Source organism: Coregonus clupeaformis, chromosome 12 (assembly GCF_020615455.1).
Source record: "Coregonus clupeaformis isolate EN_2021a chromosome 12, ASM2061545v1, whole genome shotgun sequence".
NCBI classification, from domain to species: Eukaryota; Metazoa; Chordata; class Actinopteri; order Salmoniformes; family Salmonidae; genus Coregonus; species Coregonus clupeaformis.
In genome coordinates this window covers 48226376-48292835 of record NC_059203.1, presented here as the reverse complement: position 1 = coordinate 48292835, position 66460 = coordinate 48226376, and the positions used below count along the sequence as shown (strand labels likewise).

Below are 66460 nucleotides of genomic sequence, written 5' to 3'. Positions count from 1 at the left end.
TTTTTAAGTGGGAGAACTTGCACAATTGGTGGCTGACTTAATACTTTTTTCCCCCACTGTAAGTGTGCCGTTAGATGGTTTTTTGCCCTCCCGCGTCACTTTATACACAGCAGATCTCCGCTAAACATACAATCACATGATTTATCCTTCTTTATGTGACTGCTGATAACTTCAGAACAAAGTTGACTGCAAATACAAAGTTGCCAATGTCTTTGCAATTGATACAAACAAGTGATATATAAAAAAAATATGCTTAAAATGAAAACAGAGATGACTGCATTAAAATATAAACAGTAGGCTATCGGCCCATTTCAATCATATTGATACATTTCATGTTCAATCAATTGAGATCTATTTTGCTATCTGTAGGCTATTGTCTGAAATTTGTCTCAAAATATTTCATGATGTGTAGCCGAATGTGCGCAATGATGTGCCAAATCGGTGATTTAGTGCATTTTCATTGAGTAAGCATTATAATAAGCCCCCTCAATATTTGCAGCCGTAGGTAGTAATATCTCTAGAAGTTGTGAAATAATTCTAATGTCAAGGAAAGATTTGAATGGCATGCAAGTCCAGAGAGGACAAATAAATAAAAATGCTAGCATCATGCTTTCATTTGTGTTTGGAGCTCATTATCAGTTTATAAGTTAGAACGTTAGCAAGCTAAATACCTTGACCTAAGAGCTGGTGGGGCAGCTAAGCCCTCATGGGACATTTAAGCCCTAAACGATGCTTGACGGGCAGCCTGTCACCCAGGCTGTATGCCACCCCCAAGACCACAGCCAATCACATGCAGCAACAACGCAGCTAACTTGGCTAGTCTTGTGAGCTAGCTATCTAGCTTTTTATCTATGCTGGTTGTTAGCTTGCATAAATGATGTGTATAATTGTAATGGACACTAAATGTTTTTATGGGTGAGCTCCATTCCTGACAAGCTGATTGGATTACATTTCAGTCTCAGAGCTTGATCAGATTCAATAGCAGCCTCAGAGGCTGATACAGTGAGGGAAAAAAGCATTTGATCCCCTGCTGATTTTGTACATTTGCCCACTGACAAAGACATGATCAGTCTATAATTTTAATGGTAGGTTTATTTGAACAGTGAGAGACAGAATAACAACAAAGAAATCCAGAAAAATGCATGTCAAAAATGTTATAAATTGATTTGCATTTTAATGAGGTAAATAAGTATTTGACCCCCTCTCAATCAGAAAGATTCTTCTCACTGTTCAAATAAACCTACCATTAAAATTATAGACTGATCATTTCTTTGTCAGTGGGCAAACGTACAAAATCAGCAGGGGATCAAATACTTTTTTCCCCTCACTGTATTTGGGACAAATCATTCACTAAACCCTAAACCTCAACTAAATCTTGTAATGAGTAATGTGGAAATTGAGCAAGTTGAGGTGACTAAACTGCTTGGAGTAACCCTGGATTGTAAACTGTCATGGTCAAAACATATTGATACAACAGTAGTTAAAGATGGGGAGAAGTCTGTCCATAATAAAGTGCAGCTCTGCCTTCTTAACAACACTATCAACAAGGCAGGTTCTACAGGCCCTAGTTTGTCGCACCTGGACTACTGTTCAGTAGTGTGGTCAGGTACTACAAAGAGGGACTTAGGAAAATTACAATTGGCTCAGAACAGGGCAGCATGGGGCGCTAACATTAAAGATATGCATGTCAATCTCTCATGGCTCAAAGTGGAAGAGAGATTGACTTCATCACTACTTGTTTTTATAAGAAGTGTTGACAAGCTGAATGTACCGAGCTGTCTGTTTGAACCACTAGCACACAGCTCGGACACCCACGCATACCCCACAAGACATGCCACCAGAGGTCTCTTCACAATCCCCAAGTCCAGAACAGACTATGGGAGGCGCACAGTACTACATAGAGCCATGACTACATGGAACTCTATTCCACATCAGGTAACTGATGCAAGCAGTAGAATCAGACTTAAAAAAACAGGTAAAAATACACCTTATGGAACAGCTGGGACTGTGAAGAGACACAGACAAAGGTACAGACACACGCATACGCACACACACTCTAAAACACACATACACTACCGGTCAAAAGTTTTAGAACACCTACTCATTCAAGGGTTTTTCTTTATTTTTACTATTTTTCATAATGTAGAATAATAGTGAAGACATCAAAACTATGAAATAACACATATGGAATCATGTAGTAAACAAATAAGTATTAAACAAATGAAAATATATTTAATATTTGATATTCTTCAAATAGCCACCCTTTGCCTTGATGACAGCTTTGCACATTATAGTATTATAACATCTCAGGAAGCACAACAACATGATTTAATCAGGTCATACCTGCACACAAAAAAACAGTTTCTGTCTATATCTAAAATGCATCTAAAAGGTTCACAAGGGTAAAGCTTGCCAGAAGATTTCGACCCTACCGTTATGCTTGTTTACACTGAACTGCACTGGGGTCGGACAGCATAACTGTAGCTCAAGATACAACGGGGCCAGTGCTAGATATGGCTCGGAAAACGTACCTTAATCCAGGGATGAGAAATGCGTTGTACTCCAATTTGTCCCATTATTCCAACTGTTACACCGGGAAGATTGAACAACTGCTAGTTTTTCCGCAAAGCTGGCCATTTTGTCATCATGCTAGATAGCAAAAGCCACATCAGCCATTTTGAAATGGCACTAGAATGTGCGTTGAACAACAGGATAGTCAACCAATCAGGCTCTGTGCGGACTATGTCGGTGCGGTGTGAATTAAAATTAAAATTAAAATAGAAGTCCTGTATGGGGAATGGCTTAGTATATGTCAAACTCTCCCAAAACTATGGATGCTCGTCTGAAGTACAATAATGAATTGGTAATGCATGTCGTTGTTAAGGGTGCATTAAGAAAGGCAAAAAACAGCCACACACTAGAACATTGTTGTTGTTTCTTTGAATAGTTTATTTATTTGTTGGAGCTCCAAAAACATAACTGCTGGACCCTGTCTTAGCAAACATGTTGAATTACAGTCAATATCCCATTATCAATGTTTAAAAGGCATTTCAAGGGACAAAAACAGTACATACAATAGCAAATTAATTCACAGTGACAAATTCATAGCATTGCTATACAGTACAGTATGAAGACCAGCCTGAGTCCTGTTTTTGCAGTAAGCAGGTCCGCTGTACCTGCGCCCATGAGGGGAGTAGTTCAAGTCAAGGTGCCGGGTTGAGCTTTTCTGAGGGCCCTAACCTTAGCAAAGAACCCTTATTCATAAAAAACTATTCAGTGGCATCATAATTCACTCCCACTAGCTCCAGAGTACATTCTAATATAAGCTAATATAGCAATTATTAATTCTACTGTCTTAGTACCATTTTAGAATATAATGTCAACACTCTGCCCGAGAAAACTGAGATGACTGCATTAAAATACAAACAGTAGGCTACAGGTCTATTTCAAATCATATGTTCAATCTATTGAGTTCTATTTTGCTACTTGTAGGCTACTGTCTGTAATTTGTCTCTATATTTCATGAGGTGTAGCCTAATGTGCGCAGTGATGTACCAAATCTGTGATTCATTGCATTTTTATTGGGTAAGCATTAGAATAAGCCACCTCAACATTTGCAGCCGTAGGTGGTAATATCTCTCTAGGAGCTGATCTGTCCTCAGTACACTCTAAAAACCTTGAAGAACCTTACGGTTCTTGGCACTGAAAAATGCCACCAAAAGTTTCTTCCAAGAACCACATATGAGGTGGGGTTCATCGAGGAACCTCCTTAGTTCTTGCATGAACCTAACTGCCCAACTGAAAAATGTGGATTTTTAATTTGAGACGACACCAGGTGCAGGCACTTAACTGAAAAATTTAAAGATCTCCTCAATTTAAGGTAAGGTTTCTCACTTGTATGATCTAAATGGATAGTTTTATGATGATACCATCTGTATTTTCATATTTGTGCAAATGGCTGTGTTGTTTGACACTTTCTCCCTTTTAAAATTATTTATAAAACAGAAGATGGAAACAATTCAATGGATATCAAATCAACAAAGAGGTAAGAATATGTTAAAGGATATAGCTGCTTTGGGCACAGTCTGTTCTTTTGAGCATTGATTCAGAGTCTTTACCTGACAAAGTAATGTTAGGGTATATGTTATGCTGTTAGAGCTTTTGTGCCGAATACACTGTGGTGTTATAGGTGTCACGTTTATGGGCATGTAGCAGCACTGTATAGGAGGGAGATTTCAAGGTGAGGGAAGTGTGCAGAAGGACATGGGACAGAGGAATGTGTATTTTCTGTGGAAAACGTTGTGTGTGTCAACTGTAGGGGTGCCCATGTTGCTGGGGATCGGAGGTGTCCGGTGCGAGAGAGGCAGGTTGAGGTGGCCAGGGTCAGAGTTGTGCAGAAGATGTCGTATGCTGAGGCAGTGAAGAAAGTAGAGGAGGGTGGATCAAGGGTGAGGGATTCTAAGAGGATCCCTGTGAATAGTAGATCTGTGCCAGAATAGAGGGATAGGCCATCGAGTGATGTTTCAGTAAGGTTGGCTTCTTAGCTTTCATAGCAATGGTTATCCTGTACCACAGAGTTGGAACGTAAGTCACAGAAAATAGATGTTGTGGTGGCAGCTTCAGAGAAGTACTTGGGGGTACGAGATTTGACTTCAGAAGAGTTACAGGGTGTGTTGAGGGGTAGTGTTCCGTCCTTTCAGGTCATTGGCCTGGGGTAGGATCAGATAGGGTTAAAGTAGTGGAATAGGGTGGTGGGTTTTAATGAGTGTAGGGGTATTTGGTAGGGTAATTAAATATATATTTTTATTTTTACCATTTCGATTTCCGATTTTGCATCACAAAGTGTAAGGCATTTATACTTTAGTTCAGTTGGGGGCGGTAATGCAACATATTGGATGCCAACCGCCGTTAAACTCCACCGGAGAAGAAGTACATGTCAGAGCAGAAACTATACCATGAAGTCCAAGGAACTATCCGTAGATATCCAAGATTGTGATGAGGAATACATCTGCCCAAGTGAAAAAATAAAGTAAATTACAGGTACACTAAAGTATACTTAAATACACAACAAATTAACATAATATACTGTACTTCAAATAAGAGATGTATTTTTCTAATTTATTTGAAGTTTACTATAAATATGCTATCATCAACCTTTAATACACTTATCAAAAGTGTACTTTAAATTTATTGTTTTCAGTCTTTAAGGATACTATATGTTCACTATTATTCAACTTAAACACACTCATTAAAACTGTACTTCAATTTCAAACGCTTTAAATTGTAATTTAGTATATTCATTCAAAATACACTTGGAGTTGTTTTTAAATTGAAGCATTGATAAAAATAAAAAATATGAAACTCTGCTTGTGAGTGATCAAGTACACTATGAGTGCCTTGCAAAAGTATTCATACCCCTTGTATTTCTTCAAATTGCATTATTTTAAAAAGTGGGATTACAATTTTTAAGTAATACTAAATGCAAAGCCTTATGTTTGGGGCAAATCCAACACAACACATCACTGAATAACTGCCGCCTTATTTTCAAGCATGGTGGTGGCTGCATCAGGGTATGGGTATGCTTGACATTGGCCTATACTGGGGAGTTTTTCTGGATATAAAGAAACGAGATAGAGCTAAGCACAGGCAAAATCCTACTTCACAACAGACACTGAGAGAGGAATTCACCTTTCAACAAGACAATAACCTACAACACAAGGCCAAATCTACACTGGAGTTGCTTACCAAGAAGACAGTGAATGTTCCTGAGTGGCCAAGTTACAGTTTTGACTAAAATCTACTTGAAAATCTTTGGAAAGACCTGGAAATGGTTGTCTAGCAATGATCAACAACCAATTTGACAGAGCTTGAAGAATTTAGAAAATAATAAATGGGAAACTGTTGCACAATCCAGGTGTGGAAAGCGCTTAAGAGACTTACCCAGAAAGACTCATAGCTGTAATCGCTAACAAAAGGTGCTTCTACAAAGTATTGACTCAGGGGTGTGAATACTTATGTAAATTATACATTTTAGTATTTATTTTGAATACATTTTGCATTCAAAAGGCAGTCGCACATCTGAGCTATCTTCTTTGCAGGTGCATGTAACAGTTGAATAAGATGAGAAAAAAAAGAAGAAACCCGCAAACCTGATCTTGATAGTATCACTGCTCTTTAATAAGCTTTACGTATCGGCCTCAGTAGGTGTGTCCAAACTTTGTGGGGAGAACAAGTATTTGATACACTGCCGATCTTGCAGGTTTTCCTACTTACAAAGCATGTAGAGGTCTGTAATTTTTATCATAGGTACACTTCAACTGTGAGAGACGGAATCTAAAACAAAAATCCAGAAAATCACATTGTATGATTTTTAAGTAATTCATTTGCATTTTATTGCATGACATAAGTATTTGATCACCTACCAACCAGTAAGAATTCTGGCTCTCACAGACCTGATAGTTTTTCTTTCAGAAGCCCTCCTGTTCTCCACTCATTACCTGTATTAACTGCACCTGTTTGAACTCGTTACCTGTATAAAAGACACCTGTCCACACACTTAATCAAACAGACTCCAACCTCTCCACAATGGCCAAGGCAAGAGAGCTGTGTAAGGACATCAGGGATAAAATTGTAGACCTGCACAAGGCTGGGATGGGCTACAGGACAATAGGCAAGCAGCTTGGTGAGAAGGCAACAACTGTTGGCGCAATTATTAGAAAATGGAAGAAGTTCAAGATGACGGTCAATCACCCTCGGTCTGGGGCTCCATGCAAGATCTCACCTCGTGGGGCATCAATGATCATGAGGAAGGTGAGGGATCAGCCCAGAACTACACGGCAGGACCTGGTCAATGACCTGAAGAGAGCTGGGACCACAGTCTCAAAGAAAACCATTAGTAACACACTACGCCGTCATGGATTAAAATCCTGCAGCGCACGCAAGGTCCCCCTGCTCAAGCCAGCGCATGTCCAGGCCCGTCTGAAGTTTGCCAATGACCATCTGGATGATCCAGAGGAGGAATGGGAGAAGGTCATGTGGTCTGATGAGACAAAAATAGAGCTTTTTGCTCTAAACTCCACTCGCCATGTTTGGAGGAAGAAGAAGGATGAGTACAACCCCAAGAACACCATCCCAACCGTGAAGCATGGAGGTGGAAACATCATTCTTTGGGGATGCTTTTCTGCAAAGGGGACAGGACGACTGCACCGTATTGAGGGGAGGATGGATGGGGCCATGTATCGGGAATTGAACCCACAACCCTGGCGTTGCAAACGCCATGCTCTACCAACTGAGCTACATCCCTGCCGGCCATTCCCTCCCCTACCCTGGACGACGCTGGGCCAATTGTGCGCCGCCCCATGGGACTTCTCAAACCCCGGCCTGGTCTGTTTCGCAAGAGTTCCCGGGAAGTCTCACAATGTTGCGCCTCTGGGTTTAGAAACTCAGTGGTTTAGCCATAATTATGACTTTGTGACTGGGTGTGAGGAGGAAAGATGGCGGAAGCGGACGACGAAGTGCATTCTGAAAGTAATGGTGGTAGAATCAAGGAGATTTGGAGTATAGTTCAGAAGAAGGGAAAATGGTGCAAAGTAGAGTACAGTGATGAGAATGTCCCTTTGGATCTTGTAGGAGTAAGGTTTGTTCATGAGGAGCAGCTGATCGAAGTGCCAATCTTGAGGAATCCATTTGAGATATCAAAACTGGTGGAGAGAGTGCTGGGTAGAGTGAAGGCTGTGAGGATCACGAGAGGCGGGCTTGTTTAGATTTTTTGTGCTTCTGCGGATCAGAAGGATCGTGTGTTGCGTATCCCCCGATTTGATACGTTTGAAGTGTCGTGTGTGTCTTGTGTGTCTCTCCGTAACAGGGCACCCCTCAAGGGGGTTATATCTGGCGTCTCGTGGGAAGTCGATGTTGAAGAGATAAAAAATATTCCTGGAGTGATTAATGCACGTCGGATGAATCGTGTGGTGAATAAAGAAAAAGTGAAGAGTCTATCTGTTCTTTTGTTTTTTGATATGGAGTCTCTCCCTACTCAAGTGCAGTTGGGGTATATCAACTATAGAGTCAGAGCATTTATCCCAAGACCAATGCAGTGTGATCATTGTAAAGCTTTTAGTCACGTTTCAAGTGTTTGCAGAAGGGAGAAGCCGAGATGTCCAAGTTGTGGAAAAGATCATGTCATGTGTTATAAGAGTGATGAAAATACAGTGGGGAAAAAAAGTATTTAGTCAGCCAACAATTGTGCAAGTTCTTCCACTTAAAAAGATGAGAGAGGCCTGTAATTTTCATCATAGGTACACGTCAACTATGACAGACAAATTGAGAAAAAAAAATCCAGAAAATCACATTGGAGGATTTTTAATGAATTAATTTGCAAATTATGGTGGAAAATAAGTATTTGGTCACCTACAAACAAGCAAGATGTCTGGCTCTCACAGACCTGTAACTTCTTCTTTAAGAGGCTCCTCTGTCCTCCACTCTTTACCTGTATTAATGGCACCTGTTTGAACTTGTTATCAGTATAAAAGACACCTGTCCACAACCTCAAACAGTCACACTCCAAACTCCACTATGGCCAAGACCAAAGAGCTGTCAAAGGACACCAGAAACAAAATTGTAGACCTGCACCAGGCTGGGAAGACTGAATCTGCAATAGGTAAGCAGCTTGGTTTGAAGAAATCAACAGTGGGAGCAATTATTAGGAAATGGAAGACATACAAGACCACTGATAATCTCCCTCGATCTGGGGCTCCACGCAAGATCTCACCCCGTGGGGTCAAAATTATCACAAGAACGGTGAGCAAAAATCCCAGAACCACACGGGGGGACCTAGTGAATGACCTGCAGAGAGCTGGGACCAAAGTAACAAAGCCTACCATCAGTAACACACTACGCCGCCAGGGACTCAAATCCTGCAGTGCCAGACGTGTCCCCCTGCTTAAGCCAGTACATGTCCAGGCCCGTCTGAAGTTTGCTAGAGTGCATTTGGATGATCCAGAAGATGATTGGGAGAATGTCATATGGTCAGATGAAACCAAAATAGAACTTTTTGGTAAAAACTCAACTCGTCGTGTTTGGAGGACAAAGAATGCTGAGTTGCATCCAAAGAACACCATACCTACTGTGAAGCATGGGGGTGGAAACATCATGCTTTGGGGCTGTTTTTTCTGCAAAGGGACCAGGACGACTGATCCGTGTAAAGGAAATAATGAATGGGGCCATGTATCGTGAGATTTTGAGTGAAAACCTCCTTCCATCAGCAAGGGCATTGAAGATGAAACGTGGCTGGGTCTTTCAGCATGACAATGATCCCAAACACACCGCCGGGGCAACGAAGGAGTGGCTTCGTAAGAAGCATTTCAAGGTCCTGGAGTGGCCTAGCCAGTCTCCAGATCTAAACCCCATAGAAAATCTTTGGAGGGAGTTGAAAGTCTGTGTTGCCCAGCGACAGCCCCAAAACATCACTGCTCTAGAGGAGATCTGCATGGAGGAATGGGCCAAAATACCAGCAACAGTGTGTGAAAACCTTGTGAAGACTTACAGAAAACGTTTGACCTGTGTCATTGCCAACAAAGGGTATATAACAAAGTATTGAGAAACTTTTGTTATTGACCAAATACTTATTTTCCACCATTATTTGCAAATAAATTCATTAAAAATCCTACAATGTGATTTTCTGGATTTTTTTTCCTCATTTTGTCTGTCATAGTTGACGTGTACCTATGATGAAAATTACAGGCCTCTCATCTTTTTAAGTGGGAGAACTTGCACAATTGGTGGCTGACTAAATACTTGTTTTCCCCACTGTATGTCATGTTGCAATTGTGGTGGGAACCATGAAGCCCCATCTTTTGAATGCCCCACGAGGGCGAAAGAGAATGAGGTGGCCAAAGTAAGGGCTGTCCAGAGCATTTAATATGCAGCAGCCGTTAAAAGGGTTGAGGGTTTCAGTGGTGCACCTGAAGAGTCTATGGTGATGGATAGGCCTTCAGTGCAGGCTGCAGGGGTTGCCTTTCACCAAGAGGATCCTGATATTTTAAAGGTTAAAAAGGTGGACTTTGTGGCCTTAATTGCAATGGTGATTAATGGCACTGCCAAGGTGGAAAAAATATTGAGGAAGATAGAAATCATTGTGGTTGCAGCGGAGCGGCGAAAGAGTTACATGGAATATTGTCAAAAGCCGTACCACCAACTCAGGCCCTGGTACCTGAGAAGGGAGATATGGAGATTTAAAAGAAGGAAGAAGTGGGAGTTTTGTTTTGTCAATGTAGAATTTTATTTCGGTGGATTAAGTTAGTTTCAACCCGTCCAGTTGGTGGCGGCAATACACCTTTTTGAGTTGTAGTCCGCAATAAAACCCACAGAAGAAGAATACTTCGTGGCTGTGGTAACTAGTGACGACCGCTCCCAGTGTCATATTCGTATGTGGGAGGAGCTGTTTGGGGTGTTGTGGATCTATCTGTAAAGGGAAAACATTCAGTGGGAGTGATAGCTATCTAGGCTAGCTATTTTGTTTCTTATTGACAGATTACAGTTCATATTGATACGAATTGAAATAGCTAGCTATAGCCATGCCTGGAATAGATAAATTACCGATAGAGGATACATTCGAGGACAGTCCGCAGGTAATACATCTCACGCTATGCCCTGTAGCTTTATCTCTTGTCTTTGTGCCGTGAAAAGCGCAGCGAAAGCTAGCCAGCCAGCCCTACTAACTCGCTCGAGCAAGCATCAAGAGCTGTCAAATGGCTCAAAAAGTGATAACTGGCCTCATGATATTTGGCCAGCTGTCAATGGTATTATCTATTTATGCAACATTATTATCGGCCTTTGCACCACCTGCTAAAAGTATGCACGCTAATGGTTTTGTTGTGATACACGTCACACCCTTGTTGATCAAATCAAATTGTATTTGCCACATGCACCGAATACAACAGGTGTAGACCTTAAAGTGAAATGCTCATTGATGATGAACGAACACATAAATGAGCCACTGCCAGTCTACGTGACCATCCTTACTCTAGCTGGCTGGCTACCTTTAGTCTCTGGCAGGGTGCACCACTTTCTCCGGTCTAGGGACGAGGTTGCCTAATAAATCAGACTGATACCAATTCTTGGTATACAGTCAAACAAAACACTGCTAAAACTTGGAAAGTGTCTCTACAAGCCAGAATGTTGAATGAAATTACGTTTGAACTTACTCTACCAGTTGTCTGTGTAGTTGGTTCTTCAGCTGGTCGAAATTTTAGAAAAAATATCCACAAGAAAGTATTATTTACCTGACTTTTTTGGAGCGCCTGTACTGATGCTGAAATTTCTGGCACCTGGCACATGAGCAAAACTATGGGCACGTTCCTCTGCTCAGGTGAGGCGACACAACAACCAATCATAGCCCAAAAAAGTGTCCCAGCAGTAAAAATATATGCCCGTTGACGGAAGTAGTCACCGCCTGCTTCGGCGAAATGGCCGTGAATAGGTCCACACGGGAAAGTGGCGTTTTCAACGAAAATCACGGAAGCGGGGTACGGAAGCAAAATTATTATTATTATTATTTAAATGTATTTAAAAGTAACATGTAAAACACAAAAAACTGAACAGCCAGAGGGATTACACAAATAATTTAATGAATACATTTTTTTTTTTTGACATTTTTTTTTGTATACGTTTTAATAGTATTAATTAGTTTTCCAAATCTGGTTTTAAAAAATTTAAAAGGGGCTTTTTCTTCATACATTTTGATTTGTGTATAAAATATTTTCCTAATAAAATAGAGATTTATGACATACTGACGTTCAATTGTGGAATCAGTGTAGTAAAATAACATGTCAAACTTAGATTTTTAACGGTTGTATGCATTTTGTTGCCAAGATATAGTTGTACATCAGTCCAGAACATCAGGCTATTACACGGGTAGAATGTATGGATAAACTTAAAGGAGATCTCCTTTACTTTATTGGTCACCATAAATTTGTGTGGAGTGAGCCAAGCACGGCGCCAGATTACATCAAACGATGAAGCCCAATAAAATATAGTAGAAGGAATAGAATTCCTGTAGAAAATATCCCTTAAAAAATGATTATTTAATTTCTTATCTAGTAAACCTAAAATATGCATTATTCTGAAGTAAAGATTTTATCCCACTAGGTATAGCTTTTTTAACAGTGTCATATTCCTTGCTTTAAACCTCAAAGTTGTATCTTTCCATAAATTCTCTCTGTGTAAATAGATTCCCACTAATACTAACTAATTGGCTGACAAGGACAATGTATTTTGAGAACCAGTTACAGTAAAATAACATATTGTTTCTATGTAATATCGACCCATTATTCCATATAAAACATTTATGAGGTGAAAAGTTGTGTTTATACAGCAAAACCCAGCACATTAAAGCCTGCTTGTGAAAAGCTGCCAATTTCACAGGAAGTTTACCCACAATATAGGGACATTGTAGTAAAAAATTAAGCCCTCCGAGCTTCTGAAAAACAAAAAGAGGGATAATATTCCAGAAACTATGAGGATTTTTTGAGTACCCTTTAACCCAGTTGACTTTTGATATGTGATTAAAGAGAGTGAAGTCTAAGACATTTAGACCACCATCACAAACCCTGTTGGTGATAACATCTCTTTTTATCTTACGTGGCTTGTTTTTCCATACAAAGTTGTACAATAGCCTATCTAAGGTACAGCAAGTGGATTTGGGGATGTCAATAGATAGCCCCTCAGCTTTGGATAAAAGCACCCTCCCTTGAAGACTTAAATCCATCCCTAACCATGAGGAAAATGTATTTTTGATCGATTCAGTTACAGGATTCAAATTAAGATCATTCACAGCCTTAAGATTTTTGGTGATCTTTACACCGAGGTAGGTTAAAGTATTGTAGTATATGATGAATGGTGGTCATCATTGCTGTCAACAAAAGAGTCCATCTATGCTGCATCGTGTCAGAAGTTTTTATTCATACCACGAGGTTACAGCATAAATTACAGACACGCGTTGTCTGGAGAGCAGTTGCCTCGAATTATAATAACCGCTCTGGGGTTTATTGTCCAAAACCCTTCTTATATAGACACTGCCAAAATAAGGGTTACCCCCTCTTCTGGCCAATCCCCAGTCTCCCCTGTCTACAAGACACTTCCGGTCGGTTGTATTTGGCGTCACACCCAAAACATTCCCTCTTCCTACTAACACAAACAACATTCCATTTCTTCATGAAAAACATTTAACAAAGGCATAATCTTCAGATACTATATTCCCCCCTTCGAGACTAAACTAAGTCTCGAAAACAAACAGAATAGGATTATGACCAGTAACAATTTATCTTATTGAGTATCCTTAACCTTAAACCCCAAAACATTCTCCTCTAGAATGTAAATACCTTTCTATGAAATATGAATAACTATTTATGAAGTGTGAACACATTACTATGAATTATGAATAAATCTTTATGGAGTGTGAGAGCGAAAAACCTGTCTGGCAACCTTTGTTCCAAATCCATCCATCCATCAATCAAGACAGTAAAATTCTCTCACGGTCCCTCTGCCCCAGGCAACCACCGCGGTACTCCAGATAAACTCATAGACCATGTAAATACATTTGAAACTATGATGCCATTAAATACACATGTTTCCCCTGCAAACAAAATCCTATCCAGAAACATCCACTCTCAGGCTGGTCAACCCATAGGACCTGAAAGGGAATCTCTCCCTGCCTAAACGTCCTTCCCTAAACCCCATCGAAATAAACAAAAGCATCTAAGATCCTCATCTGCATTCAATAACATCAAACATCATTCTACTAAAGTCAATACCTAAGAATATGACACCATTATGTATTACACATCAAATATGTCTATATTTCATTGCAGACACTGGAATGTAGTCCACTACACTTCATCTCCTCCGTAGTCTCCACCTCCACTGCATCGTTGATGATGGAATCGAAACCTTTCCACACCCTCCTTGTTCCATCTCCTCCAGTCATATTGTCCCTTCATATTGTCTTTGTTTGAGTCACATGTTCCCCCAAATGCTTCTGGAATGAAAAGAAAAGAAACGACCAAACAGTATCCTTTGCAAAACAACATTTTCAAATTAAACCTCAACATCAATTTAAGAATATAAAAATGACATATAAATGATGTATGAATCACATTATCCATTCCCCCCCTTGATTCATAAAATCATTCTAAAATCATACTAAAATCACCCTAAAAAAAATGTTTTCCTTGAAACAATAAAAATAAAATGATCAAATAATCAAATATGATATTTATCCATCAGTAGGCCACTTGTCCCTCTTCGTCCAGATCCGGAACAGTCAACAATGGCATCTGAGTGTTGCCTCCAGGCACCACTTCCCCAACCTATCTCAATCTCATAACTTTCTCAAAAGTCAGTAACATATTACACAGTGCTATCAAAGCTGTGATTAAAATGTAACCCATCACTGCCCCCTACTGGCCTAACTGATCTTGCAACCAAATGCATCCCTGATATTTTCCCATGTATATATATATATATAACCCCAGTAATATTCTCTGAACTATCCGGACCCAAAATATAACAAATATTTATCAATATGATCTTCCCAAATGTTTGCACCATACCATGACTAAAAAGTCAAAGTCCCCACTTCTCTCCCAGACTTATTCTCCAATGATAGGCTTGAAGACTATGACATGTAGCCATGTCACCCTTTTAACCCTAGATTTAGCTGTGTCCGGTGCTATCCCTCTTATAATAGTAGAAACCTCATATAGAAGCTTCAACGTTGACATGTAACCAAATCCTGTCCATCCCTAATGTAAGAATATAGATGCTTTATCACCCCCAAACCCCTAAATATCTCTAAAATTCCCCATAGTCACATTGTCAGTCAAAAGCTAATCTTTTAACCATCAAAGTCCTGCTCTTCTTACTACCTGGTATATAAAAAGTAACCTATGGTTTGTCATTACTACCCTTAAGTTCATACTTATCCAAAGTTATACTATACTCATCACACTCTGATATTCCCATAAACATACCCCTTACCTCATATGTTTTATTAGAACAACAACAACTTTTATCTTCACTGGTTCACCTGAATACTTCAGGTTTCCACTGTTACCTGACTTTACTTTCCATCTAACAATTCCCATAGGGTAATCCATTTACCCAAGAACACTTAAACCCTAGGCTTAAACCACTGTTCTGACAACGACATTATTTTATCGGTCAATGACTGTTGCCGATACCACAGTCATGACAAAGCATAACTCTAACCCATACCTGACAGAGGCGCGCGACCGTCTAACACGTCTTGGGCTGGCATCCCCAACAGACATCAACCCTCAAGATTCCTCACTGATTCTTACAGAATGAGTTAATCTATCTCTAATTTTCACAACAGAGGAACGAGCAGTACTGATCAGATACCCCCCCCGTCATCAAAATCAAAAGACCCCATCCTGCAGCTTCCGTGATGAATCTATATTCTCCATTTCAGATTAATCTATATTGTTTCTATCTGTTCTCTTATTTTAACCCCATTCGTACCATAACCTCCTGAGTCCCTCTTGCTACCTCTACTTTCAGAACAGTTGTTGTCATCCTTCCTACATTTGCTATTACCATCGTATCATTAATCCCTTCCCAAAGTTACCATTAACGTTGTTGATTTAGTTGATGAATTAAAACCCTTAATTCCCTCTAGTGGGAAACTACCAACATCCTATTCGATTATTCCCTGTTGGAGTGACTACTGTAATAAACTTATCCTTAACTCCCTCTGTGACTGTGGAACGTTCTACAGACTTCAAATCTTCCATTATAAGCATCACTTTACGAATTACATAGCCCTTTAACCAATAATTCTTAACCGGAACAAATTTCTATGCTTTCACTAGATAAGTACACATTCTCCCTGATCTTTATCTGTAACCTTACGCAAAATAATCCCTTGTTTGACTAAGTGCCACAGCTTCTACTTCTGATCCTGCTAACAATACTTATTCTCCCTAATTATCTCTCTCTCTCTGTGAAAGAAACGTCATCATCCTAAATGGCATATTATAATTATTATTCTCCTAACCCTAATAACAGTATTTTCCCCCTATAATTGATGCTGGACCCTTATAATCAAATGCAATATATTTATGACTTTAATAACTATCAATGTTGAAAGAGTTAAATTGCTTCTCCCTGTTGTTCTAATAAACTGAAGTGTTAATGTCCTTAGTTACTCCTAGTTTTCCCCCAGTTTTCCCCTAAGACTTTGAACTCTTTACTTGTACTTCCATCTATCACCACTAGTGTCACTTTTTCCCCAAATCTCAGTCCTTTCTCTAAATCCCTGACTTTCAAACTTTTGATTACACAAAATCCACCTATAATGACCTTGATCTCCCTACTCTACAGTGTCATTCATTACTGTTCTCTCTCTCTTACTACTAACCTTAAAACTTAACTTACTGTCTCAGAGTTCCTTCAACCCCAATCTACTCCTAACTTATTTTAATCTAATCTTTCCTCTCATAACATCTACAACTTTTCCCCTGATTTTCACAAAATCCCTTACCACCAAATTTGTAGAATATGTGATTGGGAAAGTTCTCCACCTGCTTCTGACTCATTACACACAGACTTGGCAAAACCGACTAAACACCTTTAGCCTAACCTCAAATCTCTTTGTGTACGAATGTAACCCAGAATAACAGTCACCCTTATTAAGTTTATTTTTCAGACAGATTGTCTAACAGGCAATCTAATAGATTATCATCCTTCCTATGATATTATCTTTTAAGCAAATGATTCCCAAAAACCCTACTTCTTAAAATATTCTACCAAACAGTCAGTCGTCTAATGTGCCTCTGATTGAACACTTCAATTTACACCATGCATCTCTTCCCACAATGCCATTGGTATATTGTCCTAATATTGGTATGTCTATTTTAATTCCTAGCTCAATTGATTCCCTAAGAGTATTTAAACTGTTTTACTACTTCAAATCCCTATCCTAACCTAATTAGTTTATTTTACAGAGTGGATATGGATAACCTCTTTAGGCTGAACCCAGATAAGTTTTTCCCCTATTCACTATCACTTCTAATGGTCGGTTGTTTTTACTTCAATTGTTGCTATTTTCCCTTCTTCTCTAATCGATGCTCTCAGCTGATACCCCCCTCGTATCTTCTAGACACTAACAGGTGATCTTCCCTTACTCCTGGATCTTCCTCTGTTTCTTCTTCTCTAATTCTGTGTCTGTCCAGACCTTGACTGTGGATATGACACCTAGTACCCCCCTTGGCTGGTACAATTGCATTTGATATTGTTCAGTTGAAGCTGTAACAGTGATTGTTGATTTGGTTCCCTCTGATTCTTCATAACCCAAACTTATTTTCTCCTTCTCCAACTCTTGGGATTATTTTCTCAGCAGGTTTTCTTGGTCCTGTTCCTTCTCGTCGTTGACATATCAGTATTCTTCAACCTTAGTTCTAAGTTCTGTCCTCGAAATATCATCTTCCATCATCTTCTTACTTTTCTTCTGTGCCAGTCCTTGTAGGACAAACTCCTCTTGAAAATAAAGCACCTTTAATCTCCAAATCTTCATCGCTTTCTTCATCTTCAACTTCCATCAGAGATCAAATCTCTAGTATCCATTTCTTCTTTCCTCTCTTGCCACTTCCCTCTGATCACAGAGTCACCTCCACCCATGACCTCTCATCAATCACTCTCATCTCCATCATCCTCTTCTCCTTCACGTTCCAGACATCTCATTTTCTTCCATCTTCATCTTTCTGAACCTCCTTCTCTTCGTTTCCAGACATGTCGGTTCTTCTTACTTCTGGAGTTTTGAATTCATCTTCATCGTTGTTTCTGCTGGTACCCTATCTATTATTAATCTATATTTCTGATGCAATAATCACTCCTGGATAATCATTGTAAGCTGAGAATAAACCTCCCTAAGCTCTACTTTTTAAACCTATCTTATCGCTGACATATTTTATCAATTTCTGTTTGAGAATGAAGGGCAACTTTTGTTTCACTTGCCGGATACCCTAGCAACACTTTAGTTAAAGGATTACCACTATGCACTATATCAACCGATGTACTGACTTTCATAGTCCTGATATCTTTTCCCCATTGTAACAAGCCTTTCTATTCCTTTATTGTGAACTATCCTATTTTAGACTATATAGCTTATGTAGCCTTCCCCCTGTAATTCTTAATATAACCTAACAACTCCAAATAAATCCCAATAAGTCAATTAAAATCATGAATAATTAAAACCAATTTTTATTCCTATATCCTATGTCCCCAATTTAACCATTAGTGTTGACTATATTACCACAACCCATCAAATGCAAGTAAATTAGTCAACTTCAAAGCAATCCCAAAAACAAAGCCTCTAACCCTTCAATAAATGATACACAGAGCATCCAAAATGCAATTTTTAATGAAATAGTATTTGCCAAGCCTATGCAAAATCGTCATTTTATCACATTTCTTTAAATTGATTTTGTGTACTAGCCTGATCTGATCCTCTCGTCTGCCTCACACCTTGTCACGTGACGCAGTCAGCACTTCCTGTATCTCCTCTCGCCTCTCGCTTAGCGTTCCTCTCATATGACAGAAGAACATACACAGAAAAAGACTTTAGTAGTTAATGCAATCACTGATTATTTCCAACCGTTCAATAGTCGTTCGTTCTACATTCACTCTAAGACTTTAACTCAGGACTAATGATAGATCGCCCAAAAACATTTTGCTTTTAATCCGTCATTTAATTATTTAATTCAATCTATTATAATCCGTTATCCTATATTTAATTTATAAATTCAATAGGTACCCAAACAAGTTTCATCTTAACCCACCGCGTGTAAACTTATAAGATTCGTGTTAAACTCTCCTTGTGCCTATTTGTTCCGTCGTCTGTGTTCCTCTGTCTCCCCCTGCAGTTTAACCAATGTGTTGTTTTGCAGAATCCCACGCATGCGCAAATATCATTTATTACATAGATCGCTCCAAAACATTTCATTTAATTTTAATCGTCTTTTAATTTAATTAATTATACTCCGTCAACATATATTTGATTTATAACTTTACTACATCTCGCCAAATAGTTTCACATTCAAACAACAGCCGTTTAACACCTAGGAGATTTTTCCCCAAAATCTCTCTTATTCTGTGACTATTATCCCTTCCGACCCCCCACATGGGACCTATGACCCTTACCCATAATGCCGTGCTTTGTAGGCTTAGCACATAACCACATGTTGTAGTTTTTAGCCCCGTAAAATCACGCATGCGCAAATATCATTTTAACCTCATACTTGAGTCTCAGCATCCCCTCATGGTGCCGTAAAACAAAACGTTCCCTAATCTCGTGCCATAAACTCCAACTCCCACGTTTGGTACTGTAGTGTCGCAAAATTAAACGCATGCGCATACCCATTCCTCAATACAATTTCACCGTGGAAGGAAGATTCTCTACTCTCTCTCCCCAAACATAATAACAGTCCAGCTGTAATTCCCCATTTCCCCCTTATAGTCAAACAACATTTAACAGCGCTCACAAAACATACAACCTGACTTACAAACAGTGACAAGTTTAAGAGACTTTAATCCATCGCAATGGAATCTCTAAGGATATCCGTTAGCATGTAGCACGCAACACAATTAGCATGTAGCATTAGCATTTAGCTTAGCCTAAGGTACACTGCAACACAAAACACAGTTAGCATTTAGCCTTAAGCATTAACATTAGCATTTAGCCTTAAGCATTAGCATTTAACCTCTGTGACGTCACGAGAGGCTACACAGCTTTCAGCGGGATTGCTCAAGTAGTGCAAGGAGACAAGGTTCAAACAAAACAAGGATTTTATTATAGGTCTTGGGAAATTAACGAAAATATAACAAAATTCTGTTCTCTTGTGGCTCTTTAAGGGTTAACAGTTCAGGGATGTCTCTTCCACATCCAAAATCATAATTCTCACTCGCTCAGATAACTTTTCCCCAGCCTTACTGTAGTCCACGTTGCAGCTAGTGGCCAACCCAGCAAAAAGTCCTTCCAAATGTCTCTCACGTATTTCCACAGGGGCATATATCCAAAGGTGAGTATTTCCCAAAGGTAAGTATCTCCAAATCCTTATATTCCTCATGGAAGTGGACGTGCAGCACTCTTGTCCTCCAGAGAGCCCAGGTTGGAGACTGTGTCTCTTCACTTCCCCAACCTTCAGCTCATCAGCTCCTCATTTGTTTCAGCTGCGTGGGAAGATTGGCCATAGAGGGGTGGAGTTCCCGACCATACCAGCAGATGGAGCCATAGCTGTCTGGGTTTGCAGCCACCTCAGGGGGATGTAACGTCCCTCCAGGACACAGCCTCTCGTGACATCACACCACGATGTACCACGTGGCCCGAACCATACAATCAAGCCTTAGCCACGAGGCACCACGTGGCCTGAAACAACCCAGCCTTAGCTTCAGCCTCTAGCCAACTGCGGCCTACTAGCTATACAAATGAACACCCCGCACCGTGGCCAAATCATTGTCTATCAGTAATATCTCCTTCTAACTTTGTGTTGCCGTAAGTTCTGGATAATCATAGAGAGGTTACCCCAAGCATTATAGTTCGTCAACCATACGATGAGTATATAACATACATATAATTCGTCCAGCTTAATAATTCCCAGAATTAACCCTACACCACATAACGCGTTGCAAGGATTTTATGGCCCATTCCTAAAGAATCGCCTCGATCAAGAGGTCTTTTCCGTATTCACGGTGCCCTAACTATGCAGACGTCTTCCAACATTTATTGTCTACCAATCCATTGTCCTAAAACAACATGCTATTATTCCCCGTTTAACCATCAACCAAATTTAGAATATTTGTTATCAGACTCCCAATCAACAGCCATAACGCCACCCGAAACACGGTCGTAAGGGTACACTCCTCCAGTGTACATAAGCAGTAACAAAACCAACAACTTAGCTGTATCTAGTCGGGTCATGACTCCAGACCAAAGTCAGCTTGGGTTAGCCTGGCGACTCCAAATGCAGCAAAGAAGGATTGCATCATCCCTCCTGGCAAGCTCGCCATTATGTAGTATATGATGAATGGTGGTCATCATTGCTGTCAACAAAAGAGTCCATCTATGCTGCATCGTGTCAGAAGTTTTTATTCATACCACGAGGTTACAGCATAAATTACAGACACGCGTTGTCTGGAGAGCAGTTGCCTCGAATTATAATAACCGCTCTGGGGTTTATTGTCCAAAACCCTTCTTATATAGACACTGCCAAAATAAGGGTTACCCCCTCTTCTGGCCAATCCCCAGTCTCCCCTGTCTACAAGACACTTCCGGTCGGTTGTATTTGGCGTCACACCCAAAACATTCCCTCTTCCTACTAACACAAACAACATTCCATTTCTTCATGAAAAACATTTAACAAAGGCATAATCTTCAGATACTATAGTATCTTTTTCAGAGATGTTAAAATCTGCTGGATTGACAGCTCCTTTCAGAACAAACATCTCACATTTGGAAAGATTTAATACCAAACCTGAGATTTTGGAGAACTGCTTCAGAATATCCAATGCTAATCTAGCTTGTGACACATTTTTCAAAAAAAAGTGAGGTGCCATCCGCCAGTTGGGATATCTTGATCTCTCTGGCCTGGAATGTAATGCCTTCAAATTGACTTTGATAACCTAATGAGCATAAGGTTTGAGAAACTAACAAAAATAAAAAAGGTGAGATTGGACAACCTTGTCGTATTCCTTTGTAAATGTTAAACCTTGTGGATGTTTCATGACAGAGTTTGATACAGCTATTGCTACCATTATACAGAGTTCTAATAGCATCAACAAAAAAATTACCAAACTTCAAATGCTTAAGACAATCAAAGATTTCTGAAAATCCAAAAATAAGATAACAGGGGAGTCATCCAATAGATCACAATACTCAACCAAATCTAACACCAGCCTCAGATTATTAGATATATGGCGCCCTTTCATAAACCCTGATTGACATTCATCAATCAGATCATTCAAACACAACTTTAACCTTTTCGCAAATATTGAGGCTATAATTTTGTAGTCATTATTTAGGAGTGTGATTGGATGCCAATTATCAATAATTAAGAGATCCTTTTGTGGTTTAGGTATAAGAGTAATAACCCCTTGTTTCAGAGAGGCAGGTAGTTCTCCCTTCTTTATAGCCTCTTTAATGGTTTCAAGTAAGAATTGTGCTATTCCTTCAGAGAAGGTTTTGTAAAATTCAGTGGTTAATCCATCACAACCTGGAGAATTGTTATTTTTTAATTGAGCAACCCCAAATCTTCACAACAAGACCGATTTGAATTCTTCACTAACAGAGTTAACATTCTCTATAGAATCAAGGAGATCCTTAGAGTCACTCAAACTGTTATCTAAGGAGTAAATATTCTCATAAAACTTAGTGGTAAAGTCTGATTCAAACTCTCTATCCTCAGAGGTTACCCCATTAATCTTACATTTTCGAAGTGTGTTGAGTTCCCCTCTCCTCTTTTCCAAATAAAAAAAGTATCTACTGTTCTTTTCACCTTTTTCAAGCCATTGTTTTCTGGATCTTATGAAGGCTCCTCTAGCCTTTTCCTCATAAAATGTATCTAGTTGACTCTGTAAATCATTCAATTTAGCTTTTTCGTTTTTGATCAAGATGCTCAACCTCTGTGAAATCAGCAATTTTCTTAGAGAGCTCAGCTACCTCACATCTCCTTCTTAAAGCAAGCCGTTTCCCGTAAGTAATACAGGCTGAGCGGATTTTAAATTTCAGCAGTTCCCAATATTTCCCATATTCTGCATTCGAGGTAGCTAAATTCCAGTAAACAGAAATTAGATTCTTAATCACATTTTTTTAAATCATCATGCAATAACAATGAGTTATTCAATTTCCAATAACCACCAGAGTATTTCTTATCATCATTACTGCACATTCTCACAGTCAGCTATATGACTTTATGATCCGTCAGGACTGCAGGCAGTATTTTTACCTCTACAGTGTTGGGCTCAAGACAAGAGGTTATCACCCACAAGTCAGTTCTTGATTGTAGTGAACGATCTCTATTACTCCATGTGTACTGTTTCTCTACAGGGTTTTTAACTCTCCATATGTCAATTAAGTCCAGGCTTTGGCAGAAATTCACCAATTTGTTCACACCAATGTTAGGCCTAAGGGGCAATCTATCAGTCTCATTATAATAAACCATGTTAAAATCCCCACCAACTATAATCTGACTGGATGGATATTTTCTCAGAAGACTTTTAAGAATTTCCTCAATTTCCTCTAGAAGTTATTTGGAGGACTAGAACAGTATCCATATACATTACACAACACAAATAATCTGTCCATGTGGTTGATGACCGCTACTAGCCAATGTCCATTGGTGTCCATTTGAGTAAACACATTTGAAATTGTGTGCTAAAATTGCAACCCCAGCTGAATGATTAGTCCCGCGGGCCAAGAAAATGTCACTGCCCCACTGATTTTTCCCAAAATTATAATCCTCTATAATCCAAAAAAAAAAAAGCTTTCCTCTTCAACAGGTTTCGTATCCCCCTGGCATTGATTTACATAAACTTCAAATCCATATATACAAAATAGAAAGGAAAATCCTATGCAATCTCAACTCTACCCTCTCTATAAAAGGTGCTTCATATATGTATTAACATAAGTCTTAACTTGTAAACCATAACACCAGAATTCAAAACCAGAATGCTCAGTTTGTTGTGGGGAATGGGCTACCTTGTAAGCCTACCGGCGGAGCAAATCAACGCGGTCAAATTTATTTTCAGTCGGCGAAAAAGGCTCTGATTCCCCTGTAGTATGCACCCCTTCCTTGATTTCGGGCCTGTGGGACGAGAGGCCACAACTTTGCCTTTGCTGCCTTGTCTGCTGCAGTCAGGTCCTCACCGAATCTACATTTTCTCTCTTTCAGAAAGGCGCTTTCCTTTGCTTTCTTCCAAACTGCATCTCTCGCTGTGCGGAAAGCGAACTGGATGATAATCGAGCGGCTGCCGATGGCATCTTGCTTCTTCCCAATACGATGGGCGACATCCACAGCCATATCCATATATCCTTCGGGGAAGTCCGGAGCCACACGGTTACAGATGTCACTTAGTATTCGCTTCACATTCTCACCCTGGTCCTCGGGGACATCATAAAGCCGTAGTCCCCACCTTCTCCGGTATCGCTTCCGACAAGCGCTCTTGCATGTCGGCGATGGTCTTCTCCTGTGCAGTGCATTTATCAGAGGTTGCAGTGTTTGCACGTTTAAGCTCTTCTATTCTCTCGTATGCGTGATTCAGAGAGGTCTCGAGGTCAACAATTTTTTATGTGTTTTCGCGTATCATTTTCTCCAGACCATATGCTCTTTCGTTTATCTTTGCAGTGACAGCATCGATTATGTTGACCTGGAGTTCCCGCAAAGACAATTCTTTCTGTGTCTTTTTGGGTGCAGGACTATTGGTTGGAGTTTCTGAATCAACCGAATGTCCAGATTCCTCAATTTCTTCTCCTGAGGAGTCAGGTGGCGGTTTCTCTCCGGTGTATGAGTTTCTTTTTAAATTATTTTAATTGTACCTTTATTTAACTAGGCAAGTCAGTTAAGAACAAATTCTTATTTACAATGACGGCCTACACCGGCCAAACCTGGACGACGCTGGGCCAATTGTGCGCCGCCCTATGGGACTCCCAATCACGGCCGGTTGTGATACAGACTGGAATCAAACCAGGGGGTCTGTAGTGACGCCTCAAGCACTGAGATGCAGTGCCTTAGACCACTGCGCCACTCGGGAGCTAGCAACTTCCTTCTCCTCCCTTTGCTCTTTCGCACATTTTTGTCTTCAATTTTGCCAAGTTTCAGATCAAATTAGCGGTCTACTGAGCGTTGTTCTCTGTTGTGTTTACTATAAACCGGGTTTTGTTACATTTAAGTACATTTGAGAGGGATAAATGGGGCGGCAGGTAGCTTAGTGGTTAAGAGCGTTGTGCCAGTAACCGAAAGGTCGCTGGTTCTAATCCCCGAGCCGACTAGGTGAAAAATCTGTCTGTGCCCTTGAGCAAGGCACTTAACCCTAATTGCTCCTGTAAGTCGCTCTGGATAAGACTAAAATGTAAATAAAAGTTAAGGTTACTAGGAGCAAGATAAAATCCCGTCTGCAGTCGCCGCCATCTTCTGCAACCCCTACGGAAGCAATCTTTCCCCATTGAAAGCGGTGCAGCCAAACCTGAAATCAAACAATAACGACATGCATAGTTTATTAAAAAAATATATATCTAACTGGATCGATTATAGCTCCCGTCCAAATGTCGTAAATTATATATATTCATCAAAAAAACATTCCTTCCCCAGGACACTTGAACTGGTGACTATCCACCAGGGGATTTTCAAGTCCCTCAGTTGAGCACCTGATTTCCCCTTTTTCGTTTAAACTGGGCTGAAGAGCGTTTGGGTATACCTGCTTTCAATTGATATATATTCATGTCATAGTCACCAGTCAACTCCATTACACTCAAAAGTTACTTCAACTTCAACCAGTGAATGCTAGCGATGGCTAGCTATGCTAGCTATTCTACCAGTCTGTCTTAATGAGTGTTAGCATGCTAATAGCACACCCTGCACATGAAAATGTATATTTTTAAGGGGTATGCAGTAGGTTGATAACTATGTCACCGAAATATGTTGTATCGGACATTTCAAACAACATTCCCAACTAATGCAATAACAGTCATTGTATTTAATTTAAGAGAATGAACAAGATTTAGCAAGGCAACCTTCGGGATAATTTGACTGGGAGCCAACTGCAGATTTTGAGGATTTTTACATCCGTATGCCAGTATGATTCACACGAGCGCGGCGAAACGTCACTCCATGAGAAACTACATCCTAGCTCACGCAGCAACGCTGCTCAAATAACAAAGGGATTTTTAGCTTAAAAGAGGGGCTGACCACTGAGAGTTGTGCTAATTAGCACCATCTATATGGGAGGTGTGAATTGCAGTATATTACCACGTGCCATGTGCTCAGGTAGAAGCCACATGAGCCTAGCCCAATTTATTTTAACAACATTATTTAACATGATTTAATACATGTTATTAACAGTGTGCTCCATTTGAAGTAGAAATTGAAAACACAATTTATTACATGAAGCAAAACGTTTAGCCAAAGGGCATTTCCATCGAAAAGGACCCATGAGCATCAACATGTAAAGTTCATAGGAGCATATTAAATTGGGTGTCCAATGAAAGCCAAGAGTCTGTATTTTTGAGAAATTAAGGCATAGATACATTTTTCAACTATTTTATATCTTAAACATTTGGCATAAGTTAAGGCTTTGATTTCTGGAAAAACAGATGGAAATGGGGTCTACCACAAAAAGTATTATATTAGAGTATTGTACTGTACTGAACTATACTCTACTTTACGGTACTGTACTCTACTGCACTGTACTGAAGTATAATCTGCTCTGCTGTATCGTACTGCACTTTACTCTACTGTGCTGCGCTGTGATGTCCACACTTGTGAAACATGAGATAATAATTATGCATTTAATTATAATAATAATTTATATAATTTATATAATATTTATGCATTTCTGTGGAGTACAGATCAGGGACCCATGATGTAATTCTGTTACCGTAATTCTGTTACCTAGTGTAAATCCAAAAAAAATTTCAAACTCAAATGTCATAGCTGACACCCCATTCTTTCTGCAGACATCTTTGAATCTTAATTCGGAGCAGATATTTTTGGAAAACGTGGTCGCATAAAACACTGAAGGAGATTTTACCGTAATTCCGTTACCAAAGTTTGCATCTGCACAGTTCTTCCACTGAATAAAAAACAAGAAAAAACAGGCACAAGATGGACATTTTTAAAAGTAGTCATTGTGCATAGAGTTGTATGGTTTGTTAAACTTTGAAATCAATGGTTTTTGTTTGGCATACATTTTAAAGTGAAAAAAATGAGTTGAAGCGTAATTCCGTTATCGTGGAATTGCCCTTAATCATTTTAAGACTACAGGAAATTGGTTGACTGCTATCTTTAAAAAATGCAGTAATGGTTGCTTTGGTTGTCAACAGCCTTGTGGCTATTGTAGTATTTTCTACTGTAGAAAAACAGGGATCTCTAAAGTTGACCCAGGTGAGGCAGGCATGTGAGGGAGGGGCAACTGTGACTGCGCAATGAACCTTCTGAGCAGAGGAACACGCCCTTGTATACACCTGTAAGACTTCAGTTAGTATGCATGCATTGTGTGCATGTACTTCCGTCTTGTGCCTGTCACATGCACAAGACAGAATCTTGATTGCTACACACGGAGAGACCTGTGTTTTGAAGTCGGTTTAATAATACTTTCCTGTGGATATTTTGTCTCAAATTTTGACCAGCTCAAGGACCAACCCTACGGACAATCGGCAAAGTAAGTTCAAATATATACTGAACAAAAATATAAACGCAACAATTTCAACGATTTTACTGAGTTACAGTTCATATAAGGAAATCAGTCAATTGAAATAAATTTGAAAGGCCCTAATCTATGGATTTCACATGATTGGGAATACAGATATGCATCTGTTGGTCACCAGATACCTTAAAAAAAAAAAAAGTAGGGGCACGGATCAGAAAACCAGTCAGTGTCTGGTGTGACCACCATTTGCCTCATGCAGCGAGACAAATCCCCTTCGCATAGAGTTGATCAGGCTGTTGATTGTGGCCAGTGGAATGTTGTCCCACTCCTCTTCAATGACTGTGCGAAGTTGATGGATATTGGCGGGAACTGGAACACGCTGTCGTACACGTCGACCCAGAGCATCCCAAACATGCTTAATTGGTGACATGTCTGGTGAGTATGCAGGCCATGGAAGAACTGGGACAGCTTCCAGGAATTGTGTACAGATCCTTGTGACATGGGGCAGTGCATTATCATGCTGAAACATGAGGTCATGGTGGCGGAAGAGTGGCACAACAATGGGCCTCAGGATCTCATCACGGTGTTTCTGTGCATTCAAATCGCCTTCGATAAAATGCAATTGTGTTCGTTGTCCGTAGCTTATGCAAGCCCATACCATAACCCCACCGCCACCATGAGGCACTTTGTTCACAACATGGACATCAGCAAACCGCTCGCCCACGCGATGCCATACGACGCCATGTCTGACATCTGCCCGGTACAGTTGAAACCGGGATTCATCTGTGAAGAGCACACTTCATCAGCGTGGCCATCGAAGGTGAGCATTTGCCCACTGAAGTCGGTTACGACTCTGAACTGCAGTCAGGTCAAGACCCTGGTGAGGATGACGAGCACGCAGATGAGCTTCCCTGAGACGGTTTCAGACAGTTTGTGCAGAATTTCTTTGGTTGTGCAAACCCACAGTTTCATCAGCTGTCCGGGTGGCTAGTCTCACGATCCCGCAGGTGAAGAAGCCGGATGTGGAGGTCCTGGGCTGGCGTGGTTACATGTGGTCTGCGGTTGTGAGGCCGGTTGGACGTACTGCCAAATTCTCTAAAACGACGTTGGAGGCGACTTATGGTAGAGAAATGAACATTAAATTATCTGGCAACAGCTCTGGTGGACATTCATGCAATCAGCATGCCAATTGTACGCTCCCTCAAAACTTGTGTGACAAAACTGCACATTTTAGAGTGGCCTTTTATTGTCCCCAGCTCAAGGTGCACCTGTGTAATGATCATGCTGTTTAATCAACTTCTTGATATGCCACACCTGTCAGATGATTAGTGAGCATTTCCCCTTTGCCAAGATAATCTAAGAGGTATGTAAACAAATTTGTGCACAACATTTAGGAGAAGTAAGCTTTTTTTGCATATAGAACATTTCTGGGATCTTTTATAATAATAATATACCATTTAGCAGACGCTTTTATCCAAAGCGACTTACAGTCATGCGTGCATACATTTTTGTGTATGGGTGGTCCCGGGGATCAAACCCACTACCTTGGCGTTACAAGCGCCGTGCTCTACCAGCTGAGCTACAGAGGACCACTTTTATTTCAGTTCATGAAACATGGGACCAACACTTTACATGTTGCGTTTATATTTTTGTTCAGTATAATTTTATTCAACATTCGTGACAGACAAGGGACTTAGCAGTTTTTTTCTATGTAAATGTGCATGGTTATGTTGTACAGGCAATGGAAAGCATCGCCACAATCGGGACGAGGTTACTGGCTAGCTAGCTAGCTACTTCGCTAGCTCCAATCCACTGGATTTGATGGGATGGCTATCTAACAATAGGCCTTTTATAAATTGTTGTTGGCATGTCTATGAGAGCTACACATGCACAGTGAAAACTATCGCATTCATGCATTTACATTTTATAAGTATTTGATATTATGGCATCCAATCCCTATCAGCTACTGTACTGTATGTAGCTAGCTACCGAGAGTATCCAACAACAAAACATGTACAGTACAGTTGTAGGCTATTCGTCAGTCTTTCCTGTCTGTTGCAGAACAGTCTGATTGAACAGCAGTGTCAGTGGAATTAGGCCATAGAAATAGAATCTATTCCTGTCATGACTTCCTCCAAAGCTGCTCTAAGTCTAACTCCTGGTTCGGGCAGGCTTCGGCGTTCGTCGTCACCGGCCTTCTAGCCACTGCTGCTCCTCATCTCATCATTCCATTTGTTTTGTCTTGTTTATTACACACACCTGGTTCATATCCCCTCATCAGTACTTGTATAAGTGTTCCCTCTGCCCCCTTGTCCTTGTGTGTATTGCATTTTAAAATTGTGTATCCATTTTGTATTGCCGGGGTATTTTTCCCTGTGTGCCTGTTTGGTTCCAGTGCGCCTGTTTTGCGCACTGGACTGTTTGATGCATTTCTGCGTAACTCTGTATTCCGGAATACATTCTGTATTCTGTGATTTACCCTCCTGCACCTGACTCCTTCAAATCACTCATCACAGAATCACACACCCGCCATGGAGTCAGCAGGAGAGGAGCGCATACCTGGAGTCGTGGCACGGGTCCAGGAGCATTCGACGATGCTTGCCAGCTTGGGAGAAGCGATGGATCGGGTTCTCCAGGTCGTCCAATGCCTGGAGAGGAGAGGACCCAATCTGTCGGGACCAGCTGGGTGACCGGATCCAGCCACACACACCCCAGCACCCAGAGGGATCCATATATCCCGACCACGGGATTTTGACGGGACAGCTGCTCTCTGCCAGGGATTCCTCCTCCAACTGGAGCTTTACTATTCCAGCATCAGCCCGGCCCCATCGGAGCGGGAGAAGGTGTTCGCCCTAGTCTCCTGCCTCTAGGGGAAAGCCCTGGAGTGGGCCAAGGCGGACTGGAATGAAGGAGGAGCCGCGTTGGACAACTACGGGGAGTTCGCTTGCCTCTTTCGGGCTGTTTTCGATCACCCACCTGAGGGTCGAGAAGCGGGCGAGCGGCTGGTCCACCTGAGGCAGGGGACGAGGACTGCGCAGGACTTCGCCCTGGAGTTCCGGACTCTAGCAGCTGGGTCCGGGTGGAACGAGTGGGCCCTCATCGACCACTTCCGGTGCCATCTATGGGAGGACGTCCGAAGGGAGCTAACCTGCCGGGACACCATGTTGTCCTTCACTCAACTGGTGGACATGGCCATCCGGTTGGACAACCTGCTGGCGGACAGAGGACGGCCTGGAGGGGGCCTGCCCGTTTCAACCCCCCCCGACTCGGATCACGAGCTGGGTGGAGCGGCGATCCGGGAGAGCGGAGGATGACAGTGCCAGTGTCACTCTGGTGGCACGAGACCTTTTGGGTCTGGAGGCGGCACCCACACTCATTCAGAGACCTCTGCTGCACACTGTACCCCACCCATCCACTTTTCTGATTACCTTGTAGTTCCCCAGAGTAAGGCGCTGGTCGATTCAGGCACAGCTGGGAACTTTATGGACAGGTCATTTTCAGCACAACCACGGGGCATTACGAATACCTGGTGATGCCTTACGGTTTGATGAATGCTCCATCCGTCTTCCAGTCCTTTGTGAACGAGGTGTTTCGGGACATGCTTGGTCGCGGTGTAGTGGTCTACATCGATGACATTCTGGTGTATTCCGCTACGCGCGCCGAGCATGTGTCCCTGGTTCGCAAAGTGCTGGCCCGACTGTTATGCATGACCTTTATGCCAAGACAGAAAAGTGTCTGTTTTTCCAACAGTCCGTCTCCTTCCTCGGATACCGCATTACCACCTCAGGTGGGAGATCGCATTTCAGCCATGTGTAATTGGCCGACTCCAACCATGGTAAAGGAGGTGCAGCGCTTTATTGGCTTTGCCAACTACTATCGGAGGTTTATCCAGGGCTTTGGCAAGGTCGCAGCTCCCATCACATCTTTGTTGAAGGGTGGGCCGTCCCGGCTCCGCTGGTCACCCAGGTATCGGTCGTACAGTGCGCTGCCTGACCGGAAAGTACTGGTGGGCCTACCTTGGCTCAGGACGTGAGGGTGTATGTCTCCTCCTGCTCGGTGTGCGCCCAGAGTAACTCTTTAATGATCGGCTATGAAAAGCCAACTGAGAGACCTGAGCCCTAGGACCATACGTCGGGACTACCGGCCGTGGTGACTCCTTGCTGTCCCCAGTCCGCCTGGCCTTGCTGCTATTCCAGTTTCAACTGTTCTGCCTGCGGTTATGGAACCCCTACCTGTCCCAGACCTGCTGTTTTCAACTCTTAATGATCGGCTATGAAAAGCCAACTGAGATTTATTCCTGATTATTATTTGACCATGCTTGTCACTTATGAACATTTTTGAACATCTTGGCATGGTTCTGTTATAATCTCCACCCGGCACAGCCAGAAGAGGACTGGCCACCCCTCATAGCCTGGTTCCTCTCTAGGTTTCTTCCTAGGCTTTCGCCTTTCTAGGGAGTTTTTCCTAGCCACCGTGCTTCTACACCTGCATTACTAGCTGTTTGGGGTTTTAGGCTGGGTTTCTGTACAGCACTTCGAGATATTAGCTGATGTAAGAAGGGCTATATAAAATAAAATTGATTGATTGATTGATTGAGTAAGGCACCTAGGCACCTCCCAGCGGATAAGTTACAGCCTTTACCAGTTCCACAACGGCCATGGTCCCACCTGAGTATTGATTTCCTTACTGATCTTCCCCTCTGTCAAGGTAACACCACCATCCTGGTTGTTGTGGACCGCTTTTCCAAAGCCTGCCGCCTCCTTCCCCTGCCCGGTCTCCCCACGGCCCTGCAGACTGCGGAGGCCCTGTTTACACACGTCTTCCGGCACTACGGGGTACCAGAGGACATAGTGTCTGACCGAGGTCCCCAGTTCACATCCAAGGTCTGGAAGGCATTCATGGAACAAATAAATTGCTTTTCTTTCGAAAACAAGGACATTTCTAAGTGACTCCAAACTTTTGAACAGTAGTGTATGTATTTTGAGCTTTGAGTTTTGAGATGACAAGTAAAACATTTTATTTTTACATTTTAGTCATTTAGCAGACGCTCTTATCCAGAGCGACTTACAGTTAGTGAGTGCATACATATTTTTTTTCATTTTTTTTCATACTGGCCCCCCGTGGGAATCGAACCCACAACCCTGGCGTTGCAAACGCCATGCTCTACCAACTGAGCTACATCCCTGCCGGCCATTCCCTCCCCTACCCTGGACGACGCTGGGCCAATTGTGCGCCGCCCCATGGGTCTCCCGGTCGCGGCCGGCTACGACAGAGCCTGGATTCGAACCAGGATCTCTAGTGGCACAGCTACTCACATTTACTGTTTTGCAAAAGGCCACAGAGTTCTGTGTCTTGTGGACTCTGTTTTGAAAATCAACAACATTGTTCTGAAAAATGCTTGTACGCGATTGAGAAAAACAATCTTATCGTCTATTGAAACCTGGGCTTCCTACTTTACTTGTGACTTTACTGTCCTTTTACTTTCATTGAAAAATGTCCTCAAACTTTCCTTCATTTGCTGGTAGGGAAGAATGGGGGAAATTGGTTGAAAGGGGAGACCGGGGGAAGTTGTAACATATTTAGTCTTCATCTATTATTGACCTGTTTGGGATTTTTTTTACTTCCGTTTGCTTCCATTTAAGAAACGTTTTGCAACAGAATCGGCAGAATGAATACACCCCTGATCACACAGTTCACTTTCATAGCAGCCACATAAAGCATCACTTTTCTCATTGTATAATTCCTTCTCGCATCTACGCGCTCACCTCCTCTCATCTTTTCCCTTCACTTGTGGACTTCACTACATAACACAACAGCTGTCTGTGACCAGGCGCAAAAACCTCTCCAAGCCAAACCTTCATACCATAACCGCTAACCAGCCTAAATCGTTGTCACATTTTAACTTTATAGTCAACAAACTAGAACTAACGCGTTAGTAAACCCACAATCCAATCCATGTGTACAATCACGCAGTACAGTGTACAGCAAGCAGTTTAACAGTTACACTGGTGGTCCCCGGTGGCAATAAATTAATTAAACTGAAAGCTTATCTTGACTTGGAAGAGTTATATTGTTGGATAGCCTTTACCAGCTAGCTAACATAAATAGCATTCCTCTCTGTTTGAGTCAGGTTGTTGAGTAGGCTAAATTAGCTGTATTAGCGAAGTGAAAGGTAAACTAAGAAGAAGAGAAAATACAATTAAATATCGCTCTCTCTCTGCTGCTTCTCCTTAATTTAAGAAATGAATTTGTTCAAAACTGTTCAACTATTGTCTTCCTCTCTCTTTGAGTCAACTACTCACCACATTTTATGCACTGCAGTGCTAGCTAGCTGTAGCGTATGCTTTTGGTACTAGATTCATTCTCTGATCCTTTGATTGGATGGGCGAGATGTTAGTTCATACTGCAAGAGATCTGATAGGTTGGAACACGTCTTCCGGAAGTCGTCATAATTACTCTGTTACGCTTTGAACACACTGACTGCGTCATTGCGCAAAATGGAATGCAGCATCATCTAGATACAGTTGAAGTCGGAAGTTTACATACCCCTTAGCCAAATACATTTAAACTCAGTTTTTCACAATTCCTGACATTTAATCCTAGTACAAATTCCCTGTCTTAGGTCAGTTAGGATCACCACTTTTATTTTAAGAATGTGAAATGTCAGAATAATAGTAGAGAGAATGATTATTTAAGCTTTTATTTCTTTCATCACATTCCCAGTGGGTCAGAAGTTTACATACACAATTAGTATTTGGTAGCGTTGCCTTTAAATTGTTTAACTTGTGTCAAATGTTTTGGGTAGCCTTCCACAAGCTTCCCACAATAAGTTGGGTGAATTTTGGCCCATTCCTCCTCACAGAGCTGGTGTAACTGAGTCAGGTTTGTAGGCCTCCTTGCTCGCACACGCTTTTTCAGTTCTGCCCACATATTTTCTATAGGATTGAGGTCAGGGCTTTTTGATGGCCACTCCAATACCTTGACTTTGTTGTCCTTAAGCCATTTTGCCACAACTTTGGAAGTATGCTTGGGGTCATTGTCCATTTGGAAGACCCATTTGCGACCAAGCTTTAACTTCCTGACTGATGTCTTGAGATGTTGCTTCAATATATCCACATAATTTTCTTTCCTCATGATGCCATCTATTTTGTGAAGTGCACCAGTCCCTCCTGCAGCAAAGCACCCCCACAGCATGATGCTGCCACCCCCGTGCTTCACGGTTGGGATGGTGTTCTTCGGCTTGCAAGCGTCTCCTTTTTTCCTCCAAACATAACGATGGTCATTATGGCCAAACAGTTCTATTTTTGTTTCATCAGACCAGAGGACATTTCTCCAAAAAGTACGATCTTTGTCCCCATGTGCAGTTGCAAACCGTAGTCTGGCTTTTTAATGGCGGTTTTGGAGCAGTGGCTTCTTCCTTGCTGAGCGGCCTTTCAGGTTATGTCGATATATAGGACTCGTTTTACTGTGGATATAGATACTTTTGTACCTGTTTCCTCCAGCATCTTCACAAGGTCCTTTGCTGTTGTTCTGGGATTGATTTGCACTTTTCGCTGGAAAGTACGTTCATCTCTAGGAGACAGAACGCGTCTCCTTCCTGAGCGGTATGACGGCTGCGTGGTCCCATGGTGTTTATACTTGCGTACTATTGTTTGTACAGATGAACGTGGTACCTTCAGGCGTTTGGAAATTGCTCCCAAGGATGAATCAGACTTGTGGAGGTCTACAATTATTTTTCTGAGGTCTTGTCTGATTTCTTTTGATTTTCCCATGATGTCAAGCAAAGAGGCACTGAGTTTGAAGGTAGGCCTTGAAATACATCCACAGGTACACCTCCAATTGACTCAAATGATGTCAATTAGCCTATCAGAAGCTTCTAAAGCCATGACATCATTTTCTGGATTTTTCCAAGCTGTTTAAAGGCACAGTCAACTTTGTGTATGTAAACTTCTGACCCACTGGAATTGTGATACAGTGAATTATAAGTGAAATAATCTGTCTGTAAACAATTTTTGGAAAAATTACTTGTGTCATGCACAAAGTAGATGTCCTAACCGACTTGCCAAAACTATAGTTTGTTAACAAGAAATGTGTGGAGTGGTTGAAAAACGAGTTTTAATGACTCCAACCTAAGTGTATGTAAACTTCCGACTTCAACTGTATGTGTGCAACAAAAGTTCAACATTCACCTTCTGCTACCATTTCTGTCAACTCGTTTACGCATACAGTTTGACGCATATGTTCGATAAATCCAACATATGCACCACACAGAACACACTGCAACTGCCTCTGCAACGCAATGCTGCAAGGCGAACGCAGCATTCCATTGGACATGAATGTACTTCTGGTGTACCAAAACGCAATGATGCAGTCGGTGTGTTCGAAGCGTAAGTCCATGAAAGAAGGTGAACCATGAGCCTCCTAGATTTTGTATTGAAGTCAATGTACCCAGAGGAGGGTGCTGTTGAGGCTACTGTAGAACTTCATTGCGTAACAGTGTTTTTATAATCAGTTATTTGGGGACGTGAATATGCAGTATTTAGTATAATTTTATTTTAAAAGGATATCATTTTTTATTTTCATTATTCTTATGAAATACACTGAGTAGGATGGTCCTCCCATTCCTGTGAGGAGCCTCCACCTGTGGCATGACTACAATAGTCAGAGGGGCTGGCTAAAGCTACAGATCTGGGACCAGATTAGCCTTGCACAAGGGTGACATAAGTGTGCCATCTAAGCTACCTACTTCAGGTAAACCTGAATGTTTCCTGAGTTGAGTGCTTCCTTCATTCAGTGTGTTTCTCTGTTGCCAGACGCGCTCCCTGCTCGGTGTTTTTGAGGAGGATGCAGCTGCTATATCTAAATACTCCCAGCAGCTCTTCCAGGCCATGCACAGAATCTACGATGCACAGGTGAGCAATGACCTCTGGGATACGCTCATGCCAGTTAGTGTTCAGGCTTTTAAAAACAAGCAAAAATGCAAATCATGCACGCACTCGTACTCTCACACACACACCTTTTCTTTATATTGCTCCTAGAGCAAATGAGATGAAACTGACATGACTCCTTTTTCAGAATGAGTTGAGTGCTGCCACCCATCTCACCTCCAAACTTCTGAAGGAGTATGAGAAACAGGTAGGCCTATGTTCTCAGTGTCAACATGCTGGGATGATGTACAGTATGTATTTATTTTTGTCGATTTATCATTGAATTGTCAATGAGGCTATGTTTTCTATGGCACATTGATGCGCTAAGTAGTAAGTGAAACATACAAACACGTTGTTGTCGATATCATTAGGGCCAGGCAAAAATGTGAGTTTTGCCTGACCATGTGACCTGACCAGGAAAAAACTGAGCCCTAGTTAGTTTTTCTCTGTTCAGGAAATGCTTGCGCTCCTCTTTTTCATGCATCTTCCAAGAAACCCTTATGGTTTGAACATTAGTTGAATGCACTGACTCGGTCCCTCCAGATAAGAGCGTCTGCTAAATGACTAAAACGCAAACGTAAAATGGATTAGGGCTGACTTTAGGCTGTCTTTGCAGCGTTTCCCACTTTGCTGCGACGACGAGGTCATGAGCTCCACTCTGCAGCAGTTTGCCAAAGTCATAGACGAGGTGAGAACACACAGCGGGTCCGCTGCTCTGCCCTCATCAACTCATCCTCCTCACTGTGGCACGCTGCTGTTCAAATAGGATGACACTGATTTAACCTTCTCTCTCTTCTCTCTGTCGTAATCTCGACCTTTCTTAATTACACTACACTATACACACGCTCTCACTCTGCACTTTAACCTCTCCCTACTTTTCTTTCCACCATTCTCTTCATCTTAACCGCTCTTTCTTCTCTTTCTTTCTTCTATTGCTTCCTCCATTCTGTCCATTGTAACTTCTCCCTTTCCTTCTCTCTGTCTTAACCTCTCCCATCGTTCCCCCCGCAAAGGCTACTCTCTCACTCTTCACCTCAAGCCATCCCATCCATCTTTCTTCCTTCTCTCTAACCTCCCCTACCTGTCCTCTCCACCTGTGCGATGAGCGACACGACACATTTCCCTGAGGATATTCAATAATGTAACTAACCTATCTTCTCTCCCACAGCTGAGTTCCTGTCATGCAGTGCTGTCCACTCAGCTGGCTGATGCCATGATGTTTCCCATCACTCAGTTTAAGGAGAGGGACTTAAAAGGTAAGACTTTAAGGAGTTCCATTCTCATTTTGTTTTGTTTATATAGAGATCATTTACATTTATGAGAGATGGAGACGGATCACAGGGATGAATGGTGAAGAGGTGGACCTGGGGATCGAACCCTGGTCTCCAAGGGCATGTAGTTTGAAGGTGGCTGCGCTTGGTAGTGCCAGATTGTGAGCAGTTTGAAATGGACGTTAACCTTCTCTCTCTCCCCTACAGAGATACTGACCCTGAAGGAAGTGTTCCAGATAGCCAGCGATGGTGAGTGAGAACTATTCAGTAAAACATGAAAACAAATGTTGTTGTGATATGGCATGATGTCTTGTTACAAGCACATGTTGTAATTGTAATAACCACTCTGTCTACAGATCATGACATGGCCATCAACCGATACAGCCGTCTCTCTAAAAGGAGGGACAATGAGAAGGTACAGTGTTCTTTTTTTGGGAACTTGATATTCTTATTGGAGATGTTTATTAATATAACATGACATTGTTGTAACAATAACTTCCTCACCAAATAAAACCTGACATGTGTGTGCCCATGCGTGTGCATGTCTGTGGGCGCGCGTGTGTGTGTGTCTTCTCTCCAGGTGAAGGGCGAGGTGATGGAGGATGTGTACACCTCCAGGAAGAAGCAGCACCAGACCATGATGCACTACTTCACAGCCCTCAACACGCTGCAGTACAAGAAGAAGATTTCCCTGCTGGAGCCTCTGCTGGGATACATGCAGGCACAGGTACATCAGCCTTACTTTCTCTCTCTCTCTCTCTCTCTCTCTGTATTTCTTTCTCTCTCTCTGCTCAAGTGTATGCTCTGATCAGCATGTCTGTCTCTCTGTATCTCCCAGATCAGCTTCTTCAAGCTGGGATCAGAGAACCTCACCCAGCAGTGGGAAGACTTCCTCACCGACATAGGAACCAGTGTTCAGAAGTAGGCTTAATCTCCTAGCCCCTAACCCCTAGGAATTTGTAGAGATCTGAAAAGATTGGATAGCTGTCAGCAATGGTGGTTGCTCCATCTTTCCGTCTGTTAGGCCAGTTGGAATTGACGTATTGCTTACAATGTTTTTACGGCCGGGCGTGTAATGTGTGTGGTTGTGTCCAGTGTCCGCAGGGAGATGGCCGGGGAGGTGGATGTGATGCAACAGACCATCCAAGACATGGAGCAGGCCAATGACCTCCTCTACATGCCCGACCCTGACCCCAGCCAGGTTCCTGTCAACCGCAACCTCACACGCAAGGCCGGCTACCTCAACACTCGCAAGTAAGAAATAACTGCCTAGCCAAACAAACTGACCTTCCTCAGTCCTGCAACAATGTTGTTCAAGACCAACATATATTTTAAATAAACACTTGCATTAGTAAATAAAATAAAAAGGTTTTATTCATTTCTAGTGAAAGTGAATACGGTCCTAAATGCCTTCATCAGAACGACAATATGTTTCAACCATGTTTTTACTCCTGAATGTATTCCCTAAGTAAAACGGGCCTAGTGTCTTCATCCTGGGACCGGCAGTACTTCTTCACCCAGGGAGGGAACCTGATGAGCCAGGCGCGGGGGGATGTGGCGGGGGGTCTGGTCATGGATATAGACAACTGCTCCGTCATGGCCGTGGACTGTGAGGACCGACGCTTCTGCTTCCAGATCACATCCTTCGACGGCAAGAAGTAAATTACTACATATTAAAGCTTTATAAACGAGTTATAACAGCTTATGAAGATGTATTATTACCTAGTTATAACAGCTTATGAAGCTTTCTAACTTAGTCACAACAAATAATTATTTCCACAGAAGTTACTGATGTGCTCGGTCTTTGTTTTAGAGTGGCCATCTTGCAGGCAGAGAGCAGGAAGGATTGTGAAGAGGTGAGACAACAGTTTTAGTGAAATGTATTGTAGATGTATTGTATAAATGTATGCATTTCCGTCTGACTGTATAATGTAGGTGTGGTATCTCCTAATAACACTGTACTGTGCTCCTCTTTCCTCCCTCAGTGGATTGCAACGATTAACAACATCTCAAAGAGGATTTATCTCAGTGAGAACCCAGAGGTGAATATCATGCTATGCTCTGGAAAAGCCTGTGCTTGCATCATCTTTATATTTAGTACATATTATCATAGATAGAGCAATGCTCCAACACCCCTGTGTGTGTCTATGGTGTGACATTCACCTAGCCAGTGCTGGATGTCTGGGATGGGATGTGGTTAGTGTGAATCTCATCTCCCCTCTTTCGCTCTCTTGCCGAGCTGTTGTCAAGCGCATTTCCTCTTTGCTGAAATGCCCTCTTTCTATTGGCAGGAAATCGCAGCCAGAGTGAACCAATCAGCTCTTGAGGCTGTGACACCGTCTCCCTCCTTCCAGCAGAGGCATGAGAGTATGCGGCCGAGCACGTGGGTGTCTGAACCGTCTCTCTTCACACAATCATACACTTCATTATTAGGGCCAGGAGTTTTTCCTGATCTGACTACCAAAATCTCTAGGCCTTGGTTATATACAGTACAGTCGATAACTAGCCTAGCCTGTAACTTGGAGACTAGTGTTTTTCCTGGTTTAGTCACATGGTCTGGAAAAACTCCTGACCCTACTGTAGTTAGAGGTTTCTTGATCATACAGTGAGAGAAAAAAGTATTTGATCCCCTGCTGATTTTGTACGTTTGCCCACTGACAAAGAAATGATCAGTCTATAATTTTAAAGGTAGGTTTATTTGAACAGTGAGAGACAGAATAACAACAAAAAAATCCAGAAAAACGCATGTCAAAAATGTTATAAATTGATTTGCATTTTAATGAGGGAAAGAAGTATTTGACCCCCTCTCAATCAGAAAGATTTCTGGCTCCCAGGTGTCTTTTATACAGGTAACGAGCTGAGATTAGGAGCACACTCTTAAAGGGTGTGTTCCTAATCTCAGCTTGTTACCTGTATAAAAGACACCTGTCCGCAGAAGCAATCAATCAATCAGATTCCAAACTCCACCATGGCCAAGACCAAAGAGCTCTGGGTGAAAGTGTGTGGTCAGATGAGACCAAAATCGAGCTCTTTGGCATCAACTCAACTCGCCGTGTTTGGAGGAGGAGGAATGCTGCCTATTACCCCAAGAACACCATCCCCACCGTCAAACATGGAGGTGGAAACATTATGCTTTTGGGGTGTTTTTCTGCTAAGGGGAAAGGACAACTTCACCACATCAAAGGGACGATGGACGGGGCCATGTACCGTCAAATCATGGATGAGAACCTCCTTCCCTCAGCCAGGGCATTGAAAATGGATTGTGGATGGGTATTCCAGCATGACAATGACCCAAAACACACGGCCAAGGCAACAAAGGAGTGGCTGAAGAAGAAGCACATTAAGGTCCTGGAGTGGCCTAGCCAATCTCCAGACCTTAATCCCATAGAAAATCTGTGGAGGGAGCTGAAGGTTTGAGTTGCCAAACGTCAGCCTCGAAACCTTAATGACTTGTAGAAGATCTGCAAAGAGGAGTGGAACAAAATCCCTCCTGAGATGTGTGCAAACCTGGTGGCCAAGTACAAGAAACGTCTGACCTCTGTGATTGCCAACAAGGGTTTTGCCACCAATTACTAAGTCATGTTTTGCAGAGGGGTCAAATACTTCTTTCCCTCATTAAAATGCAAATCAATTTATAACATTTTTGACATGCGTTTTTCTGGATTTTTTTGTTGTTATTCTGTCTCTCACTGTTCAAATAAACCTACCATTAAAATTATAGACTGATCATGTCTTTGTCAGTGGGCAAACGTACAAAATCAGCAGGGGATCAAATACTTTTTTCCCTCACTTTACCTGTATTCTTATGTTAAATGCAGCTAGCATCCCTCTTTTCCATCTTTCTAACCTCCATCTCTTTTCTGTTCCCTCGGTCCCATCCATCCATCTCTACATCTCTTCGTAGACAAGGGCGGCCGCAGGCAGCGCGGGCCAGCAGTGTGAGCTCGGCAGGCTCTGAGGCGCCCTCCCCGGCCCTCTCATTGGACGCACTGGTGGCTCCAAACACGCCCATCCAGTTTGACATCATCTCTCCAGTCAGCGAGGAGGACACAGGACAGGTCAAGGCTGCCGGACAGGGCAGGTCGGTACTAACTATCCAGGGCTTCCTTAACGGTGTATAGGCAGGACTAGCCCATCGTGTTTGTCGAATGGAAAATAGTTCTGAGTCTACTACACTGTGTCAGTCGTGTTCTTAAGAGGCGGGTGTGTTTCTTTGCTCCCTGTTTTTGAAAGAAGGACCAATCCTTTTGGTGAATCAGGAGACACACCAGCTGAGGAGAGTGAAGGTAGGTGTCCCTCTTGTGAGTGTGTTTCTCAGGTGGTCAGGTTAAAAGCTAAAGATGAATTTCCATGAAAAATCAAATACAATGGACAGTGTGTTTGTGTGTGTGTCTGTGTCCACCCAGACTCTATCCTGCACCAGCTGTTCATTGTGCGTTTCCTGGGTTCAATGGAGGTGAAGAATGCAGACAGCTCTGACGTCATCAATGAGACCATGCGACAGATCCTAGCAGCCAGGGCCATACACAACATCTTCAGGATGACTGAGTCTCACCTGCTGGTCACCTGCGAATGCCTCAAGTGAGAGACAAGCTCTTTGCCCTTATTATACAGTCATGGAAATTCATTCAATTCAGGCTTATCCTCTGTGTTGTTTTGTTTTCAGGCTAATCGATCCTCAGACACAAGTCACACGGCTGAGGGTAGGCATGTGACTGATTGATTTGACGTATTATCACTGTGAAGATACATGAGATTGTCTAGTCTAGACTTGATGTTTCACGTGACTTCTTAATTTCCTTCTCCCTCCTGCCTTTCGTTCCCCCCACCCCCATCTCTCTCCCTTTCTCTCTCCCGCTCTCGCTCCCTCTTCCGCTCTCTCTCCCTCCCCCAGTTCCCTCTCTCCAGTGTGGTGTTGTGTGCTGCCCACCAGGAGAACAAGCGTCTGTTTGGATTTGTTCTGCAGACAGCAGAAGGCAGGGTGGACGGACAACCAATCACTGTCTGCTACATCTTTGAGTCCAACAATGATGGGGAAAAGGTAGATTCTGCTCTGCTGTGTAGCCTTTCTTCTTCCATGATGTGTAGGTAGTTAAAGGCTGTAAATAGGTCATAGAGTGTTTCCTGGTAAAGCACACATGCAAATGTGTTTTTATGGTCAGCAACAAGTCCTGGCTAGGAGTAAGCATGTTGTGTCTGTGTAGTGATGGCACTATCAGTTAAAACAGCGTATAGTTTCCATGTTGTGGCAAAAGGAAGGCATTTGCATGTGTGTCTACTGTTACCCATGGTCATTTCCTGTTACAGTGGGGGGAAGTATTTAGTCGGCCACCAATTGTGCAAGTTCTCCCACTTAAAAAGATGAGAGGCCTGTAATTTTCATCATAGGTACACGTCAACTATGACAGACAAAATGAGGAAAGAAAATCCAGAAAATCACATTGTAGGATTTTTTATGAATTTATTTGCAAATTATGGTGGAAAATAAGTATTTGGTCAATAACAAAAGTTTCTCAATACTTTGTTATATACCCTTTGTTGGCAATGACACAGGTCAAACGTTTTCTGTAAGTCTTCACAAGATTTTCACACACTGTTGCTGGTATTTTGGCCCATTCCTCCATGCAGATCTCCTCTAGAGCAGTGATGTTTTGGGGCTGTCGCTGGGCACCACGGACTTTCAACTCCCTCCAAAGATTTTCTATGGGGTTGAGATCTGGAGACTGGCTAGGCCACTCAAGGACCTTGAAATGCTTCTTACGAAGCCACTCCTTCGTTGCCCGGGCGGTGTGTTTGGGATCATTGTCATGCTGAAAGACCCAGCCACGTTTCATCTTCAATGCCCTTGCTGATGGAAGGAGGTTTTCACTCAAAATCTCACGATACATGGCCCCATTCATTATTTCCTTTACACGGATCAGTCGTCCTGGTCCCTTTGCAGAAAAACTGCCCCAAAGCATGATGTTTCCACCCCCATGCTTCACAGTAGGTATGGTGTTCTTTGGATGCAACTCAGCATTCTTTGTCCTCCAAACACGACTGAGTTGAGTTTTTACCAAAAAGTTCTATTTTGGTTTCATCTGACCATATGACATTCTCCCAATCCTCTTCTGGATCATCCAAATGCACTCTAGCAAACTTCAGACGGGCCTGGACATGTACTGGCTTAAGCAGGGGGACACGTCTAGCACTGCAGGATTTGAGTCCCTGGCGGCGTAGTGTGTTACTGATTGTAGGCTTTGTTTCTTTGGTCCCAGCTCTCTGCAGGTCATTCACTAGGTCCCCCCGTGTGGTTCTGGGATTTTTGCTCACCGTTCTTGTGATCATTTTGACCCCACGGGGTGAGATCTTGCGTGGAGCCCCAGATCGAGGGAGATTATCAGTGGTCTTGTATGTCTTCCATTTCCTAATAATTGCTCCCACAGTTGATTTCTTCAAACCAAGCTGCTTACCTATTGCAGATTCAGTCTTCCCAGCCTGGTGCAGGTCTACAATTTTGTTTCTGGTGTCCTTTGACAGCTCTTTGGTCTTGGCCATAGTGGAGTTTGGAGTGTGACTGTTTGAGGTTGTGGACAGGTGTCTTTTATACTGATAACAAGTTCAAACAGGTGCCATTAATACAGGTAACGAGTGGAGGACAGAAGAGCCTCTTAAAGAAGAAGTTACAGGTCTGTGAGAGCCAGAAATCTTGCTTGTTTGTAGGTGACCAAATACTTATTTTCCACCATAATTTGCAAATAAATTCATAAAAAATCCTACAATGTGATTTTCTGGATTTTTTTTCCTCATTTCGTCTGTCATAGTTGACGTGTACCTATGATGAAAATTACAGGCCTCTCTCATCTTTTTAAGTGGGAGAACTTGCACAATTGGTGGCTGACTAAATACTTTTTTCCCCCACTGTATCTCTGAGTGTATGTTGTGTTGTTCTCCTTTCAGATCTGTGACAGTGTGGGGCTGGCCAAACAGATAGCTTTCCACTCAGAGATGGTAAGAAATGTGAGACTCTGTTCTAGTGGAATTCATTTGTTAAGATGAATCTTCGTTACTCATGTGGGACCTTTACTGTTTTAATGTTTTTGCTGATTCAGGATCGCAAAGCTACGGAGAAGAGGAAGGAGCAGGACAAGGCCAAGGAGAAACAGCAGGAGGAGCTGAGTAAACAGAAACAGATAGAAAAGGTACTGTCAGTGTCCCAGAAAATCGTATCAATTTCCATTGAAAAAATTTACAATATAGTATCCTATTCTCGTTGACTTATAAATCAACGCCTATCTTGACCAGTTTCCTGTCTATAATCATAACTTTACTACCCTCTGTGTTCGATCATGTCACAGTAAACTGAATGATTGATTAATCAATTAATCTGAATGAAACCACAGGACCTAGAGGAACAGAGCCGTTTGATTGCTGCCTTCAGTCGCCCCACCCCCCTTGCCGCTGGCACTGACGGACAGTTCCTGGTGCTGAGCAACAGCCAATCAGAGGACAGTGATGCAGGAGTGGAGGAGCGGGAGAAGGGAGAGTCAGAGGCCTAACAGAATGGAACGGAGAGATGTTACTGTTAGCTTTCACTGGATACTACTTTGGCTGACCAAACCACTGGAAGTCAGTAATTTTCAATGGAGGGAGGCAACTTGAAGAGGTGACTTGAGGAGACCTTGAGAGATGCAACCGTTGGGGACAATTTCACCAAGTTGAGCCTAAGTTAAACTTTTACGCAAATCATCAGCGATGCAACTGCTGGCTTTGATCCTCTGCTGGATAGGCTACCCACCAATGTGCTGTTCAGAAGAAACACCCACGAGGGACATAGCCTGGTCCCAGATCTGTTTGTGCTTTTGCCTACTCCATTGTCATTGTCAAGCCAAACAATTGCATGACAATTCCATAAGGAGTTGGCAAGAGAGTAGAAACAGACTCGCACCCAGGCTACAAGGGACAGGCTTGACGATGTGTTACCACAAAGTAGTACCCCATGAAAACAGACAGTTAGAGGTGGACTTGGTTCCTCTCCAGACCCCCACCTCGGCTCCGCAACCCTGGGCCTGCACAGATACAGCCTCTCTCTGGCTGGGCTCACCTCTGGCTCCTACTGTTGGTCAATGGAGGAACAGGATTCAGAGTGCAAGGAAAATAAATACTTCCTAACATAAAAATGAGAAAAAACGACCCCACTAGCTAAGAAAAGAAGAGTAGAAAAAGAACTGTGACTGAACACTCAAAATAATCTTTCCGGATCATTCTCCTCCTTGTGTATATTATAATGTATTTTATACTCGCAATTATATAGATGTATACTGGCAGAAAATATAGAAGAAGTAAAAATAATGCTTTTCTGGTTTTGTTTATTTAGAAAATCAGGTGCAGTTCTGACTGAATACTATGGCTTTCTAAAAGTTAGAGATTATAGAGTGTATTAATATGGTGGGAAGACATTGCACATGTTAATACTGTAATAACAGATTTCTGTATTGTTTGTGTAAACAGTATACATATAGTCTAATTAAGCAATAAGGCCTGAGGGTGTGTGGTATATGGCCAATATACCATGGCTAAGGGCTGTTCTTATGCACGAAGCAAAGTGCCTGGATTCAGCCCTTAGCCGTGGTATATTGGCCATATACCACAACCCCCCAAGGTGCCTTATTGCTATTATAAACTATTTACCAATGTAAATAGAGCAGTAAAAATAAATGTTTTGTCATACCCGTGGTATACCACGGTCTGATATACCACGGCTGTCAGCCAATCAGCATTCAGAGCTCAAACCACCCAGTTTATAATCTACAGTGCTGTGAAAAAGTATTTGCCCCCTTTCTGATTTTCTCTGTTTTTGCATATCTTTAATACTGAATGTTATCAGATCTTCAACCAAAACCTAATATTAGATAAAGGGAACCTGAGTTTACAAATAACAAAAAAAAGTAATACTTATTTTATTTATTTTATTAACTAAGTTATGCAACACCCAATTCCTGTGTGAAAAAGTAATTGCCCCTTTACACTCAATAACTGGTTGTGCCACCTTTAGCTGCAATCACTGCAACCAAATGCTTCCTGTAGTTGTTGATCAGTCTCTCACATCGCTGTGGAGGAATGTTGGCCCACTCTTGCATGCAGAACTGTTTTAACTCACCGACATTTGTGGGTTTTCAAGCATGAAATGCTTGTTTCAAGTCCTGCCACAACATCTCAATTGGGATTAGGTCTGGGCTTTGACTAGGCAATTCCAAAACTTCAAATGTGTTGCTTTTTAGCCATTTTCATGTAGACTTGATTGTGTGTTTTGGATCATTGTCTTGCTGCATGACCCAGCTGCGCTTCAGCTTCAGCTCACAGACGGATGGTCTGACATTCTCCTGTAGAATTCACTGATACAGAGCAGAATCATGGTTCCTTCTATTAAGGCAAGTCGTCCAGGTCCTGAGGCAGCAAAGCATCCCCAAATCATCACACTACCACCACCATGCTTGACCGTTGGTATGAGGTTCTTCCTCTGGAATGTAGTGTTTGGTTTTCGCCAGACATAATGGGACCCATCCTTTCGAAAAGGTTGACTCAAGTTTGCCAAAAAGCACCTGGAAACACCTGGATGATCATCAACACTCTTGGAAGAATGTTCAATGGATAGATTGGTCAAAATTATAACTTTTTGGATGGCATGGGTCCCATTATGCCTGGCGAAGACCAAACACTGCATTCCACAGTAAGAACCGTATACCAACAGTCAAGCATGGTGGTGGTAGTGTGATGGTTTGGGGATGCTTTGTTGCTTCAGGACCTTGTCTACATTCAGCCTCTTACCGTTAGCTAACAGGTTTGCATGTGCTTTGGATCCTATCATGAAGATAAATAATTGTCACTTACATCCTTGTTAGTAATTTTTTTTATAACAAATTATTACTACCATTTCAATGAACCATGTTTTGTTTCGAGTGATGGCGATTTTGACATTGTACCCCTAACACCAATAGTGGTATGCTCATAAATGAATCAGACTTTTGCCTGAGGTGTCAATGTATTAATCTGCTAGGTTGAAGCAATAACAATACTGTATTACAATGTGCTAAATTAATCCATAATGTACTGGAATGGTTTGTATGTTTCTCAGATCATTTCTGTATAAAGAAGTGCACTACATATGCATGCTATGTATGGGACATTTTGGAGAAGTGTTCCTCAACCTTTGCTATGATGTAAGTTTTTTCTGAGCTCTGACTGCAAGTTTATCAGCTCAACTAATAGAGAATACAACTATCATATCAACCAAGTGAAATTGATTCGGTTTATATAAATAGAACTGATATCCCAGAAGGGTTGAGAATATTTTATTTATTATTTCGATTTTGGGGAAAGGTTTTGGGAGTAGTAAACTGGGTTATTGAGATGTTAATATGGGGGACTGCACTTTCGTACTTCATGCAGGGGGGAATATGATCATATTTACTGTATATACTTAAATGATTACTGTTGCAGTGTCCTAAATAGCTTTTCAACAATAAATATACACTAATTCAAGGGTTAGGGTTGTGTTTTATTGCTCCTGATTCAGTGTGTGTGTGTGTGTGTATGTGCGCGCGCGCCTATAGACTGCAAATAAGCCTGTTCTTTCTTAGAGTAGCCAATTAAGTATTGCTCTTCTTTCAAAACAAAAAGACTGGGCGCGCCCGTGCACATTGACATCCCTTGTGTCCGAATCCTCTCCGTTCCATTCAGAGCGAAAAGTAAACAAGTGAGCTATTTGTTTAAAGCTCCCGTTGTTCTGTTCGTTAAGGCGAGCACTAATCTGCTGTTGAATAGGTCGATTCGAGGAGGAACAAATATTACACACGAATTTCCAGCAACACGTCAACCTGCCGCTTTGACGGCTTTTGTTTGTCCCCAACATAATTCACCGTCCTATATGCATCACAACGGCAGGATGAGAGAATATTCATCAGGATTAAAACTAATAGTATTAGAGGATTATTATTAGGATTGGGATTATGTGATACTTGACTAGCCCCGCATAATGACGACTGCAGACAGTAGGCCTATCTAAAATAGTTGAAAAGGTGCCCAGGTTTGGCGACATGTGGGAATGGGTTTGATTTTCTACCTTGGTAGTTTTGAAGAAAAGGATGGCACTGTTTTTTTGTTTCAGTTATAAAATTAGGTTTAACGAATCCACTGTCCTAAAGAGATAACACCGTTATGCCTAGGCCTATTTGCAACCCCCCTAATCTGAATCGGGTTACCTGTGACTCAACGCGCCCAGTGGTGGGGGGTATTCGATTCACATGCTAAACTTTTTAGAACCTCTGATTTTAATTAGTGACGTATAAATTCCCTGATTCGTTTAAAAGTCGTCACCTGAGCAGCCAGCTTTCAGAGGCCAGTAACTTTTCAGAAGAGAGTTGGTTGACAGTATGGCTTCATCTACCGTTAGTTGCCAGATCAGGCTGGTTGACTCAAAGCCAGTTTTCACCATAGACAGCATCCTTGGGTTAGATTTGGACAGGCCAGAACTACGCAATGTGTCTGTGAAGCTGTATCGACCCTGGACGGGTAAAATACTATTTATTTCTCTCAAGTAAACTCTGATAATAATTGATGTCATTGTCTGTGGAGTTATATTGGGTTTTGTCTGGTGTTTTTCAGAATTGGAACCAACGCAACAGAGAAGTCACACCATAGTCAATAGACCATCGGAGCCTTCCTCAGAGATAAAGGGGAAAGAAGATGAACAGAAGCTCAAATGTAAACAACACTTTACGGAGTCCTACAGGAGAACATTAAACTGGTACATTGGGCGCAGGCCGCGGACGGCTTTCAGTAGCACACAGGTAAAAAATAAATAAATAAATGTTTTAAGCATCGTGGTGCGTCAATAACAAAACATTTAATAACATATGTATTATGGATATTAGCCTATATATCGGCTGAAGTGCAGTTAAAGTGTTTTATTTTACCTATTTATTTTTTGTATGATGCCATAACTGGGATTTTGCTGCAGGGTTACAGTTATCAGTATATGCATTTGTGACAAATGAGTATCAATTTGTGACAAATGTTTTCATGGTAATACAATTTGATTGATATGATTTATTGATATGATTTCTTCTTGGGGTGCAGATTGAAGTCTTGGAGAGTGTGTTTCTCATCAACGCATACCCGGGTATTGACATCAGAGAAGAACTGGCTCAGAGGTTACATCTGGATGAGGACAGAATACAGGTAGGCCTAAAATCAACAGTTTCAAAATGACATTTAAAATGGGGATGTTTTTACACTAAGGCCTAACAGAGTTAATTTACCGTTCAACAGATGCCCCACATCACATAAAAAATAAATACAAAAAATACAGGTTTTTGAACAATTCATTTGATTCATATGAATTTATATATATATATACACACAATTATATATTTAAAAAAATATTTGCTCACTTTTCAAAGTATTACATTTGTTAAACAGTAAATCAACTTTGCATGGCCTAACTTAATTGTTGTTGCATTCTACTTTGATTATTGCATTATAATTGCATTGTAACAGTTCAACAGTTCTTATTACTACACAGAATAGGGACTCTTTCTTCTTGTAACAAACATGAAATTAAAAATCGGTTAATTACAATGTAACATGTAAAAAAAAAAAAAAGAGGCTGAGTATGAAAAATGTATGCACTCACTAACTGTAGGTCGCTCTGGATAAGAGCGTCTGCTAAATGACTCAAATGTCAATGTAAAATGTGTAATTACATCAATAGCCTACTACACAGGTATCTTCATGCTCTTATAAATACAAAAGCTTATTTTTTGATAAAATCCACATTGTTTTACACCATTAAGGCTGTTCTAAAAAGCTCTGTTGACGTTGTTCCGTTCTCCACAGATCTGGTTCCAGAATCGCAGAGCCAAGCTGAAACGTTCTCACAGAGAGTCACAGTTCCTCATGGTGAAAAAAGCCTTCGCAGATCTCAAGGACAAAGAAGGGGAATAGTCCTTGTGATAAACACAGACCTTATAGGGGCCTTAATTACCTTAATTAAGGACCTCTTGCTCTCTCTCGCTCTCTATACATATATTTAATATATTCTATGATGTAAATGTAAATTTTTGTAGGGTATGCTAAAATGTTTATGAACAGATAAGACCATTGTCAAATACATTTGTGGGTTCAGCATTTCTTCTCAGTTTATTGAGCTATATTGGCAAAATGTTTATTTTCTCCAACAATAGAAAACATTTATGAAAATGTAGATTATTAAATGATTTAGTTTGCAAGCAGCTGCAGGTTCCGGGTGTTCCCAGAACATCCAGAGATAAGCTCTCCTTATTGTTAGAGAAACACCCCGGTAGGAACTAATTTGTCTCCTTCAGTAGAGCCTCAGCAAGGCAATTAAGTTTAGGGGAGTGAGAGACAAAGGAGTAGCAGGGAGGCAGCCTGCCCTGCAGGCAACAGGAAGGAGAGAGTATAAAGGTGTAGACTGTAGAGAAAGCGTTGTGAAAAGAAAGAAAGAAAAGTATATTTAAATCCCTGGTGCATGGTATTTGATTTGGTTGCTACATTGCTAGCCTATTAGATGTTTGGCCAAATTTCAGATAATTGCATTTATGCTTGGCAGGCACCGGAACCTCTCTTTTCTAACTAAAGAAGTAGGCCCATATATCTCTACTTGTGGTGGCATGATAAAGATAAGGAACAGGGAATTTAAGTTTACAACTCAAACCAATATAGGCAACCTTTTTACTAACCCACTACTCTACTAACAGGGTATGGCTGCAGTTTCACTGCCTTAACACAGGAGGGTGCTAAGGAATGTCAAACAATTCTCTCTGTCTGTCTCTCTCTTGCTCTCTCTCCTCCCCCCTCTCTCTCTCTGTCTAGTCTAGTCCTTTTCCCCCTACTCTCTCTATTCTACACTAATAAAATATGATTTCCCCAAGAAAGAGTGTGTGATTTGGTTTTTTGCCCACATGTAGGCTGCTGCACTCTTGTGTGTGACAATGTTTCCAATGCTCAGTGTTCATGCAGCAATAGAGGTTATTTTTTCATGATGACTTCAATGGAGACACCAGATCACCTGAAAGGGGAGATGGGTGTAACTACAGACACTGTCCCAAATGCATCACTTTCCCTTGAGGTTTTGAGTCAATTCCCACTTTGATCTCTATGTCTTATTTCTGTAGAAATCAGAGAAACTTGGCCAGCAGGAGTGCCACCATTTTTATGTCTCTACATCTAGTATGAAGGAAGTTGGAGGTAGTTTTGAGAGCCAACTAGCATGCTAGCAGTTAGTTACCATAGACTTCCAGTCATTGCGCTAATGGTAGTTAGCAACTTCCGTCAAGAGACATAAAAATGGTATCTGTTTCTGACACTGGGGAAGTAGATAAAGGCTTCATTGCCAAAATCACCAAGTATCCCTTTAATTGATAATCACTTAACCATTTACCGATTTTAAACTGGATTGTCTACTACAGATTATGAGAACTACATAATGCAAATGTATGTTTGTAAAGTATAAACATAAAGTATTGTATGTACTATTATGAGGACTATTATGATTTTACTTTATTGACAAGATCAGAGATGTACTGTATGTAACAAATGCATCCCCAATACAGTAAAAATGTATTCAAAATTAAGTTGCTGGGGTCTTTTTGATAGTGGTAGGGGGTTTCACACTGCTTACTCAAATTGCATTGGCCAATACAGTGCTGCCATACCGTAACATATGCCATTATGTAGAAGCCACTTTTATAAAAAGTGACAACTGTGAGTTCACACATTTTCATTTGTGAACTCATTAGGAATCGAACCCACAACTCTGTTGTTGCTAGTGTCATACTTACTACAGTTTTTGGTATCACTTTGGTGCAATTTTCACAAGTATGTGGTACATTTTCACAACTCTATGCATATTTTCAATTGACTTTACTGAATCAAATCACTCTTTAAATTGATACATGTTCAATCTAAGTATCGTCTTTTTCAAAATGCAATATTCACTTTACTTTAGATTTTCTTGTCATTTGTTAATACAATTACAATGTAGAATTTATTTTTTACCTCAAATGTATCAATTTGGCATACATTTATGTTGGAAGTTGAAACAAATCATATATAGATGTGCCTGTAAATACTACATCATAATACTAAATCATTCTCAAACACCCAGTGTGCTACAATAAGACAAAATGGAAAGAGTCACTACATGCTGGAATTATAGGGTAGTGTACACTGCTGAAATACCTGGGATGTATATAACAATATATTCCGCTCATTATCTGAATTTCATTGATACACTGTAAGCTGAAGAATTTCAAGCAGAGCGACAGGCGATACTGTATCAGTTGACAAATCACGTAGAAAAGATGATCTTGTACAATGTTGCATGGTGCAGAAATGGCATATAACACCACAGTACATTTTTACAGTAGCCAACTGCTTCACAATACCCCTATTTCTGATGATTTGTCCTACGTATGTACTGTATAAGAGTATTTCTATAAATAATGGGGCCAATGTGTGACATTAGGATAAACATGTCTAAATGGTTTGAAACAAAAATAAAAAGGATTAGAGGAATACAAGTTAATATATGCAAATTCACCCATAACTCCACCTATACAACAACATAGGACTATTCATCCTTTAAGCAGGGTTCATACAAACGTTGGCAAGTCAAATTCAGGGACTTTCAGGGAACTTTTCAAGCACTTCATTGTAATTGTCAAGGACCTCAACGTTATACAATTGTATAGTTTACATAATTGTACATATAGGGCCTAATACAAAACCAGGTTCCTTTTTTAATGGAAGGATATTTATGGAAAGCCAAGTTGAAGCCAACATTAGATGTTGTCATCCTCATAATAACCGCACATGGTTTTATTGCAACAGAGTACCACAACACCCTTCAATTGAAACGGAGGGAAACAAACGAAAGTGGCCACAAAATATAAACGCAGCATGTAAAGTGTTGGTCTCATGTTTCATGAGCTGAAATAAAAATCCCAGAACATTTCCATACGCACAAAAAGCTTATTTCTCTAAAAGTTTGTGCACAAAATTTGTTTACATCCCTGTTAGTGAGCATTTCTCTTTTGCTAAGATAATCCATCCACCTGACAGGTGTGGCATATCAAGAAGCTGATTTAAACAGCATGATCATTACACAGGTGCACCTTGTGATGGGGACAATAAAAGGCCACTTTAAAATGCTCAGTTTTGTCACACGACACAATGCCACAGATGTCTCAAGTTTTGAGGGAGTGTGCAATTGGCATGCTGACTGCAGGCATGTCCACCAGAGCGGTTGCCAGAGAATGTAATGTTAATTTATCTACCATAAGCTGCCTCCAAAGCTGAGGAGTATTTCTTTCTGTAATAAACTCATTCTGATTGGCTGGGCCTGGCTCCCCAGTGGGTGGGCCTATGCCCTCCAAGGCCCACCCATGGCTGCACCCCTGCCCAGTCATGTGAAATCCATAGATTTGGGACTAATTCATTTATTTCAATTGACTGATTTCCTTATATGAACTGTAACTCAGTACAATCTTTGAAATTGTTGCATGTTGAGTTTATATTTTTGTTCAGTATAGATACATTGGCTCCAATACGATACAGGAATTATGTTTTAGTTCGGTGGAATTCGGTTTGATTAGAGGAAGGAATCAGTGCGATTCGGTTAGATGCAATATGATTCGACGCACTAACATTTGTTGCATAAACACACTCATTTCCATTAAAAATTTAAATATTCTGCTGATGGAGCTCATGAGCTGGGCCTCTCTGAGCGGTCGTCACTAGTTAACATAGCCACAAAGTCATAAACCCCTCCTATTTCTACAATTTATCTTCTTAAAATCTTTAAACCTAACCTCACACTGCTAACCTAATGCCTAACCCTAACCTTAAATGAAGACCAAAATGCGAAATTTAATTTCATGAATTTTTACGATAGCAAATTTTGCCTATGGTAACTAGTGGAAACCTCTCAGAGCTGGATCTGTCTGAGCAGACGTGTGTTTGTGTGTGTGTGTGTAAATGTATGTCTATGGTGTGTGTTCCCTGTAGCTCTGTTGGTAGTTCGTTTCTCACGGGGGGCCAGTATGAAAATGTATGCACTCACTAACTGTAAGTCGCTCTGGATAAGAGCGTCTGCTAAATGACTAAAATGTAAATGTAGACAGCTGAGCTGAGTCATTTTTGCAGACTAAAAGTATAAGTAATGTGTCAATATTTATCTTTAAAAACGTGCTATGCCATAGCCAATGAATATATAGCACAAGTTTGGATTTTACCCAGTCTCATAATTGAATGGTTTAGGCGGTTTGGGAGTTTTGACAGACTCAGAGTGAGCTTCTCTTCTTCTCCCACTTTGACTGTGCAGTGCTTGTAGCAAAGGTGATTGCTGTCCTTGTTGTGAAATGATACATTTAACCCTGTACTGTATATTTAAAAATGACCATATATACTTAGTTTCAAGCAAAACTACCAAAACTATTGCTGATGGTGAACCTGAACAATCGAAATACAATCTAATGTAAGCCCCGATCAGCATGTAGCCTACCTATAGCATGTAGCCTACCTATGACGAGACGCCAGATGAGAGTTGTCTCCGGTGGTAGCTTAGGCCACTTTTATTCCGGTAAAACACAATTTTCAACAGTGATAAAAATAACCTAGCAAATTACGTTGGTTGCCATTCAACTAATAAAGCCTAATTTTGCGCACGCCATTTTACATACATTTGAAAGCTTGTAGTAATCCTGGTCGAATTACCGACCGGTGGGCCCCTATTGATTTGTTTTCAATCTCACTCAGATATCATATAAAAATGGCATAAGTCAGGGCAAAATATGTAGAATTGCAGGAAATTAGCTTAAAAAATTGAAACATTTCTCTTCACCCAATTCGGAAAGTATTCAGACCCCGTTACTTTTTCCACATTTTGTTACATTACAACCTTATTCTAAAATGGATTAAATTGTTTTTTTCCCCTCATCAATCTACACACAATACCCCATAATGACAAAGCAAAAACAGGTTTATAGAACTTTTTGCAAATTTATTAAAAATAAAAAACAGAAATACCTTATTTACACAAGTATTCAGACCCTTTGCTATGAGACTTGAAATTAAGCTCCGGTGCATCCTGTTTCCATTGATGATCCTTGAGATGTTTCTACAAAATTGGAGTCCACCTGTGGTAAATTCAATTGATTGGACATGAAAGGCACACACCTGTCTATATAAGGTCCCACAGTTGACAATGCATGTCAGAGCAAAAACCAAGCCATGAGGTCGAAGGAATTGTCCGTAGAGCTCCGAGACAGGATTGTGGCGAGGCACAGATCTGGGGAAGGGTACCAAAAAAAAACAACACAGTGGCCTCCATCATCCTTAAATGGAAGAAGTTTGGAACCACCAAGACTCTTCCTAGAGCTGGCCGCCCGGCCAAACAGAGCAATCGGGGCCTTGGTCAGGGAGGTCACTCTGACAGAGCTCCAGAGTTCCTCTGTGGAGATGGGAGAACTTTCCAGAAGGACAACCCTATCTGCAGCACTCCACCAATCAGGCCTTTATGGTAGAGTGGCCAGACGGAAGCCACTCCTCAGTAAAAGGCACATGACAGCCCGCTTGGAGTTTGCCAAAAGGCACCTAAAGGACTCTCAGACCATGAGAAACAAGATTGTCTGGTCTGATGAAACCAAGATTGAACTCTTTGGCCTGAATGCCAAGCGTCATGTCTGGAGAAAACCTGGCACCATCCCTACGGTGCAGCATGGTGGTGGCAGCATCATGCTGTGGGGATGTTTTTCAGTGGCAGGGACTGGGAGACTAGTCAGGATTGAGGGAAAGATGAACGGACAAGTCGCTGAATGTCCTTGAGTGACCCAGCCAGAGCCCGGACTTGAACCCGATCGAACATCTCTGGAGAGACCTGAAAATAGCTGTGCAGCGACGCTCCCCATCCAACCTGACAGAGCTTGAGAGGATCTGCAGAGAAGAATGGGAGAAACTCACCAAATACAGGTGTGCCAAGCTTCTAGCATCATACCCAAGAAGACTCGAGGCTGTAATCACCGCCAAAGGTCGTTAACAAAGTACTGAGTATAGGGTCTGAATATTGATATTTCAGTTTTTTACTTTAAATACATTTGCTAACATTTCTAAAAACCTGTTTTTGCTTTGTCATTATGGGGTATTGTGTAGATTGATGAGGGGGAAAAAACTATGTAATCAATTTTAGAATAAGGCTGTAACGTAACAAAATGTGGAAAAAGTTAAGGGGTCTGAGTACTTTCCGAATGCACTGTATAGATAGAGATAAAGTGACTGTCAAGACTTCCTCCGAAGCTGCCTCCTCTCCTTGTTTGGGCAGGCTTTGGTGTTCGTCGTCACCGGCCTTCTAGACACTGCCTCTCCTCATCTCGTCATTCCATTTGTTTTGTCTTGTTTATTACACACACCTGGTTCATATCCCCTCATTAGTACCTGTATAAGTGTTCCCTCTGCCCCCCTGTCTTTGTGTGTGATTGTTTATTGTGGAGGATACCATAGCTCGGTGGAGCTATATTGTTTTTGTATCGCCGGGATATTCACCCGTGTGCCTTGTTGTTCTCCAGTGCGCCGTATTTCCACACTGGAGTGTTTACGCATTGCTGCGTACCGCTGTTCTTATGGAATAAAACCATTTATTCTGTGATTTACCCTCCTGCGCCTGACTCCTTCTAATCACCCGGCGCCACAGAATCACACACCTGAATCATGGAGTCAGCAGGAGCGGAGAACATGCCTGGAGTTGTGGAGTGGATCCAGGAGCACTCCAACATGATAGCCAGCTTGGGAGAAGTGATGGATCGGGTTCTCCAGGTCGTCCAATACCTGGAGAGGAGAGGACCCGACCCTTCGGGACCAGCTGAGCGACCGAATCCAGCCACCCACACCCCAGTGCCCAGAGGGATTCACCTATCACGACCGAGGGAGTACGATGGGACAGCGGCCCGTTGCCAGGGATTCCTCCTGCAGCTGGACCTCTATCTTTCAACCATCAGCCCGGCTCCATCGGAGCGGGAGAAGGAGTCTGCCCTCGTCTCCTGCCTCTCGGGGAAAGCCCTGGATTGGACCAACACGGTCTGGAGTGAAGGAGGAGACACGTTGGACAACTATGGGGCGTTCGCTCGCCTCTTCCAGGCAGTCTTCGATCACCCCCCTGAAGGAAGAGAGGCGGGCGAGCGGCTGGTCCAGCTGAGGCAGGGGACGAGGACCGCCGGATTCTGTTTCGATGGAGCTGGGTGGTGCAGCGATCAGGGAGAACTGAGGACGACAGCTCCAGTGTCACTCTTGTGGCAGGAGAGGACATCCTGCTGCACGCTGTCGTCAGGGTTCTTCCGGAGCTTTGCAGCTCCTTCAGGGTTATCTTTGGTCTCTTTGTTGCCTCTCTGATTAATGCCCTCCTTGCCTGGTCCGTGAGTTTTGGTGGGCAGCCCTCTCTTGGCAGGTTTGTTGTGGTGCCATATTCTTTCCATTTTTAAAAATAATGGATTTAAGGGTGTGGGATGATCAAAGTTTCAGATATTTTTTTATAACCCAACCCTGATCTGTACTTCTCCACAACTTTGTCCCTGACCTGTTTGGAGAGCTCCTTGGTCTTCATGGTGCCGCTTGCTTGGTGGTGCCCCTTGCTTAGTAGTGTTGCAGACTCTGGGGCCTTTCAGAACAGGTGAATATATACTGAGATGTGACAGATCATGTGACACTTAGATTGCACACAGGTGGACTTTATTTAACTAATTCTGTGACTTCTGAAGGTTGCACCAGATCTTATTTAGGAGCTGCATAGCAAAGGGGGTGAATACATATTCACACACCACTTTTCCGTTATTTATTTTTTTGAATTTTTCCATTTCACTTCACCAATTTGGACATAAAAGTAATGTTTTATGTCACTCGATTTTAAACAAATCGGTCAAGACACCAACGATGATAAAAGGATAAACATAGGTTTAAAATCAACTCATGAATTGTATTGAATATAGCTATCCCCCTTATATCTTAATGTAACGACATGAACATTTTTTGCAGATGATTAGCAATGATTTATCAACAGCTGTAACAAGTTGTCCAGTGTAGGAAATTCTCACTGGTAATCTAGTTTATAGAAAGACCCATAAGGATAATGAAACCATAACATGCTCACAACCTGCCATTCTATATTAATTATAAAATACATTCACATTTGAACTTATAGTCAAATACTGTATGGAAAATTATATTTACCATTTACTATTCTTTCTATTCAGCACTTACATAAATACATGTTTATCTTGTATTTCGTGCTATTGGATTAAATGGTAGTTAAAATGACTAAATGGTGAGCCTATCTGATGTATTGGTTACAAACATTGTTTATCTTATGAATGACTCAAGGGTGAAATATGTGTGAAACCCAAATGTTAATTGGTATCAGTTTAGAGTTTTCTACTTAGAGTTTAGAAAATATACCACTTACATCTGAATTTATTTTGCCAAAATGATCACACGGGCCTCAGGACTGAGTTTGGGAAACCCTGCTGTAGAATATTATACTACACACTATATTATCCTTTGATCATGTACAGTGCCTTTGTCACGGATGCCGGCGAGGCTGCTCCTCCTCCTTGCTCGGGCAGGCTTCGGCGTTCGTCGTCCCCGGAGTACTAGCTACTACCGCTTGATGTTTTCGATGTTTGTTTTGTTATGTCTAGTTGGTGCACCTGTTTCGTATTCTGTATTGATTATGTCACCTATAAGTTCCCCTGTGTTATGTTTGCATGTTGTGCGTTATTGTCCGCTTGTCGTATGCGTACTGGTTCGGAACCTTGGCATCTTTTGTTGGTTTTACGCACCCCGCGTATTTTGTTCGCCTCCAGTGTTGAGGCCGTTTATTTTGTGTATTATAGAGTTTCATCAGTAAAGTCGTCTTGACTTATCCTCTGTGTCCTGCGATTGACTTCACCACCGCATCCACATCAGCATACCCTGACAGCCTTCAGAAAGTATTCACGTCCCTTGACTTTTTCCATAATTTGTTTTATTACAGCCTTAATTTTAAATGGATTACATTTAAATATTTTGTCACTGGCCTACACACAATACCCATAATGTCAAAGTGGAAGTATGTTTATTGAAATGTTTACAAATTAATTACAAATGAAAAGCTGAAATGCCTTGAGTCAATAAGTATTCACCCTTTGTTATGGCATGCTTAAATAAGTTCAGGAGTAAAAATGTGCTCTGTGTGCAATAATAGGGTTTAACATGATTTTTGAATGACTACCTCATCTCTATACCCCACACACAATTATCTGTAAGGTCCCTCAATCGAGCAGTGAATTTCAATCACAGATTCAACCACAAATACCAGGGGTGTTTTCCAATGCCTCGCAAAGAAAGGCAACTATTGGTAGATTGGTAAAAATAAACAAAATTATACAATGATTGAGGTTAAAGTGCACACTGTCAGCTTTACATAGAGGGTATTTTCATCCATATTTCGGGTATACTGTTCAGAAATTACAGCACTTTTTGTACATAGTGCCCCCATTTCAGGGGACCAAAAGTATTGAGACAAATTCACTTGTGTATTAAAGTAGTGAAAAGTGTAGTATTTGGTCCCATATTCCTAGCACACAATGATTACATCAAGCTTGTGACTCTAGAAACTTGTTGGATGCATTTGCTGTTTGTTTTGATGATTTCAGATTATTTTGTGTCCAATAGAAATGAATAATAAATAATGTTGTGACATTTTGGAGTCACTTTTATTTTAAATAAGAATATAATATGTTTCTAAACACTTCTACATTAATGTGGATGCTACCATGATTACCGATAGTCCTGAATTAATCGTGAACAATGATGAGTGAAAGTTACAGAGACATAAATATCAACAGTTATGTCTTGGACGCACACAAAGGAAACAAAAGGATTGTGTTGCTGGAGAAGCTGGCAGAGATCCAACAACAGATGAAGGTGGAGTATAATGCCAGTATTTCCCGACATACATTTTTACTCCCAGAGGCACTAGCAGTTCTTAAAGGGCCACTACACAATTTTGGCCTTTACAGCACAGCTCCACTAATCCTTTTGTACAACTACAGTAAAGTCTGCAAAATAACTACCGTGAATACTATAGTATAGTAGTAATTTCTGCAAAAGCACTACAGTGAATGCTATGGTATACTACAATCATGTCTACAAAAACACTACACTGAATATTACAGTATATGTAAGGGATAAACGCCGACGTTCTGTACATTACCTTGAAAAGCAGAGTACTTTTGCGGAGTTCATTTTTCCAAGGTAATGTACAGAATGGAGGTGTTTATCCTGCTTATACCACAGTTGCCAAAAAAATTCATATGAAAGCACACATTTACCGGTAGAAATACTTTTATTTTTTCATTGATATCTTCATTTTTCATCTTTGGGCTGCTAGAGACGCGACCCAGTCGTTCGTTCGATTAGTTCGATATTTATGGACGCGATCCAGTCATTCATTCTTTATGTTCCGTTGCCATGCTCAGTGGCAACGTTCGTATCCCTTGCTTGCTGCTAGCTAGCCAACTAGCTATGGCTACACAATCACGACCTCTGCAGCTAGAATAACAGCAACATTTATTCCGTTGCATTTGTTTAAGCTGTCTATCCCGCTTAAACCACAGTTGCCTAAGAAAACAATACTATAAGCACACATTTACCGGTAAAAATACACATTTTTCGTTTATATTTTCATTTATATAAGCAAATTCATACTTTCTCATCTTTTCGTTCATTTAGTTAGTTTGATATTCATGGACACGACCCAGTGGTTCGTACTTTATGTTCCATTGCCATGTTCGCTGGCAACGTTCTTATCGCTTGTTTGCTAGTTAGCTAGCTAGCTAAGGCTAACACAGTCACCACGCCAGAATAACAGCAAAGTAGCTGTTTTCTATTGACATTCATTTGGATACATCCATAACAATGAGCTGATGATGCCCGATTTTGCCTCGCATAGCTAGAAACGTTTTCCTTCTCGTCAGGACACTTTTCAACACTGACTGTTAATTACAAGGAGATCGCATTGCATAGACTAGGATAGAAGCTAGCTAAATAGTTGTTGCTAGAAAACCTGCCAATAGGACAACCAAATTCAAAAATATCAGTTGCTGAAAACAGCTGGTCAATCTGATCAATTCATGTTCATCACTCACCACGTTAGGTCATCAGATGCTCCAAAAAAATATGTCTCTGCAAAAACAAATCAATGCTAGCTAGCTAGCTAAGATTTTCCTTGTTGGACCGGCGTTTACAATGTATCTAATTTCTGTTTGTGTGGCTGTTGGTTTAGCTTTCTGTAACTTTGTAACAGTATTTAAACCATAGTATTTTTTCATGTGGGTTTGATCACACATGGGATAGAAATGATGTAAAGTTGATTTTCAGTCAAAATGTGTAGCGCAAGTGTATTGCCTAATGTCAAAACAGCGTAATGTACTGTAATTTACAGTACCGTAGCATATTACATTCAAAGGGCAATTTTGAAACATTTATCGTGCATTTTTTGGTATTGGATTAACTGGTTGTTAAAACAACTACATTGAGAAGATGTGTTTTGATGATTCAATCAATGTTCTCATGGTATTTCACAGTAAACTTACACTGACTGTAAAAAAACATCAAGAACACCTAGCCAATATTGCCCATTCACACTCTGAATGGCACACATACACACTCCATGTCTCAAGGCTTAAAAATCCTTCTTTAACTAGTTTCCTCCACTTCATCTACACTGATTGAAGTGGATTTAACAAGTAACATCAATAAGGGATCATAGCTTTCACCTGGATTCACCTGGTCAGTCTATGTCATGGAAAGAGCATAAAAGTTCATAATGTTTTGTACACTGTGTATATTTTAGATCAATGGTTGTGTGTTGAGGCATTGGTATGAAGTGTGTGTGTGTGTGTACAGTGAGGGAAAAAAGTATTTGATCCCCTGCTGATTTTGTACGTTTGCCCACTGACAAAGAAATAATCAGTCTACGATTTTAATGGTAGGTTTATTTGAACAGTGAGAGACAGAATAACAACAAAAAATCCAGAAAAACGCATGTCAAAAATGTTATAAATTGATTTGCATTTTAATGAGGGAAATAAGTATTTGACCCCCTCTCAATCAGAAAGATTTCTGGCTCCCAGGTGTCTTTTATACAGGTAACGAGCTGTGATTAGGAGCACACTCTTAAAGGGAGTGCTCCTAATCTCAGCTTGTTACCTGTATAAAATACACCTGTCCACAGAAGCAATCAATCAATCAGATTTCAAACTCTCCACCATGGCCAAGACCAAAGAGCTCTCCAAGGATGTCAAGGACAAGATTGTAGACCTACACAAGGCTGGAATGGGCTACAAGACCATCGCCAAGCAGCTTGGTGAGAAGGTGACAACAGTTGGTGCGATTATTCGCAAAAGGAAGAAACACAAAATAACTGTCAATCTTCCTCGGCCTGGGGCTCCATGCAAGATCTCACCTCGTGGAGTTGCAACGATCATGAGAACGGTGAGGAATCAGCCCAGAACTACACGGGAGGATCTTGCCAATGATCTCAAGGCAGCTGGGACCATAGTCACCAAGAAAACAATTGGTAACACACTATGCCGTGAAGGACTGAAATCCTGCAGGTCCCCCTGCTCAAGAAAGCACATATACAGGCCCGTCTGAAGTTTGCCAATTAACATCTGAATGATTCAGAGGAGAACTGGGTGAAAGTGTTGTGGTCAGATGAATCCAAAATCGAGCTCTTTGGCATCAACTCAACTCGCTGTGTTTGGAAGAGGAGGAATGCTGCCTATGACCCCAAGAACACCATCCCCACCGTCAAACATGGAGGTGGAAACATTATGCTTTCGGGGTGTTTTTCTGCTAAGGGGACAGGACAACTTCACCACATCAAAGGGACGATGGATGGGGCCATGTACCGTCAAATCTTGGGTGAGAACCTCCTTCTCTCAGCCAGGGCATTGAAAATGGGTCGTGGATGGGTATTCCAGCATGACAATGACCCAAAACACACGGCCAAGGCAACAAAGGAGTGGCTCAAGAAGAAGCACATTAAGGTCCTGGAGTGGCCAAGCCAGTCTCCAGACCTTAATCCCATAGAAAATCTGTTGAGGGAGCTGAAGGTTCGAGTTGCCAAACGTCAGCCTCGAAACCTTAATGACTTGGAGAAGATCTGCAAAGAGGAGTGGAACAAAATCCCTCCTGAGATGTGTGCAAACCTGGTGGCCAACTACAAGAAACGTCTGACCTTTGTGATTGCCAACAAGGGTTTTGCCACCAAGGACTAAGTCATGTTTTGCAGAGGGGTCAAATACTTATTTCCCTCATTAAAATGCAAATAAATCTATAAAAAAATTTGACATGCGTTTTTCTGGATTTTTTGTTGTTATTCTGTCTCTCACTGTTCAAATAAACCTACCATAAAAATTTAGAGTGATCATTTTTTTGTCAGTGGGCAAACGTACAAAATCAGCAGGGGATCAAATACTTTTTTCCCTCACTTTATGTATGTATGTGTATGTGTGTGTGTATACACTACCGGTCAAAAGTTTTAGAACACCTACTCATTCAAGGGTTTTTCTTAATTTTTTACTATTTTCTACATTGTAGAATAATTGCGAAGACATCAAAACTATGAAATAACACATATGGAATCATGTAGTAACCAAAAAAGTATTAAACAAATCGAAATATATTTTATATTTGAGATTCTTCAAATAGCCACCCTTTGCCTTGATGACAGCTTTGCACACTCCAATCAGTGCTTTATGGTAGAGTGGCCAGACGGAAGCCACTCCTCAGTAAAAGGCACATGACAGCCAGTTTTCCAAAAGGCACCTAAAGACTCTCAGACCATGAGAAACAAGATTCTCTGGACTGATGAAACCAAGATTGAACTATTTGGCCTGAATGCCAAGCGTCACGTCTGGAGGAAACATGGCACCATCCCTACGGTGAAGCATGGTGGTGGCAGCATCATGCTGTGGGGACTGGGAGACTAGTCAGGATCGAGTGAAAGATGAACATAGCAAAGTACAGAGAGATCCTTGATGAAAACGTGCTCCAGAGCGCTCAGGACCTCAGACTGGGGCGAAGGTTCACCTTCCAACAGGACAACGACCCTAAGCACACAGCCAAGACAACACAGGAGTGGCTTCGGGACAAGTCTCTGAATGTCCTTGAGAGGCCCAGCCAGAGCCAGGACTTGAACCCGATCGAACATCACTGGAGAGACCTGAAAATAGCTGTGCAGCAACGCTCCCCACTGTAAGGGTTGGGGTGAGGTGTGACCCAGGTGCGGTGCAGGATATACAGTAGGCAGAGATGGTGAAACAAGGATCTTTACTGGTGGTCCCGAAGCCAAAATACAAAATAACGGACTTATCACGATAAAAGAAAGGCGGAGCAAATAGGTCTCCAAAAACCGGCTGACAGCCAAAATACGAAATGCTACCTAAGACTGAAACAAATAATGAAACAGGGAGAGCACTTCTCAAGTACCTGTACATAGATCTCTGATCAGACACTGAGTAGTACTGCTGGACAAAGAGAAACTAGCAGAGAAAACTGAGCAAGGGAACACAGGGAAGTGAAGGCATAAATACACAGCTGAACCGATAGACACAGGTGACACCAATAGGATGATGATTAGTCCCGACTGTGAGTGAGGAGGTGCCTAAGGTTGTCGGAGGATGACACCTAGTGGGTCGCTCCGGAACTGAGTAACACCCCACCCAACCTGACAGAGCTTGAGAGGATCTGCAGAGAAGAATGGGAGAAAGTCCCCAAATACAGTTGTGCCAAGCTTGTAGCGTCATACCCAAGAAGACTAGAGGCTCTAATCGCTGCCAAAGGTGCTTCAACAAAGTATTGAGTAAAATGTCTGAATAATTATGTAACAGTGATATTTTCAATTAAAAAAAATATTTTTAATAAATTAGCAAACATTTCTAAAAACTAGTTTTTTCTTTGTCATTATGAGGTATTGTGTGTAGATCGATGAGGTTCAATTTTAGAATAAGGCTGTAACGTAACAAAATGTGGAAAAAGTCCAGGGGTCGGAATACTCTCCAAATGCACTATACTTTATACATTTCTCGGACACAGTACATTTTACATTAATTATCTTTTGTTTGTTTTTTAGTCCCACCCTTCAGCTACCCTCAACCCCTCCCATCTATCTCTGAAGACCATACAGTTTTGATTTCTAGCAGCTATATATTTTTCCACTGTGCTGTGATGTTTCACAAAAGTTCTGAACCTTTCTATTCTCATAGTTTCTGCAGATTGTAAATTAAAGATAAACATTTTTGCTAAGAGTATTATAATATTATTGATTGATTGAATATGACTTTTCAAATCACCCAGCAGTGCTATTTGCAGAGTTAGCTCCAAGTAAATGTTGCAATTTTTCAGCCAATCCTGAACTTGCGACCAAAAACAAGCTGCATACAGTGGGGAAAAAAAGTATTTAGTCAGCCACCAATTGTGCAAGTTCTCCCACTTAAAAAGATGAGAGAAGCCTGTAATTTTCATCATAGGTACACGTCAACTATGACAGACAAATTGAGGAAAAAAAATCCAGAAAATCACATTGTAGGATTTTTAATGAATTTATTTGCAAATTATGGTGGAAAATAAGTATTTGGTCACCTACAAACAAGCAAGATTTCTGGCTCTCACAGACCTGTAACTTCTTCTTTAAGAGGCTCCTCTGTCCTCCACTCGTTACCTCTATTAATGGCACCT

At 41.4% G+C, this 66460-nt stretch overlaps 2 protein-coding genes across 3 annotated transcripts; both read left to right on the top strand.

The window, feature by feature from the left end:
- Positions 1-10426: 10426 nt before the first annotated feature.
- LOC121578340 (DCC-interacting protein 13-alpha-like) lies at positions 10427-45943 on the top strand. Of its 2 annotated transcripts, none has more exons than XM_041892658.2 (22): positions 10427-10625; positions 36246-36344; positions 36508-36567; positions 36976-37047; positions 37528-37615; positions 37838-37879; positions 37987-38045; positions 38211-38357; positions 38469-38551; positions 38726-38884; positions 39100-39288; positions 39444-39486; positions 39616-39672; positions 39922-40013; positions 41535-41711; positions 41867-41916; positions 42037-42211; positions 42297-42333; positions 42525-42671; positions 44570-44620; positions 44722-44811; positions 45013-45943. In XM_041892658.2, the coding sequence occupies exons 1-22, from the start codon at positions 10572-10574 to the stop codon at positions 45166-45168; spliced, it is 2127 nt and encodes a 708-aa protein (XP_041748592.1). In that variant the 5' UTR covers positions 10427-10571; the 3' UTR covers positions 45169-45943. The 2 variants fall into 2 exon arrangements, with proteins under 2 accessions (XP_041748592.1, XP_041748591.1); XM_041892657.2 differs by having other exon boundaries at positions 41864-41916.
- A 3055-nt stretch (positions 45944-48998) lies between these two features.
- LOC121578706 (homeobox expressed in ES cells 1) lies at positions 48999-51506 on the top strand. The gene is made up of 4 exons (XM_041893093.1): positions 48999-49180; positions 49274-49458; positions 49748-49849; positions 50507-51506. Exons 1-4 carry the CDS (start codon positions 49042-49044, stop codon positions 50612-50614), a joined length of 534 nt encoding a protein of 177 aa, XP_041749027.1. The 5' UTR covers positions 48999-49041; the 3' UTR covers positions 50615-51506.
- The last annotated feature ends 14954 nt before the right edge of the window (positions 51507-66460 follow it).

Coding starts and splice junctions, on each gene's coding strand:
- LOC121578340 (XM_041892657.2), top strand. CDS start 10,572: ATGCCTGGAATAGATAAATTACCGATAGAGGATACATTCGAGGACAGT. Junction 10,626..36,245: donor CATTCGAGGACAGTCCGCAG/GTAATACATCTC, acceptor CTCTGTTGCCAG/ACGCGCTCCCTGCTCGGTGT. Junction 42,212..42,296: donor GTCACCTGCGAATGCCTCAA/GTGAGAGACAAG, acceptor TTTTGTTTTCAG/GCTAATCGATCCTCAGACAC.
- LOC121578706 (XM_041893093.1), top strand. CDS start 49,042: ATGGCTTCATCTACCGTTAGTTGCCAGATCAGGCTGGTTGACTCAAAG. Junction 49,459..49,747: donor CGGCTTTCAGTAGCACACAG/GTAAAAAATAAA, acceptor CTTGGGGTGCAG/ATTGAAGTCTTGGAGAGTGT. Junction 49,850..50,506: donor TGGATGAGGACAGAATACAG/GTAGGCCTAAAA, acceptor CGTTCTCCACAG/ATCTGGTTCCAGAATCGCAG.